We start from the raw sequence: 72,089 nt of genomic DNA on the forward strand, positions 1-72,089 counted from the left end.
GCTCACATACTTTAAGTGAAGCGTACAGTAGATTGATAAAGATGTTATGAAAATGACGGTTAAGATGGGCGGGACTGTGTATTGCTTTCGTTCGTAATACATTTTGCAATAAAAGTTATGTGTTACGATTTAGTAGTTAAGAAAAACAACGATACTTACAACTGAATGTTTGCTGGGCATCCAATCTTGTCTGTGAACAGCCCAGATCCATTTCAATCTTAGAGACTCATAGATGGAAAATAAAATACAGAAACTTTAGGCCCATTGCCGTAATTGCCTCTGCAATTTGGCAAGCAACACCTCCGTGGCATTCTGATAAACGCCGTGATTTATTTAGCACAATCTAAAATGCAAACAGTCACTCGATCCGAAGCACAACACACCATATGGTACTTGCAGAAGACTCGAAGAGTTCGGTTTTTTATGACCCCTGCGTGTGACGTCACATCTGCCTGAGGCGTGCGCTGTGAGGCTTCGTTTGAAGGTGGCGCTGCGTCAGGTCCCAGACTCTCAGAGCTCTGACGGCGCCGTAATTCGCACGCCGTAATTCGCACAGCGCGGAACCGCGGCGCACCCTGAACACTGCCGGAACTCCACGCAGCAGCGCGACTGGCGACACAGCTCTGCAGGCTGCGTGGCTGAGCGGTCGGCGACTCCGTCGCCCGGGTTTCCGACTCTCCATCACCTCCTGGAATGCAAATGAACACATTAGAGTGAGTGGCTAGGACAGAGTGTGTTTGACAGTTGGTTTCGGACTCACTTCCTCCTGTTTGCCTCAGAGATAATCCCTCTTCTCACATCTTAATGAAGACTACTGGGCTGTGTGAGGAAAACAACATAAATTTCATTTGCATTCCACCGAACGGTACTAGTCTTATGCAGTCTTTAGATGTGGCTTATTTTTCTTCTCTGAAGAATGACTGGAGAGACATTCTTTGTCAATAGAGGTAGACTGCAAATGGAAAAAAGAAACAATGTTTTCCGAACGGTGTATTTAGTGGCCCACTGTGGAAGATTTTTTAGATGAACAGATAGCTTCTACAAATTTAGTGAAAGGATTGAGAAATGTCAAATGCGCTGGAAGTGCGGTAATGCCAGAAATAAGTCTTGTGTTATGAGAAGTGTCTAAACTGAATTCCAGAAATATTTGGAGAAGGCGAGAAAGACAGTCAGAATTCAGGGTGAGGATGGTAGAACGTATTTGTTCCCCATAGAGCCAGGGATGATATTGACGTTCTTTCATGTTAGGGTATGCATTAAAAAAACAATCATCTTTCATAGCCATCTGGTTTTATGTAATTCAAAATACGTTTTAATTAGCTTGAACTTTGACAGAAGAGCTGTTTATTTGTCATCGGCCTGCCTCTTATTGGCCAACCAAAGTATTAGCAAAGAAGTAGACATTCTTGCATACAGGTGTTAGTACTACTACTACACGTTTTTTTTTTTTTGTGGTGGTGCTGAAGTCTGATCAACTTGGTTGATTTTTACTTCTGTAGGGAATGGAAGGGGTATTTTTTTTTTTACTTTATTGTTATTTTAAAGCCTGTACAGCAGGCAGGCTGTCAGCAGCATACTACGCTGCTCTTCAGCCATAGAAGGTACAATCAGCAAAAACAGGAGAAAAACATAAAAGTTACAAAATGGTGGGCAATAAAACAGGAGACACAGAGAAACAAACACGGAGCCGTTCACACTCGACGATAAGCCACACTGCAAACTGTTGAGACGACGCACAAACACTGAAGGAGACGATGGCACTGGTGAACGATGGAGTGTGACGGTAAACACTGAACACTAAACATGACGGCACACACGATACACTGATGGCGGTGATCTCCGGCGCGCGAATGTCCACTGAGCGTGTGCGAGTCCGGGGACCTGCCAAGAGGGCAACAGGGATGAGGAGGGGGAGAGGGGAGGAAAAGAGGATGCCATGGCTTAGGAGACGGGGACAGGAGGATAGGGACAGGGGAGGGGGGGGCCCGGGGGACGAGGGACGAGAAAAGGAGGAGGGAGGGAAAAGGGAGAGAAGGGAGGGAGGGTGCCCTGAGGAGCAAGCACAGGAGGAGGGCGGGAGGATCAAAGTTGGTAGGAGGGGTAGATGGAGGGGAGGAGGGCATCATCAGGGAGGGGGAGCTGGCGGAAGCCACCTCGGGAGAGGGTAAGGAGGGTGGAGAGATGGAGACCAGGTGGGACGTGGGAGTACAGGTGCGGCAGCGGGCGGGGGTGGGAGAGGATCGGGGAGACGAGCGGGTGAGGAGGATCGAGTTTACGGGAGGTGTATAGGATTCGTATCCTTTCGAGGAAGAGGAGGAGGTGGGGGAAGGGGATAAGGTCATACAGGATCCGCGTGGGGGAAGGGAGACGGATGCGATAGGCAAGGCGGAGAGCATGGCGTTCAAGGATTTGGAGGGATTTATAAAAGGAAGGGGGGGCGGAGATCCAGGCGGGATGGGCGTAACAGAGGATAGGGCGGATGAGGGACTTATAGGTGTGGAGGATGGTGGAGGGGTCCAGACCCCACGTTCGGCCGGAAAGGAGCTTGAGGAGACGGAGTCGGGAACGTGCCTTGGCTTGGATTGTCTGGAGATGGGGAGTCCAGGAGAGGCGACGGTCAAGGGTGACGCCAAGGTACTTAAGGGTGGGGGTGAGAGCGATGGGACGGCCATAAACGGTGAGATAGAAATCAAGGAGGCGGAAGGAGGGGGTGGTTTTGCCTACAATGATCGCCTGGGTTTTGGAAGGATTGACCTTGAGCAACCACTGGTTGCACCAAGCGGTGAACCGGTCAAGATGGGATTGGAGAAGGTGTTGGGAGCGTCGCAGGGTGGGGGCAAGGGCAAGGAAGGCGGTGTCATCGGCAAACTGGAGAAGGTGGACAGGGGGTGACGGCGGCGGCATGTCCGCCGTGTACAACAAGTACAGAAGGGGGGAGAGGACGGAGCCTTGGGGCACACCGGCGGAGGGGAAAAAGGTGTAGGAATCGGTGTTATGGATGGTGACATGGGAAGGACGGCGGGAGAGAAAGGAACCGATCAGACGAACGTAGTTAATGGGAAGGGCGAAGGTTTGGAGCTTGAAGAGGAGACCGGAATGCCATACGCGGTCATAAGCGCGTTCGAGGTCAAGAGAGAGGAAGATTGCGGAGCGACGGGAATTGAGCTGTTCGGAAAGGAGATGAGTGAGGTGAAGGAGAAGATCGTCGGAAGAGAAGGACGGCCGAAAGCCACACTGGGTAACGGGGAGGAGGCGGTGCTGGCGGAGATGCTGGTGGATGCGGCGGGTGAGGATAGATTCCAGGACCTTGCTGAAGACCGAGGTAAGGCTGATGGGACGGTAGGAGGAGACGGCGGACGGCGGTTTGCCAGGTTTGAGGAACATGAGGATACGGGAGGTTTTCCACAGGTCGGGGTAGTAACCGGTGGACAGGACTACATTGTAGAGCCTGGCCAGGGTGGAGAGAAAAGAGACAGGAGCTTCACGAAGGTGACGGTAGGTGACACGATCGTGACCAGGAGCGGTGTTGCGTTTGGTGCGGAGTGTATTGATGAGATCCTGTGTGGTGATGGGGGCATTAAGGTCCGTGTGTGGAATGTTGTCCAAGTACTGGAAACCAGGAGCGAGGGGAGGGACAGAGGTGTCAGTTCAATCGCGGATATCTGGGAAGAGGGAGTAATCGAACTGGGGATCATCAGGGATGGAAAACACATCGGACAGGTAGGAGGCAAAGTGATTGGCCTTACTAAGGGCGTCAGGGAAGGGGTGATCATCGTGGAGAAGAGGATAGTAGGGGGAGGGTTTAGTTCCGGTAAGGCGACGGAAGGCGGTCCAGAACTTGGACGAGTTTATAGGGAGAGTAGCATTTAAACGGGTGCATGTCTGTCGCCAGTCCTGGCGTTTCTTGGCCACGAGCAAATTTCGAATGTGTCGCTGTAGTTGCCGGTGGCGTCGTAGGGTGTCCGGGTCACGCGTGCGGAGGAAGGCACGGTAGAGACGACGGGATTCACGGAGGAGGAGGACGGCCTGTGGTGGTAAGGTAGGACGATGGGGGTGGATGGCAACAGTAGGGACGTGGGCCTCCACGGCCTCAGACAAGGTCTGCTGGAGAAAGGAGGCGGCATGGGTGACATCATCGGGACGGCGGTAGGCGAGAGGGTGGCTATCGACCTGAGTGGAGAGGGTATCCCGGTAGGCATTCCAGTTGGCACGGGAATAGTCATGGATGTACTTAGGGGGAGGGTCATGACGAGGGTCGGGGCGGGGGCGACGGCCGTCTGAAACGGTGAGGAGGACAGGGAGATGGTCGCTACCAATAGGCTCCAGGACATCCACCGTAATGCGACCAAGGAGGTTGGGGGAGGAGAGGATAACATCGGGAGTGGAGTTGGATTCGGGACGAGTGTGCTGGGGGATGGGGATGAGGTCGCCTTGAAGGGAGGAGAGGAACCGATGCCACCGCCATAACTGGGCAGCGGAGCGACTATGGATGTTGAGGTCGGCGGCGATCACATAGGAGGAGAAGGTACGGTCGATGTGGGAGAGGAAATCGAAAGGAAGAGGGGCGTTGGGGCGGACATAGATGGTGGCACAGGTAATGGTAAGGCCGGGGAAGAAGAGACTAAGGATCAGGTGTTCGGTGGGTTCGGGAAGGAGAGGCTGGAGCCGAACGGGGATCTGGTGGTGGTGGCCAATGGCAACTCCGCCACGCGCAACTGGGAGGGGATTATCGGAGCGGTGGAGGAGATAGGGGGAGGTGTGGATGGAGTGGTGGGGTTGGAGGAAGGTTTCATTGAGGAGGAAGGCATCCACACGGTGGGTAGCAAGGGTGTGCAGGAAGAGGTTCTTGTTGGCGGGAAGGGAGCGGATATTGTTGAAAAGGATACGATGCTGTCGCGCCATGATAAGGACTTATACGAGGGTGTCAAGGCGGGAGAAGGTGAAATGGGCCTGGTTATTGGAAAAGGTGGCGTACATTTTAAGGTGGAATATGGAACGGGCGGCGAGGGAGATCTGTTGTAAGGTGTGGGGGCGCTGAAAGGGATGGACGTTTTGGAGGACAATGGTGAGGAACCTGATGATGTCCTCAGCAGTGGGGGGGGGACGAAGGGAATTGCCAGGAGGGGTGGGGGCGTCCAGGGGACGGACAGGTACGGTGAGTTCAGGAGTGGTGGGAGGGGGTCGGGCTTTACACTTTTGGGAGTTGGTGGGGTGGGGGAGGCTGCAGGTATTACAGGAGGGAGGGGATTGGAGGTTGGGGCACTGCCGGAGGAAGTGCGCTTGCCGACAATGCGGGCAGGTGGGGGCCTCGCGGCACTCTGCTGTTGGATTGCATTGTAGCGCAGACATCTCTGGCAGCGCAGGGATTGAGGGGGGGAACGGGAGGGGTCGACCTTGTACCGCTGATTGAAGAGGAGGGCACCCTCCTTCAGGAGACGGTCAATGGAGGGGGCGTCCTCAGAGAAAACCCGCATAAGGCGGGTGGGGCCGGTCGCGTTGAAAATGCGGCGGACTGCCCGCACCTCCAGGGTGGGATGGGCCTTCAGCTCCGCCAGCACCTCCTCCTCCATGATCGACGGGCTAAGCCGAGTGATCACGGCAGTGAGGGTCGGCGGGCGACGCGGGGGTTGGGGTTGGCGGGTAGGAGATGGGGAGGGAGCAGGGGTGAGGGAGGCGTGAGGACCAAAACGGGTGATGGGGAGGTGGGAGAGGATGTCAGTATGGAGGGTGGGACTGGGGGAGGAGATAAGAACAGAATCCCGTCTGGGAGTAAGGAGAGAGATGGGGGCGCCAGGGAAATGTTGGCGGAGGAGGAGGGAGAGATTCCGGGCCTCGAGGAAGGAAGGATCGGGACGGGACAGGAGATATTTGTAGAGACCGGGTGGGGAGGAGGAGGAGGAGGAGGAGGAGGGAACGGGGCCTGGTGGGGAGACGTCCATGGCATTTTGGGGTGGGGATGGGGGGCGGGGTGGAACCTTTTTAGGTGCAGAGGAAGTGGAGGCGCCACTAGGGCGTTTGACAGCAGCAGATGGGCGGGTGGTGACAGGAGGGACGGGAACGATGGGGAGGTGGTGGGAAGGGACAGGTCCCGGCACGGACGCAGGAGTCGGCGCCGGAGATAGTGACTGTGACGGTGCAGGCGAATGTGGCAGTGATGGTGATGGTGACGATGATGACGGTGGTGGCGGTGGCGGCGGCGGTGATGGCGATGGCGACGGCGACGGGGAGAGCTGGGCGTGGGCAGTGGCCCGGCGGGCCACCACCCTAGCCGGAGCTGCAGTGACAGGCTGGGGGAGTGGGGGGAAAGGATCAGAACGAGAGGAAGATGCGGGAGAGGGGGCGACAAAGAGCGAGGGCGAAGGGATAGAGAGGAGGGGAGGGATGGAAGGAGGGGGGTGGGACTGGGCACACCAAGTGATAGTGGTGGAGGCGGCGGAAGGGGACGTATACACGATGGCGGTGGTGGTAGTAGTGACGGTGGTGGTGGGGGCGGACATGATGACAAGAAGAAGAAGAAGAAGAAGAAGAAGAAGAAGAAAAAAAAAAAAAAAAAGAAAAAAAAAAACAGCACTAAAAGGACAGGACACACACTGGGAGACGACGAACGGCGACGGCGACGGCGAGAGGCAGGGACGCTGCTGCCGGGGCGACGGCGACGGCGACGGCGAGAGGCAGGGACGCTGCTGCCGCGGACGGGGCCGGGGCGGCGGCGGCAGCGGCTGCTGCTGCTGCTGCTGCTGCTGGCTGGACTGCTGCTGGCTGGACTGCTGCTGCCACCGGAGGGCTGGCTGGCTGGCTGGCTGGCTGGCTGGCTGCGGGACCACTGCTGCAGGCCGGGACCGGGAACTGCTGCTGCTGCTGCTGCTGGCTGGCTGGCTGGCTGGCTGGCTGGCTGGCACCTGGAACCCCTAGCACTTCGATTAGCGCGAAAATGGCACTATCGAAGGGCGGTAACCTTGCGGTGTACCGCCGGAGATGTGGAAGGGGTAAAAATTTTCTCTTTATTTATTTATTCTTCTTTCAGCTTTAGTTTGGGCACACAGAAGGGTCCTTTAACTCGCTGCTTTTGATGTGTGTTTGAAAACATGTGTGTAGAAGTGCTAAAGGACGATATGTCCTTAAAGTATGGAGAATTACGTAGGGATATCATTTACGGAGGCTCAAATACTATCGCCTTCGGTACTTTATATTTGTGGTTGCGTAAGGGTTACTACTACACGTACTGCTGTGAGCAAAGGACCTGCTACCGCTCTGCCATCTCTTGGCGACGCCCCGCAACAGCTGTGCGGCCCGCCGTCCCCGACCAGTAGCAACAGACAGCTGGCAACCGCATTTATTTCCAATTTTGACGTCTTGTCGGATAGTATTTGAAGTAACGCTAATCTCAACGACTGTATATACTTTGTTCTGTAATGTCGTTGATGTAAATTAATGAAGATTTACAATACTTCTTCGAAGAATGTTTAATACTCGTTCTCACGGTTTGTGGCAAATGCTATATAGTGTTTAGTAAATTCGTTATGTGTGTGACCACTTTATTTGAGAATGTTATTTAATTTTTGACAGCCACAGACCACGTTTGAGTCTGTGCGCGCCAATGGAAGTGAACGATGATCGTCGTAACTCAGGTCACTTCTGGGTCTGAGCGCTCCAATGTAAGTGACCCATGATCGTTGTAATTCAGGTCATTTCTGGTTCTGAGCGCTCCAATGTAAGTGACCCATGATCCTCGTAATCTAGTGGTAGACATTTTCCTTAAAAACCGCGGTTTATACCTCGCGGCTTTCAGCTAATGTGATTCAGAGTAGCTGCTAGGTTCCGAACACGTGGGCTTGCAGATGACAACAGGGCACTCAACCCACACCCTCTGATATCCAGGCCTCACGGCGTGACAGGTCGGTGCTGCAAACCAGCGTTAGCGCAAGAGCGCTTTCTTCATTCCCGAAAGTGTAACGGTGTGTCATTTACGAAGAAATGTTGCTGCTCTTTATAATTTACAAGGAAACTGTGTCGTTGCCGTATGCCAAGGTGCAAAATGCATCTTAAGCTAGTGACAATACAGTGTGACTTCCATCTGTTCTGCTGGAGGTCGTATGCAAACTTTTACTACGTGCGAAGAAAAACGTGGCGACAGAAACAGACACCATTGCCTGTAAATTACACTAACAGAGTTACTGTGACAGTGATATCTACACTAAAATTTAGTAGATAAGATGTCATAATTATTCTGGTGATCGTAAGTTGATTTACTTCGACAAAAATTTGATTCACTGAGACATAAATGACTCATTCACACAGAGAAAGTAAAATTATGTTCTACTATTATTTAAAAAAAAAAGCTTCAAATATTTACCGAAAATTGCGAAAAAATGGATATAATAGACATACAAATAATAATAAATAAAATATAATAACATAAAATAAATAATAGAAATTCAATAGGAAAAAAGAATATAAAATAAAAATATCGGCACTCGATACAGGCGTTTCGATATAAATATGTCGATATATCGGAGTTGAATTTCACGTCGTAGAAAATCGATGCATTTTGGAAAGGATATCGATATTTTAGGGACAGCTCTAGATTTTATGGCCGCACTCCCTTACCGTTCGACAGCTAGAGCGATACTAGCGCCCCGAGGGGTGAGAAAGCAGTCACATGCGTATTAAGGATAGTGTTTTGTTTTTAGTTATTTTCTTCTTAATTCAGGAAACAGCTGTTACATTTTTGTGTTCCATGTATTAGGAAGTTATCGAGAGACGTGAAGTATCATCAAATACATGTGAAAACAGCCCAACCACACTGGTTCAATGATGTAAGCTATAACTAATTCTTTAAGGAATTCTTTCGAATACGTGTATTTGCAGCGTACTGCGCTGAAAGAAAGAGAATGTAAACGCATATGTCATGCACGAGTAGCACATGTTTCTGTTGTTATTGCCGTGGGCACTTTCCAAGCCACTTAAAGAAATTTGATGGTGTCTCGTGATTTGTCCCTTCTAACACATCTCTCGACTTCCTAATACACAAGCATTTTTGTAAATGTAATTACTTTTGCTTCCAAAGTGCACGTGTTGAAGATTCTTGCCGTTCGCGACCCAGGTTTAGCAAATAATTCTTGAAATGAATTTTTCCGTGTCGAGAAACAGTTTTATTACTTCTGACGTTTTCCCATAAGCTACAGTTGTGGGGGCTCATTTGTTACGTTAAATAATGTAGGTATTACATTAAATATACGTCTCCTATGTTCCACATTTACTGATGTGGTTGAAAACGTAGCGAATAAAACTCTGCTTTGTTGGGTAGATATAAGACGTATCTCTGCAGAAGGTCAGGTCTTCAGGAGTTTACTAGCACTTTCTTGTTACAGGAGAATCGTAAATAAACTGCCCTGTAATGTAGCGCTTCATACCGCCGAGGGTGCTTACAACAGAAATTCCCAATGGCAGCCCCATCAGATTTGGTGGCTCGGTGGATAGCCCGTTTAAAAATGAACACAGATCAAGCATGGAAACAGGAAGAGAGTGTTCTGAACTGTGGATGGACAAGTGCAATATTGACCTGATTAGCCACGGTGTTGTGGCTAAGTGGTCATGGTGTTGGACCATCAGGTAGACGGGTCATGTTCAAAACTCCCTCGTGCCATTTACTTTTGTTTCTTTTTTTCACAACATTATGAACTGTCCGTCCCGTCAATGTTTCTCCTCTTTCTGTTGGCTAAGCAGTTGTCATGCTATACGTTCGTTATAGAATATGAATCATGCGGCAAGAATACGTTACCGTCGCAAGTAAATGTGATGAATAGTGGGAGCAGTTGAGATACCACACACACGCCTGACAGAAATGAAAACAACAAATTAACTGGTGTGAACTATATCACGATAAAGGAGTGAAAACGTCCAACATGGAACGCCACTTAAAAAGACGTTAAAACGTATGTTTTGACAGAGCACAGAGAAACTGTGTGACTGTGAAACTGTTGCGTTCATTTGTTGCAGCTTATGTGACAAATTATGATCAGCAATTGATTGGAAGTGACGACATTCATACGAACACCTATACCGGGCAAGGAGGCATATCTCACTCACTCATCAGGTGTACAAATTAGATGCACCAATAAGAGGTTCTTACCACATGACACACGTACTGTCATTAATGCCGTGTATGACACACCAGACGTTTATTCTGATGGAGGATTCGGTTGACTTGTCGCCTTGTCCTCAAACGTTTGCGGTTCCCATTTGAAAGACAATTCCTTTCCCCTTCTAATGGAGTAGTTGTGCGGAATCAACTGTCAATATAGGTCCCGTTCTTACACCCTGTTGTTGCAAACGGATCTTACAACACGACACAGACACAAGTTTGAGTATAGCGAACAAAGAAAAAAGAAGTTGGCACGAGGTGGGTTTGAACACCACACTCCCACGTGGCGGCCCATCACCGTGATGCTACTGTTTGTTTTACGTTGTTGTTCACTGCATTTTTTCGGGGCGGATGTCCCACGACACCCGTTGTAGTTGTATCACAGAGGGCGCTTAACCCTTTCCCCAAACACGCTGAGCCACCGTGCCAGCCCTTGACCACAACGCCATTACTGCACTACAAGCACTAAAGAAGCTGGTATAGGCATGAGTATTCAAATACAGGGATATGTAAACAGGCAAAACACGGCAATACGGTTGGCAACGCATATGTAAGACAAGCGTCTGGAGTTGTTATTAGATCGGTTACTGCTGCTGCAATGGCAGTGGAAAGATTTAAGTGAGTTTGAACGTGGTGTTACAGTCGGCGCACGAGCGATGGGACACAGCATCTCCGAGGTAGCGATGAAGTGGAGATTTTCCCGTACGACCATTTCACAAGTGTACCGTGAATGTCAGGAATCCGGTAAAACATCAAATCTCCGACGTCGCTGCGGCCGGAAAAAGATCCTGCGAGAAAGGAACCTACGACGACTGAAGAGAATCGTTCAACATGTCAAAAGTGCAACCCTTCCGCAAATTGCTGCAGATTTCAGTGCTGGGCCATCAACAAGGTTCAGCGTGTGAACCATTCAACGAAACATCACCGATATGCGCTTTCGGAGACGAAGGCCCGCTTGCGTACCCTCGATGACGGCACAACACGAAGCTTTATTCCTCGCCTCGGCCCGTCAACGCCGACACTGGACTGTTGATGACTGGAAACACGTCGCTGGTCGTGATGAGACTCGTTTCAAATTGTATCGAGCGGATGGACGTGTGTGGGTATGGAGACAACCTCATGAATCCATGGACCCTGCATGTCAGCAGGGGACTGCTCAAGCTGGTGGAGGCTCTGGAATGGTATGGGGCGAGTGCAGTTGGAGTGATATGGGATCTAGATACGACTCTGGCAGGTGACCCGTACGTAAGCATCCTGTCTGATCGCCTGCATCCATTCATGTCCATTGTGCATTCCGACGGACTTGGGCAATTCCAGCAGGACAACGCTACACTCCATACAGACTGGGTTCAGGAACACTCTTTTGAGTTTAAACTCTTCCGCTGGCCACCAAACTCCCCAGACGTCAACATTATTTTGCATATCTGGGATGCCTTGCAACGTACTGTTCAGAAGAGTTCTCCAGCCCCTCGTGCTCTTAAGGTTTTATGGAGAGCCCTGCAGGATTCATGGTGTCAGTTCCCTCCAGCACTACTTCAGACATTAGTCGAGTCCATGCCACGTCGTGTTGCGGCACTTCTTCTACGTGCTCGCGGGGGCCCTACACGATATTAGGCAGATGTACCAAATTCTTTGGCTCTTCAGTGTAGTTACAGGTAGTTAGAGCTTTCATTGTCCATAGATTATTGGTTCAATTATTAAAGAAATCAATAAAAATGTATCTACTTTTATGCAAATGTCAAATGTACTCTAAATATAAATGTACTGTAAATAATCGGGATTTCCGTTTTGCAAGGAAAAAAAAATCGTAAGTTTTAACAAGTTGAAGATGATGAAAAGAGCGTACACGATATCCATTTCGCCAAAGATAGGGCTGTAGCTTGCAGTGAGCTTCGTAGTATTGATGTCACTGGTATCCTGTCACTGTCATTCGTCTGTCTCGATTGTCGTTGGGAAGGAATAGAAGTTCTAATGATATCAGCAAATGTTTTGCATGCCTGGTCTGCGTCTAAATCTGGGAGGAATCTTCTAGACGTGAACGCAATGCTCTCGCCATGTAAAGTCCACCTACTCTGCGTGTGGGTTCTTCTGCTTTGTCACAATGCGTGGCATGTTGCGAGTCTTAATGGAGGAAAGGAGGTGGTAAGTACATTGCGCTTTCTCAAAGTTCGATTGTCAATGTAACTGTTTCGTCTTACGTATCCAAACACCTGAAATGTACATGCGTAAACGTGAAATTCAGGTTTAAGATCGCGGAACTGTGCCGAATATATAGTCCAATACTGAGTCTGCCATTTGGAACGGAATTAATCAAGATCTACAAATTATGATAAGAAATCAAGTCGTTTCTCAATGGAGTAACTGATTATGTCGACATCCATCGAGACTTAGCGTAGTTTGGCGATTTGTATTAGAGAATAAGCTTTTTCTTTTATTCGTACCGTTTGTCGTGGAGTCATTACAATCACAGTCTTATACAATTGCGACATTCATTACTGTGGAAATTTTTACCGTCTTGACAGCTGGTGTGATACTAGCGCCCCAAGCGACGAGAAAGCGACCGCAAAAGTTAAGTTGGTTTTTAACTGTTTTTCTAGTCGATTAGCGAAATAATTGTTACATTTTTGCGTTCGAAGCATTAGTAAGTTGGCAAGAGACATGAATGACCGTGAAACACATGTAGGAACAACCGAATTTTCCTGGTTCAATGCCTCCCGGAGTGGCCGAGCGGTTCTAGGCGCTACAGTATGGAACCACGTGACCGCTACGGTCGTAGGTTCGAATCCTGCCTCGGGCATGGATGTGTGTGATGTCCTAAGGTTAGTTAGGTTTAAGTAGTTCTAAGTTCTAGGGGACTGATGACCTCAGAAGTTAAGTCCCATAGTGCTCAGAGCCATTTGAACCTGGTTCAATGACATGAGCTACAACCGAATGATGAAGTAATACTTTCGAATATGCGTATAATTGTAGCTTACACTGCTGAAAACAAGAGAATATAAACGTATATTTCATGCATGAGAAGCATATATTTGTTTTGTTGTCTGTTCTAATTACAACAGACGCTTTCCTTGACACGTAACAACTTCGTAAGCAGCCTAATGTTTCGCATATCTTACACGTCACTTGGCTTTCTAATACATAAATATTTTTGTAAATCTAATTACTTTTGCTTCAAAATCGAATGTGTTGTAGATTCTAACTGTTTTTGAATCAGACGCAGCAACAATTACGGAGTTGGTTTCATCTGTATTTGGAAACAGTTTTATTGCTTTTATTCTTTCATTGTGACTCCAGTCGGGTTTTTCCTTGAACTACAGTTGTGGTAGTTTATCTGCTACTTTAAATAACGTAGGTATTGCATTGCTTACACGTTTCCTATATTCCGCGTGTACTGATTTGACTGGAAGTGCAGTGAAGAAAACTTTACGTTTTTTGAATGGATATATATCTACACAGTGGCGGATACAGAAGAACCTCAAGGATGGGGTGCTATAGATATCTTGAGCTACCTTTACTTTTACTGTAATAAAAATCCGTTTTTAGGCATTTTCTCGAAAATCATTATTACTGTAGATTACAAGTTAGGCAAGGGAAACTACTGTTACATTATTGGTAAAAATGTTGTTACGAGTCTCATAACAATATTTTTACTGAGAAATTACTACGAATTACTATTATTAATACTTCACAATCAATTGATCACTCTCACTCTTGACTGGCCTTCACACTTGCACTTGCTACAACTGGGACTTTTTACTTATTCATTCTTCAGTGTTCATATTTCTGCTTCTGAATGTAAACTAGCTTCCTATTCGGCGAATAGTCCGTATTTGTAACGCTACGTATCGAAGGTTCTCTGTACAAGGAAACAGTAGAATATTCGCGACTTTCTTGAACAAATGCCAGACAGGATAACGAATCGAGGTTTTCTAGGAATCCTGAACGAAATACCATATGGGACGATGAAGCTCAGTCCTACACTGGTCCTGAAGAATCAGGCACCTCCCAACAGAAGCAGGGAGCTGGTAGATTGGCCACCAGAAAGGCGACAACAACACAGGGTAGTGGTAGAGTTTTTTTTTTTTTGGTCATCAGTCTACTGACTGGTTTGATACGGCCCGCCACGAATTCCTTTCCTGTGCTAACCTCTTCATCTCAGAGTAGCACTTGCAACCTACGTCCTCAATTATTTGCTTGATGTATTCCAATCTCTGTCTTCCGCTACAGTTTTTGCCCTCTACAGCTCCCTATAGTACCATGGAAGTCATTCCCTCATGTCTTAGCAGATGTCCTATCATCCTGTCCCTTCTCCTTGTCAGTGTTTTCCACATATTCCCTTCGTCTCCGATTCTGCGTAGAACCTCCTCATTCCTCACCTTATCAGTCCACCTAATTTTCAACATTCGTCTATAGCACCACGTCTCAAATGCTTCGATTCTCTTCTGTTCCGGTATTCCCACAGTCCATGTTTCACTACCATACAATGCTGTACTCCAGACGTACATCCTCAGAAATTTCTTCCTCAAATTAAGGCCGGTATTTGATATTAGTAGACTTCTCTTGGCCAGAAATGCCTTTTTTGCCATAGCGAGTCTGCTTTTGATGTCCTCCTTGCTCCGTCCGTCGTTGGTTATTTTACTGTCTTGGTAGCAGAATTCCTTAACTTCATTGATTTCGTGACCATCAATTTTGATGTTAAGTTCCTTGCTGTTCTCATTTCTACTACTTCTCATGACCTTCGTCTTTCTCCGATTTACTCTCAAACCATACTGTGTACTCATTAGACTGTTCATTCCATTCAGCAGATCATTTAATTCTTCTTCACTTTCACTCAGGATAGCAATGTCATCAGCGAATCGTATCATTGATATCCTTTCACCATGTATTTTAATTCCACTCCTGAACCTTTCTTTTATTTCCATCATTGCTTCCTCGATGTACAGATTGAAGAGTAGGGGCGAAAGGCTACAGCCTTGTCTTACACCCTTCTTAATACGAACACTTCGTTCTTGATTGTCCACTCTTATTATTCCCTCTTGGTTGTTGTACATATTGTATATGACCCATCTCTCCCTATAGCTTACCCCTACTTTTTTCAGAATCTCGAACAGCTTGCACCATTTTATATTGTCGAACGCTTTTTCCAGGTCGACAAATCCTATGAAAGTGTCTTGATTTTTCTTTAGCCTTGCTTCCATTATTAGCCGAAACATCAGAATTGCCTCTCTCGTCCCTTTACTTTTCCTAAAGCCAAACTGATCGTCACCTAGCGCATTCTCAATTTTCTTTTCCATTCTTCTGTATATTATTCTTATAAGCAACTTCGATGCATGAGCTGTTAAGCTGATTGTGCGATAATTCTCGCACTTGTCAGCTCTGCCGTCTTCGGAATTGTGTGGATGATGCTTTTCCGAAAGTCGGATGGTATATCGCCAGACTCATATATTCTACAGACCAACGTGAATAGTCGTTTTGTTGCCACTTCCCCCAATGATCTTAGAAATTCTGATGGAATGTTATCAATCCCTTCTGCCTTAGTTGACCGTAAGTCCTCCAAAGCTCTTTTAAATTCCGATTCTAATACTGGATCCCTTATCTCTTCTAAATCGACTCCTGTTTCTTCTTCTATCACATCAGACAAATCTTCACTCTCATAGAGGCTTTCAATGTATTCTTTCCACCTATCTGCTCTCTCCTCTTCATTTAACAGTGGAATTCCCGTTGCACTCTTAATGTTACCACCGTTGCTTTTAATGCCACCAAAGGTTGTTTTGACTTTCCTGTATGCTGAGTCTGTCCTTCCGACAATCATATCTTTTTCGATGTCTTCACATTTTTCCTGCAGTAATTTCGTCTTAGCTTCCCTGCACTTCCTATTTATTTCATTTCTCAGCGACTTGTATTTCTGTATTCCTGGTTTTCCCGGAACGTGTTTGTACTTCCTCCTTTCATCAATCAACTGAAGTATTTCTTCTGTTACCCATGGTTTCTTCGCAGGTACCTTCTTTGTACCTATGTTTTCCTTCCCAACTTCTCTGATGGCCCTTTTTAGAGATGTTCATTCCTCTTCAACTATACTGCCTACTGCGCTATTCCTTATTGCTGTATCTATAGCGTTAGAGAACTTCAAACGTATCTCGTCATTCCTTTGTACTTCTGTATCCCACTTCTTTGCGTATTGATTCTTCCTGACTAATGTCTTGAACTTCAGCCTACTCCTCATTACTATTATATTGTGATCTGAGTCTATATCTGCTCCTGGGTACGCCTTACAATCCAGTATCTGATTTCGGAATCTCTGTCTGACCACATTGTAATCTAATTGAAATCCTCCCGTATCTCCTGGCCTTTTCCAAGTATACCTCCTCCTCTTGCGATTCTTGAACAGGGTATTCGCTATTACTAGCTGAAACTTGTTACAGAACTCAATTAGTCTTTCTCCTCTTTAATTCCTCGTCCCAAGCCCATATTCTCCTGTAACCTTTTCTTCTACTCCTTCCCCTACAACTGCATTTCAGTCGCCCATGACTACCAGATTTTCGTCCCCCTTTACATACTGCATTACCCTTTCAATATCCTCATACACTTTCTCTATCTGTTCATCTTCAGCTTGCGACGTCGGCATGTATACCTGAACTATCGTTGTCGGTGTTGATCTGCTGTCGATTCTGATTAGAACAACCCAGTCACTGAACTGTTCACAATAACACACCCTCTGCCCTACCTTCCTATTTTCTAGTTTCCCTACCACGTTCAAGCTTCTGACATTCCACGCCTCGACTCGTAGAACGTTATCCTTTCGTTGATTATTCAATCTTTTTCTCATGGTAACCTCCCCCTTGGCAGTCCCCTCCTGGAGATCCGAATGGGGGACTATTCTGGAATCTTTTGCCAATGGAGAGATCATCATGACATTTCTTCAATTACAGGCCACATGTCCTGTGGATACACGTTACGTGTCTTTAATGCGGTGGTTTCCATTGCCTTCTGCATCCTCATGTCATTGATCATTGCTGATTCTTCCGCCTTTAGGGGCAATTTCCCACCCCTAGGACAAGGGAGTGCCCTGAACCTCTATCCGCTCCTCCGCCCTCTTTGACAAGGCCGTTAGCAGAATGAGGCTGACTTCTTATGCCGGAAGACTTCGGCCGCCATAGCTGATTATTTATCAAAATTTAGGTAGTGGCGGGGATCGATCCCGGGACCGAAGACGTTTTGATTATGAATCAAAGACGCTACCCCTAGACCACGAGTACTCGGGTAGAGTTAGCAATTGCAAATATCAGGAAGGAGGCGTTAAGTTGAAAAAAGCGACAAAAGGGACGCATTAGACAATTACTACTGGAAATTGGCGATAAAGTTCCGGCATATTAGCAGTAAGTTTTTCAACGTGTATTCAGGACCCTTTAGGGGGAGACGCATCGCACATCAGAACGCCATTGAAATCGAAACTGTCAGGTCCCGTAAGCCAAGAGGCTTGCACCACATATGCAACATCAAAAAATGGATAGAGTAAGAACAGGGGACAGGAGGGTCATCCTTTACAGGCAACCATTTAGTTTAGTATAATCGTAGTACTCCACAACATCTTAGACAATGGATTTGGTGCTCTTCTTGCTGTTCTTGCCTGGTCATAAGCTAGAAGCTAAGCGGATAAAACGAGTGTCGAAGGAAGATATTCGTACGCTATGGTGGTGATTTGCTCTGGAGAAGCGAGGATCACTCGTAAGGGAAACTAGAAGTAGTTATCCTGGGAAAGGTAACCCTTTGCAAAGTATATTGATGGGGAAACGCGCCATAGATGCGCTTATGTGGTAGTAATAGCTCGCGCCGAGGTAGCGACAGGACCAGTTGTCGGTTGCAAAAGGCACCGAATTTTTTGTGTGGTTGTGGTATTTGTGTTTTAGTGTTGTGCAGAGTCTCAGCGCTATGAAGTCTTACAGACTTATGCAGTGATGACTTTGAGAGATCCCGAGAGCGAGCTGAACTTCGTAAGGAGTATGTGACACACCATAGCAAGGTTAATTAGATGGAGGTACGTTAAGGTTCCTGAAGGTAAACCATCCAGAGGAATGAAGGCAGTACTGATTGGAGAGGAGGCCCCAGAGAGGTAACAGGAGGGAGTACCGGTTGCAGTCGTGAATGACATCTCCTTGACGTAAGATGATGACACCTTAGATATAAAATGTAAAGCGTGCCCTTAGATTTATAACTATTAGTAGTGGTATGCGGTTTCTGTGCTTGAATGTTTGTTCCCAGGGAATAAATAGCACTAAAAGGGACGAGATGCTGACAAGAATGGCGTCAGATGAAAGTGCGAGTAAAGAGGACTGATGTGATGACCCAAAGTTGTTGGTGTAATGTTCTGTGAGTCTTTCCCAAGTAAAAAAACAGCCATAACTTGTTCTTGGTGGACTGAACTTGACAAAACGGAGAGGAAACATCTGAGTTGGGTAAAGTATGAAACTATAACGAGAGGTAATAACTACAGGTGGTATCATTCCAATGAACTTTTATTCTGTGTTTTTCTTGTGATGTGTAACTAGCTACTCAGTGTTTGATGGTGTGCTAAACTGGTCATAACTAATGGATGAGCAGTTACATCGCCTCTGTTGGCTTTTCCTGTGTGTTAAAGGAACAAAAAAAACGTTGGGATAATGCTTCTAGGTATCTGTCAGTACTGCTAACGATCTCTCATAATAGTAGATTAGAAAATTTTGATGGTGAAAGGAATATCTAAAACGTTGTGGTGACATATGAATGCCTGGAGTAATACTCGAGTAGATTGGAAATGCGAGCATGCAAGAAGGAAGGAAGATAGAGAGGTAGATCATGGTGATGGTGTAGTGGTTTACACAGCAATCCCCAAAACACAAGATACCTGCCCTACTACACAATCGAGACAGAAGGGTTGCTCCTTTGTGGGCACTCAAATATGATTAGTATCGAAGGAAGTAACCCAAAGAATTTATCAGTTGTCAGAGAGATGTAAATCACCTGTAACCAAAAAATAGGCTAACAATTTTTTATAAAACGTCTCCCACACAATAACGCCTTTTGGAGACGCATTTTTCCTTTGTTGTAATTATTATTCAGGAATCAAGAAACTTGTATTTGAACTCAGTTACTGTAAATTGCCAAACAGATTAGCGTAAGATTTCAGAGAGGCCTGTGTATAAACAAAATGTAATATGTAGAGGTTAAGAATTATTTTGTATTAGTAACTATTTGCCATCCATTGTAAAGCCCTGGTGAAACCTGTAAATAATTAAGTTTTGTGTACTGTAGGTTAATTGAGAAATGTACTTGGTGTAATCAAGTGAGGAGATGATGACCACTAAAATTTAAGAGAATGACGATTGTTCTGTCTGAATGTTGCAAGGCGATGGCGAGAAAAGGGCGGCTTACTGAGTCCAGGTGGCAAGGACAAGGGAGAACCTGTCCCGGTGCTACAGCTGAGCGCGGAAGGGCGCGCACGCACGGGCCAGGCGGTGTGACTGGAGCCTAGCACCCCTCTCCCACCCCACGCGGCAGAGCCGGGGCGTGGCTCGTCGTCCATGGCGGCCCTGTGCTGACGCACCACTCTCAGCTGCTGACACACGCCAACGGTCTCGGGCGGCTACCTGCCGGTATTCACGGCCAGGTGGAGCGGCTAAGCCTTTAACTACTGAGGAGGCCCTGATGTTATCGCTCCGGCGAATCTTGCCAGGCGGCGACTCGCTTGCCGTTACGACGGGACGCAAGAGGCGGCGGTCGTAATGACTTTAGCAGAAGCCATTAGCGTCACCGAACTTGTCAGGTGGAGAAGTAGGTTGCTGTTCGGTTTGTTTCCAGAGCTAAGAGATGATGGGGTACAGACTGAAGGCTCCTAGTCTCATCGGTAACCCCTGTAGTGACTATGGACATGGAAATGAGGGAGAACCTGTGAAAGACTGGCAATATAAAGACAGCGGATTGGGGACTTAGAGGTAGGGCATAAACTCGCCGATATTTAATTAGATCATGTTGAACTGCACTAGCAGTTTTAGTGATCCATGATAGGTTTTGACGGAAATAGGACATGGACCCACCGATATTTAATTAAGAAAAGTGTGTTGTGATGAACTTCACTTGCATTTTCAGTGATCCATGACGTTGAGGTGTAGACACCACCAGCAGTGCCTGGTGAGAGAGCTGCAAACCGTTCGCCACCGAAAGTTAAGACAATAAACGCTAGTAAACCTGCCACGCAATAACTTAGCGGTTGAATGAGGACAGTTGGAAAACTTCAAGCCATAAAGGGACACAAACGTTCAGAACGAGTGTATGGCAGGTGATTTAAGTTGGCTTATGGGAACTGCTGTACCTTTAGTCCACCCCATTCCACTAGTCAGGGTGCTTGCAGGACAACAAAGGTAACCGCTTTAACAGTGTGTTCACTGCCAACGGACGACTAGCTTGCCGCCAGAATCTCGCAGAAGACAATTGTGCTGGGCGCAATAAAACTTAAGGAGACAGCGTGTGAGGAAGGAGAGTCGGCAGAGTGTAATAGGCTACCCCCCCCCCCCCCAAGTTACTTAGATTGTGTTACGTAGATTGTGTGTGTGTGACTTAGCAGTGGCGTGTGACTGCTTAACTGTAGCAAGTGCCAGTGATAACGGACCTAACCAGAGAGCTAGCCCCTTCTTTCAAGTGTTTCTGTATCATGCCACTCTAAACTCAAGAGAGAATGTTGTATATTATTCGTGTGAATATGTTGAGTAAGATGTATAAAATGTTACTTGTCCTAGGTTAGTCATGTCATGTCATGTCATTCTCTGATGACTTCGTAGCGAACACTGAGCAGAGATGAAAAGGAGAGGACCATTGGCTTTAACATGAAGTATTATCTCTGAAGTTAGAAGTATAGTAAGGTGCATGTCGTTAGTCTGTCATCTACCAGCCTGAAACTGGGGATGTAAGATGGGGTAAATTTTCTGACCCAAAGCAAAATGTACGTCTAATGAGTTAATCAGAACCTAGGTCGACAATGTTTCTCTCAATCCTGTCTGGCCAGAATTAAGTGTGTGTCATGACAAGGCAGGCATAAGCCTCGGTGTAGCACAGATGAAATACTTGATTTTAACTGGACCTAAGACATGTGTAAAGGGATATTGTTTTGTGAGCTATTTGTGCCTATATAATTGTTCATAACATTGCTTTCATGTCCCACGTAGATTTATTGCAATCAATAATGAGGATACTTTATTAAGAGTTTAGTTATAGGCTAGCAGACTCAATAGCTAATGAAACTGAAATTAGGCTTTTTATTAGAGTTTCTGATAAGACAAATAATAGAAAATGTTTTGTAGCCCCTGAAGGAGATATATTTTTATTAAGTGATTGTTTATTCATTTTTGATGTGTTGTTAAACAGTAACTGCCACCCTTGCTATAAATGTTTCATCTCACAGTGTCTTGACATAACTAAGAGTGTTTCCATTATGTATATTTATTTGTTTTTGTAATTACGTGAATATTTACTCATTGTAATATTTTGAACGGAACTTCTGTGATGCCTATTAAGAACCGCTAACAGCCCCCCTTGTTATGAGTCTTCCAATTCACAGTGTGTTAAAACAATTAAGTGTGTTTCCATAATGTGTAACCATCTTTATTCTACAATTGTGATTAATTACTTAAGGTGATATTGTTTCTAGAACTTTCAAGGATGATCTGAATATTTGTTGCCATAATTCATTGTGTTTCCATAATGTATACCCATCTGTACTTTATAATTGAGATTAATTACCTGAGGAGACGTCACTTATAGAAAATTCACAATGCTGAGAATCTTTGTTGCAATTGTCACTGTGTCAATGATATTATTTTGTGCGGTCTTGGCAGACTAACTGTCAAATGTTGTACTTTGAACAGTGCCTAGAATAGCATGTTAAAAAAATATATATAAAGCTGATTGGTGCAGCGTGGAGATTAGGGTCTCCTCCCCATGGCATCAATTGAAAAATGTTCTGGACTGTCGTTCCATCGGATGTCGAAGACACCCGAGTGTGATGAAACGGAACTTGTTGTACCGTTCCAATGTTTTATTAAATTCCTAGCACGCACAAATTATTAGCTAGAGTTTCTTCTCTTGCAGGTAATATCTCAGCTGGTGTCCAAAAGGAGAGAATGGACTAAACAGGCTTATTTATTGAATTTTTTCTGTTGTGTACCACGTTTCCCATTTTCCTTTCCTTTGTGCGGCCTGGACGGTATAAATGAGTGAGTGTGTGAACCAGCAGAAAGCTTTAGGCACAGATTGTAACACTGCATGAATGGTCGTTCTGGGGTAGGGTAGTACCAAACCCCCCAAGCGTGAACAAGTTTAGCAGAGACCAAGTTTGCAGGTCAGGGCAACAATGACACGTAGGCGCGCGTATTGGGTCTGTCAGGTTGGCGCGCCACCCCCACCACGTTTGTACGCGGAACGGTTAGGCGAATTCGGTTGGAAGAGCTCTTGTTCCAGGGTCGTGGTGCTGGACAGACATGGAGACGCAGCTCTCGTTTTGGTAATGTTAACATCGGTATTAGATGGTCTGGAATCTGCTCTATATTGAAGTCCAGATGTTGAAATCAGGTGAGAAATTACCACTGAACCCCATAAGGGAATCGATTTTCTCAATTTACTCGAATTTCAATAGACCTTGCATTAGTGCCTTGTTCAGCCAACGCATTATGTGCCTTAAGTTCACTGTCACGATATTGCTCTGTGCTTAACGGAAATTCACCCATTCTATGTATTTTAATCTGCTCTTCCATTTACAGTAATATTTTGAGGATTTTTATTTGTTTTCCATTTGTTTTCTTTATGAACTTGCTTTCGCGCCACGTGGTCGGTTGGAGCAACCGCCGCATTGATAAATTGTAGTTTCGGTCTGAAAATATATTGTCCACGATGAATAATCATACGATAGTGAGCGAGTGTAAAATAGGGAAAGAATAATCGTGTGTGTCCATATTTTTTCCGGGTTTCTGTTGGCTACTGAAACTTGGCCATGTGGGTTGAACAGCATTGAAGTGATATTTCTTGTGCACCCACATAACGATTTGATTTGTTGGCGATGTTGTGCGTTAAGTAAAATACTCGTGCCACAAGGAAAAGTATCGGGTTTTAATGCCCACTGATTTGATAAACATTTGCGAAATACTCTTCCACCCTGACCTAGTTTTGCTTGTATTGTCTCTGCGGAACTTGTTCTGAGTAACCTAGAGCAACTGAATGTAATAACCGAGGGTTTAGGTATAATTGTGCCGTTGTATAGAATGACATTGAAGCCAGGTCTGCGCTCCTCTGTCCCATTCCATAATTACGTGGCGAAACTGATGTTAACTAGAGACCGGTTTTGATGATGACCATTATAAGAGAAACACGACTAGTTGTTGAAATACCATCGGTACTGAATAAATATCAATTAATCTCTACCCTCGACTGATTATTTACTCCTTTCATCATATCGAATAGGTGGCAGTCAGTACCACAGTCGAATTCTGGGTCATGAAAGCAAATTAAAGCTATATACTGCCTATTAAGCCCTGTATAGGTGCCTTCTGTAGTCGTTAAAAAAAGTGCATTATCCGTAGCGTTCAAATTTTTACCGTTTCGTTAAAACATTCCGCTAGAAATTATTAATACCCAGCAGTAACTCGCAGGGGCCAGTAATTTCGTGGACCACACGAATGTAAGAAACCAATTACTACAGACGGTAGCTTGCAGGAGCGGTAGGACATGTCAAAGCGACGGTAATCTGCCTACTTAGGTAGACTTTTACCACCACCAGTACTGGAACGCTAAGTTGCAACGTTTTTACCTTGAACTTCAAAACAGTCACCAAAAACTACTTTGAGCAACACCACATTTTACCAGTTTGTAGGTGCAGGACCCCAACTCTCCTTTTGTTAAGCGATATTCCAATTCCCCCCCCCCCCCACCCCCCCGACAGACTTCTAGAATCGTCGCCCCTGATGCAGATATATATCTACTCAAAAACGTGAAGTTTCGTTTACACTTCCAGTCTAATCAGTAAATGTGGAATGTAGGAAACATGTAACGAATGCAATACCTACATTATTTTAAGGAGCAGATATAAAGTACCACAACTGTAGTTGAAGTAAAAACCAGACTCAAGTGACAATAAAAAAATAAACGCAATAAAACTGTTATTCTGGAATAAAACTGTTTCCCAACACAGAGGAAACCAACTTCACAATTGTTGCTGCTTCTGATTCTGAAACAGCATGAATCTTCAACAGATTTGCTTTTGAAGAAAATAAGATTTACAAAAATATTTATGTATTAGAAAGCCGAGTGACGTGTAAGACTATGCGAAGGTCGTTACACGTCAAGGAAAGCGCCTGTTGTAATTAGAACACACAAGATGCATGAAATACATATTTCTGTTCTGTTGTTTTCTGCAGAGTAAGCTACAATTATACACATATTCGACAGTATTACTTCATCATTAAGATGTAGGTTACGTCATTGAACCAGCATAATTCGGTTGTTTCTGTATATGTTTCACTGTCATTCATGTCTCTTGATAGCTTACTAATGCATTGAACGCAAAAATGTAGCAATTATTTCGCTAATTTACTATAAAGGCAATTAAAAACCTACTTTATTTTTACGACTCCTTTCTCGTCGCTTGGGGCGCTAGTGTCGCAACAACTGTCAAGACAGTGAAAATTTTCACACTAATGAATGTCGCGATTCTATTAGACTGTGGTTGTAGTGACATCACGGCAAACGATACGAATAAAAGAACAAACTTATTCTCTAATACAAATTGCTAAACTACGCTAAATTGCGATAGATGTCCACATGATCAGTTACTCGATCGAGAAACGACTTGATTTCTTAATATTATAATTTGTAGACCTTGAGAAATTCCGTGCGAAATGGCAGACTCACTATTGCACTACATATTCGTCACATTTCCACGATCATAAACGTGAATTTCACGTTTATACATGTACGTTTCATGTGTTTGGATACGCAAGACCAAACTGTTACGTTGACAATCGAACTTCAAGAACGCGCAATGTAGTTACCACCTCCTCTCCTCCCTTAAGACTCGCAACATGCCACGCACTGTGACGAAGCAGAAGAACCCACACCTAAGAGCAGGTGGACTTCACATGGCGAGAGCATTACGTTCACGTCTAGAAGAGTAGTCCCAGATTTAGACTCAGACCAGGCATGCAAAACATTTGCTGATATTATTAGAACTTCTATTCCTTCCCAGCGACAATCGAGACAGATGAACGACAGTGACAGGCTACCAGTTAACTCAATACTACGAAGCTCACTGCAAGCTACAGGGCTATCCTTGGCGAAATGGATTTCATGTGTATTCTTTTCATCGTCTTCAACTTGTCAAAACTTGTTTTTTTTTTCCTTTCAAAACTGAAATCCCGATAATTTACAGTATAATTACATCCAAAATAGATCTGACATCTGTATAAAAGTCGGTACATTTTTATTGATCTCTTTAATAATTGAGCCAGTAATGCATGCTCAAACTTCTTGTAACTACAGTTAAGAGCCGAAGAAACTGGTACACCTGCCTAATATCGTGTAGGACCCCCGCGTGCACGCAGAAGTGCCGCAACACGACGTAACATGGACTCGACTAATGTCTGAAGTAGTGCTGTAGAGAACTGACACCATGAATCCGGCAGGGCTGTCCACAAATCCGTAAGAGCACGAGGGGCTGGAGAACTCTTCTGAACAGCACGTTGCAAGGCATCCCTGATATGCTCAATAATGTTCACGTCTGGGGAGTTTGCTGGCCAGGGCAAGTGTTTAAACTCAGAAGAGTGTTCCTGGACCCACTCTGCAGCAATTCTGGACGCGTGGGACGTCGCATTGTGCTGCTGGAATTGCCGAAATCCGTCGGAATGCAGAATGGAAATGGATGGATGCAGGTGATCAGACAGAATGCCTAGGTATGTGTCACCTGTCAGAGTCGTATCTAGAAGTATCAGGGATCCCATCTGCTGGACACGTCCCACACCATTACAGAGCCCCCACCAGCTTGAAGGCTCCACTGCTGACATGGAGAGTCCATGGTTTGATGAGGTTGTCTCCATACACGTCCATCCGCTAGATACAAATTGAAATGAGACTCGTCCGACCAGGCAACATGTGTCCAGTCATCAACAGTCCAATGTCCGTATTGATGGGCCCAGGCGAGGCATAAAGCTTTATGTAGTGCAGTCATCGAGGGTACACAAGTTGGCCATCGTCTCTGAAAGAACATATCGATGATGTTTCGTCGAATGGTTCACACGCTGACCCTTGTTGATGGCCCAGCATTGAAATCTGCAGCAATTTGCGAAAGGGTTGCACTGCAATCAGGTTGAACGATTCTCTTCAGTCGTCGTTGGTCCCCTTCATGCAGGATCTTTTTCCTACTGCAGCGATGTCGGAGATTTGATGTTTTACCGGATTCCTCATATTCACGGTACACTCGTGAAATGGTGGTATGGGAAAATCCCCACTTCTTCGCTACCTCAGAGAAGCTGTGTCCCAAACTCACATAAATCTTGATAACCTGCCTTTGTAGCAGCAGTAACCGATCTGACAACTGCAACAGATGCTTGTCTTACATAGGCGCTGCCAACAGCAGCGCCGTATTCTGCGTTTTTACATATCTCTGTATTTGAATACGAATGCCTATACCAGTTTCTTTGGCGCTTGCAGTGTAGTAACGGAGTTGATGAACTAGAATGGGTGTCATGGGACATCCACTCCGAAAAAATGCAATGAACAACAACGGAAAAAAGTAGTAGGGTCACGCTAGGCACAAGTTGATGAGACACGTATAGCTCGTGTGTCAGGGCGCAGCGCACCGCGCGTGTTGTTTGTAACCTCACAGGTTCAAATGGGGCCGCGCAGATTGGGACGCGACGCGACACAACCCTGCGCCAGCAGTTTCTCGCCTCGCGAGTCCTGCAGGAGGGGTGATGCGTTGAGCGGGGGAGGGGGGGGGCAGTGTGTGCTCACTTAGGCACGGCGCATATGGGTAGTGGAAAAATACGGCCTTACTGTGTACTGAAGTTTATTTTCACTGAGTAGTGTTTCTATTTTCGACGTTTAAGTGCTCCATCTCTTTTCGTTAGTACGTAATAGTTTTCACTTACAGATTTCTGTGCAGTTCTTTTCTTTTGTTTACTCTTTTCGCAAGACCAATGCACAGTTCACTAAGTGGTGAGCCATTAGCCACTGGGATTATATCTTCTGCCTCCACAATGTTTTCAGATGGTAAGAAGGGACAGACGATTTACTGTAAGGGTAGTTCATTAGGAAGTAAGGAGCATTATAAAATCATGTGATCTGGAAGCAAGGCAGGAAAGTGAAACAAGGTTATGTACTTGTCGCCTGTGCTGACGTACCTCCACGACCTGTTACAAAAAGTCGAAGAGGCGTAATTGCCACAGATATGATCCCTTTGTGCTCTTGGCGAAAATCGTCCGAGATTGACGTAAGTTCCACTATCATTATCTGGATACGGCTGTAATAAGAGACATTATACTACTTGCATGTGGACGTAACGTTTCCACTGCAAGCTACAAACAGTTGACAAGTCCTCACGAATAACGACGTTTTAATCGGCTCGTCGTGACGAGAAAAAGCATTTCAGTGGTTGTATACACACTATCAGCATAAGTAAGTTATACAACAGGCTACACAAATGAAGTAGTGATCCGTATTATTCCGAAAGTACGAGTATCCTGAAAGTGTGTGGTGATTTGATACATTTAATTCGTCGAAATGTATCGCTGACAAAGACAGATCTACATACACGAACGACGTGAACCCTTCCTCTCACAAAGCACACTTGGCTAACTTCCGCATTCTGTCGCGCGCGCTATTCTCGGCTGCTGAACGATACAAGGACCATTGTGTTGTGCCACGTAGCAAAATGGCTCTGAGCACTATGGGACTTAACTTCTCATGTCATCAGTCTCCTGCCACGTAGCAATTGTTTACCTTTCTACTACTGTATTCGCGAATCACACATTGTCAGTTTAGCAGGGCATAGGTGAGTAACCAGCATCTGGCATGTGCCTATCATTCCGCCTGAAAGATACGCTCGTCATTATTTTAATACTGCTCAGATGAAGAAAAGGAATAAAATCCTTTCGTAAGTTTCCGCTCTAGTCGTTCAGGGTTAAAAATACGATTGGTTACGGGGATTCAACCAAAATTGCAGCCGAATTGGCAGTTTATTTTTGTGTTAATTGTTAACCTTTTCTCATTCGAAGAAGCATCAGCATTTATGAGTTATGGTCACATATCTCTTATTGACAGGTTTATCTGTACTGCCTTTGCCAAAACACAGTGTAATTTGCACAAACGCATCTCACAGCAGCTATTGCGACTGAATTCTGAAACAGAGCCAATCATTAAACAAGTAACCAGCAATCAGAGAGCTCAACAGCTTACGAAGAACTTCATAGCGTCGGTTTGCAGTAAGATAAGAGGTTTCATGTTTATTTTCATACACGGAAACTCATGTTTCAGTATCTGTCGATAACTCTTAAAAAATTTCACTGGAGTGAAAAAAATAAGAAAGGGTGTGTAACTACTGATATATCGCCACATATAAGAATGTTCCGTGTGTTTACTAACTGGCGAGACACTCTCCCGTTCGTGTGCCGTCATTCGCAAAACTCTCGTTTCGATGTCTCGAGCGTTTAGGAGATATCAGGGATGTTTTGAATATTTAACTCTCGCGGGCGTGAGTGCGCTACACAGGATGCATTTTCTCGAGATTGGAGGCAGATAGGGACCTCCTCCCAAGTCTAAAGAAAAATTCAGCATGTTAGCTAAATTTCATACGCAGCAACATATGGGGTAATACGCACAGAACGCAAAATCATAGCGACCTCTAATTTTCATTGGAAGCTTTTAGAATTTTGCGTAGCCTCTTACTCAAATTTGTATACCACAATAAATGTGAACATTAGCGAGATGATGTGCACTTCGCCACGAAGCTGACAAATAACACTACGAATAGTTTCTGTAAAATCGTTCGTGGAACAATACAGTGTGCGCGCGCTTCGTTTCGGTCAGCGCAGAGCGTCGCCAACCGGCGCGTGCAAAGTATGTGTACGCGTCTGTCTCTGTATGCGTAGGACCCGCGTGACACATGCGGAACGTGCGCGTCGCGCTGTAGTGTCGTGTGACGTCACACGTGCTGTACGAGTCTCAATCTGCGCTCACCGTCACGGCGGGCGAGTCGTGTTCAAACCTACCTCGGGATAATTATTATTTTTTTCTCGCTGTTCGCTACATTCAAATTTGTGTTCGTGTTGTGGTGTAACGTCCGTTTGTAACAACAGCGTTTAAGAAAGGGGCAGTTGATTCCGCACAAGTACACTATTAGAAGCGTAAAGGAATTGGCTTTCGAATGGGAACCGCAAACGTTTGAGGACAAGGCGACAAGACAACCAAATCTTCCATCGGAAAACACGTCTGGTGTGTCACACACGGCATTAGTGACTGTGGTGTCACCGCCAGACACCACACTTGTTAGGTGGTAACTTAAATCGGCCGCGGTCCATGTAGTACATGTCGGACCCGCGTGTCGCCACTGTGATCGCAGACCTAGCGCCACCACCTAGGCAGGTCTCGTGATACGAGAGTGGACTCGACCCCAGTTGTACGAGAACCAAGCTACCGCCCAGTTGTACGCGAACCTAGCTATCGCCCAGTTGTACGAAGCCTTTCTCTCTCATTAGCCGAGAGACAGAATAGCCATCAGAAGTTAATGGCTACGAATTAGCAAGGAGCCATTTGTATCAGTGCCTATAGCTTACGAGTATTCAAGAGAGATGTATTCCAAGGAATTATTAAAAGTTAAGTAAAAAGTATCTACATACTTTTCTTCTTATTCATTCATAAGTTTTTATGTTCCAGACTTCACGCCCGTATGCTTATTGCTGGGCGTGCACTATCGGCCCCAGCGTTAGTCACTAGCTTTCTTTTGCAGCAGTCAACTCCACAGTGTCGGTCCAGCTACCGACACTACAATTATGGCGACGAGATAAAGAGTTTGTATTACTTTGTTTGTACCATTGATGACGTTTCAAGTGTTCTGATTGTTTCTATTTAATTGTGTCATGGCTTCGCCACATTCTCCAGATGTACTGTCCGAATTTTATCGCTTGCAGACTCAGCAGACGCAGGCGTTACTGGATGCCCTTGGACAGCTCGTCCAGGGTCAACGTACCATTCAAACCGATGCGGCCGCCGCCGCTTCTTCGCTACCGCTGCCACTGAACGCTGTTGCACCTCCCTTTCGACCATACGTGGCAGCCGATGAGACCTGGCAAGAGTGGTCTCGCCAGTTCCACTTTCATCTAGAAGCCTACAGAATTCAAGGTAAAGAGCGGCAGCCGTTTTTGCTTTCTTGTGTCGGTGTGTCCACATACCGTGTGATAGTGAAATTGTTTCCCCGACGCGACGTAGCAACTCTGTCCTACGAGGAAATTTTGTCTGCATTAGATGCCTATTTCAAAGAAACAGTTAATGTGGTTGCAAAACGGTATACGTTTTTTCGTACAAAACGTACGGCCGGTCAAACTAATAGGGAGTGGGTAGCAACATTGCAAGGACTTACTAGGGACTGTGCCTTTGAATGTGACTGTGGTCTTTCTTATTCAGATACAATGGTGCGTGATGCAATTGCCCAGAACGTTTCTGATGTTCGCATACGGGAGCAAATTTTGAAACTGGTTAATCCCTCCCTTCAACAAGTGATAGACATATTGGATAGACAGGACACACTGGACTGTGCTCAGGAATCTTTTGAAACTTCGCCAGCCGTGTGTAACATTAACCGGCCCGCTGGACGCGCTCCGCGGCCCGGTAACCGGGCCGTGCGCACGGCGACACAGCGACCGCCGCGTGCTAAGCCAGGTGTGCCGCGCCAGCCCACAAATGCAGTGAAATCATGCCCGCGGTGTGCTACTGGATATTCGCGTGAACATTGCCCGTCACGCCAAGCTATTTGCTTTTTCTGCAATAAGAAAGGACATGTTCAAAGTGTTTGCCAGAAAAAGTTCAGATCAGACAATCACAATCATTCCAGGCCCTTTGCTTCGCGCCGGAATCGAACCAAGGACACTCAGGCTCGTGGACCTTCGCCTATGGACATTCATGTCGTTAATTCCACTTCGTCCAGTGACACTTTCTCTCACAGTAACTGTGATCGTCCCACAAAAACTGTGCGTCGACGTCGCCGGAAGTCACGTCAATTAGCAAGTGATTCTGTACCAGTGTCTGTTCCAATTGCACAAAACAGTCGCTATTGTCGTCAGCAGGACAATAAACTTTTTGTGGACTTAGACTTTGAAGGCCAAGTGATACCATTCCAGCTCGATACCGGAGCTGCAGTTTCATTGCTCAATCACGACACGTACAAACAACTGGGCGCACCTCCGTTGCGTGCCGCAAATGTTAAGCTAACTACATATTCAGGACAGAAAATTCCTGTGTTAGGACAGTGCAGCCTTCTTGCAACATACAAGGGACAAACAAAACTTGTGTCATTTTACGTTCTTCGTTCTTCTTCTGCAGTGAACTTATTTGGTCTAGATTTATTTAAGTTGTTTAACATGTCTATTGTAAATCAGGTCCTCTCAGTGAATCAGACTGTGCCTACAGACAGTGTTTCTCGGCTGTGTGACGAATTTGCAGACATTTTTGCACCAGGCTTAGGTTGCGCTAAAAACTATGAAGCACATTTAGAACTGAAGGTCAACGCGCAACCGAAATTTTTCAGGGCGCGCAATGTTCCCCACGCATTGCGTGATGAGGTCGCAAGAACGTTACACGATCTCGAATCACAGGGTGTAATTGAACGTGTGCAAGCTTCTCTCTGGGCCTCACCCTTAGTCATTTTGCCAAAACCTTCCGGAAAATTGAGACTTTGCGTGGACTTCAAGGCCACAGTGAATCCACAGCTAGTGACTGCTACTTTTCCTTTGCCCCGCCCGGAAGATCTTTTTGCTAAACTGTGCCCGGGAAAATATTTTTCAAAGTTGGACCTAGCCGATGCGTACTTGCAAATACCGGTGGACGACGAATCCCAGCGCATATTGGTGGTTAACACGCATCTTGGATTGTACCGCTTCAAAAGACTGCCTTTCGGGTGTGCATCCGCCCCTGCCTTGTTTCAGCAATATTTACAAACTATTTGTGCGTCGGTCCCTACTGCAGCAAACTATCTGGACGATATAGTGATCTCCGGACAGACAGAAGAAGAACATCTTGCGAATTTACGAACATTATTTCAGGTCTTGCGGCAAAATGGTCTTCGCTTGAGGAAGGACAAATGTGTGTTTTTTGCTCGTGACTTACCATACCTGGGACATGTCATTAATGCCCAAGGCATACATCCGAGTCCAGAGCACCTCCGTGCCATACAAGACTTGCCGTCCCCTCAAAATCTCAAACAGCTACAGAGTGTGTTGGGTAAAATTAATTATTACCATAAATATGTGCGCAATGCCTCTTCCATTTCAGCTCCGCTTCATCGCTTACGCCGTAAAGGTGTTCCGTTCGTCTGGACGACGGAATGTGAACGCGCCTTTCGCCAGTTGAAATCGGCGTTGCTTTCTAATACTTGCCTTACGCCGTTCGATCCCCAGAAACCCCTTTTGTTGATGGTAGATGCATCGGATTTCGGGATCGGTGCTGTGCTTGCGCACAAAGTTGGCTCCCATGATCGCCCTATTGCCTTTGCGTCCAAATTGCTCTCGTCTGCGCAAAGAAATTATTCACAGATAGAGAAAGAAGCTTTGGCTCTCGTGTTTGGTGTTACTAAGTTCCATGATTTCTTGTATGGTCGTCACTTTACCATCATCACAGACCACAAACCTTTGACATCGCTTTTTCATCCGACCAAGCCTGTACCTCCACGTACAGCGCAGAAATTCATTCGCTGGTCTATTTTCCTCTCGCAGTACCGCTACGATATCTTGTATCGGTCCACTGCTAAGCACGGAAACGCCGATGCGTTGTCCCGTTTGCCTGTTGCTGAGGATAAAGCATTCGATTCTTCCGAACTTGCTTGCATGTTCATTGATTCGGAAACCGATGAAGTGGTCGAATCGTTTCCGATTGATTTTCGTCGTGTAGCTACAGCCACAGCTGCTGACCCTGTTCTTGCTACTGTTTTACGTTTTGTTGCTACGCAATGGCCTTTGTCAAAGTCTCGGATCGAGGATCCGTTGGTTCGCCGATTTTTTGCTCACAAAGAGAGACTTTTTGTTCGACGTGGTGTTTTGTTGTTGCGTTCTGATAATGATCAGTCCAGAGTCGTGGTCCCACGTTCGTTACAGTCCTCTGTTTTACGGCTTCTTCACCAAGGACATTGGGGTATAGTGCGAACGAAACAACTTGCTCGTCAGCACTGTACTTGGTTCGGAATCGATGCTGCGATTACGAATATGTGTTCTTCGTGCCCGGCGTGTGCCGAACAACAGTCCGCACCGCCGCGGAAAGTCTTTGCATGGCCCAAAGCCACTTCCCCTTGGCAACGCTTGCACATTGATTTTGCTGGTCCATTCTGGAATGCTCGATGGTTGGTTCTGGTCGACGCCTTCAGTAATTTTCCTTTTGTTGTCCGGATGTCTTCCACGACGTCCTCCGCCACCATCCAAGCGTTGTCTGCTATCTTTTGCATTGAAGGTCTTCCGCAGACTATTGTTTCCGACAATGGCCCACAATTCATGTCCGCAGAATTTCAGTCATTCTGCCAGGCCAATGGTATTCAACATCTGACATCCGCGCCGTTTTCGCCTCAGTCCAACGGTGCCGCTGAACGATTGGTCCGGACTTTCAAGTCGCAGATGTTGAAACTGAAAGAGTCGCATTCTCGGGAGGACGCATTGTTGCTCTTTTTGTCTTCGTATCGCTCTCAGCCCCGAGATGGGCGCTCGCCGGCTGAGTTGCTCCACGGTCGTCCTCATCGCACCTTGATGTCTTTGCTGCATCCGCCGCATCAGGTTCCTGTGCAGCGGCAGACTCCTGCTTTTGCTCAAGGCGACGTTGTATTTTATCGCAACTATCGAGGTTCACGGCGTTGGCTCGCAGGGCGCATTCTTCGCTGCCTCGGCCGCGCGATGTATTTGGTTTTGGGGGCCTCTGGTGAGGTGCGTCGGCATCTCAATCAGCTGCGCCTCTGTCGTCGCTCGGGTTCTGCCGCTCCCCGTCTGCTTTCAGCGACGGTGCCGTCCGGTCAGCGCCCTGGGGACCCATCTACTGGCTCGCCTCATCCCCAGGTGTTACCGACGATGCCATCCATTTTGCCCGATGGCGACGCGCCGCCGCCGCCGCCGCAGCAGCAGCCGCCGCCGCCGCCGCCGCTGCTTGTTCTCCCGCCGCCGGCGCCCGCGTTCGACGCTTCGCTGCAGCCGCCAAGCGCCTCCCAGGGTCACGCGCCGCCGATCGCTTCCCGTGACCAGCTGTCCGCCGCCATGGAACTCCCGACCGCCCCGGACCACATGACGTCATCGCGCGTCGGCTACCCCGACGCAATGGAAGTCGACACTTTGGCCCCTCATGTTTCTTTACGGGCGCATACGCCGCAGGTTGACGTGCACCCTGGACTAGTTTTGCAGGCGTTTCCTAGCTCCCCTCGGACCGGATGGCCGGGTGCGGGTGGCACAGCCTCGCCTGTTGTTAGGCTCCCCACCTCATCGCATACGTCAACATGTGGTCCTCCCCACGGCGGGCGGAAGCCTTATCTCACGACCGTTCGCCGATTTGCGGGGGAGGAATGTGGTGTCACCGCCAGACACCACACTTGTTAGGTGGTAACTTAAATCGGCCGCGGTCCATGTAGTACATGTCGGACCCGCGTGTCGCCACTGTGATCGCAGACCTAGCGCCACCACCTAGGCAGGTCTCGTGATACGAGAGTGGACTCGACCCCAGTTGTACGAGAACCAAGCTACCGCCCAGTTGTACGCGAACCTAGCTATCGCCCAGTTGTACGAAGCCTTTCTCTCTCATTAGCCGAGAGACAGAATAGCCATCAGAAGTTAATGGCTACGAATTAGCAAGGAGCCATTTGTATCAGTGCCTATAGCTTACGAGTATTCAAGAGAGATGTATTCCAAGGAATTATTAAAAGTTAAGTAAAAAGTATCTACATACTTTTCTTCTTATTCATTCATAAGTTTTTATGTTCCAGACTTCACGCCCGTATGCTTATTGCTGGGCGTGCACTATCGGCCCCAGCGTTAGTCACTAGCTTTCTTTTGCAGCAGTCAACTCCACAGTGTCGGTCCAGCTACCGACACTACAGTGACAACACGTGTGTCATGTGGCAAGAACCTCTTACCGACGCACCTAATTTGTATGATTGATGAGTGACTGAGATATGTCCGTGCCCAGTAGAGGTGTCCGTATGAATCTGATCACTTCCAAGGAAATGCTGGAAATATAATAATTTGTCACACAAGCTGCAACAAATGAATGCAACAGCTTCACAGTTTCTCTGTGATCCGTCAAAACACACGTTTTGAACGGTTTTTTAGGTTGCGTTCCAAGTTGGAAGTTTTGACTCTTGAATTCCCTTGTTGGAATATACACTCCTGGAAATGGAAAAAAGAGCACATTGACACCGGTGTGTCAGACCCACCATACTTGCTCCGGACACTGCGAGAGGGCTGTACAAGCAATGATCACACGCACGGCACAGCGGACACACCAGGAACCGCGGTGTTGGCCGTCGAATGGCGCTAGCTGCGCAGCATTTGTGCACCGCCGCCGTCAGTGTCAGCCAGTTTTCCGTGGCATACGGAGCTCCATCGCAGTCTTTAACACTGGTAGCACATGCCGCGACAGCGTGGACGTGAACCGTATGTGCAGTTGACGGACTTTGAGCGAGGGCGTATAGTGGGCATGCGGGAGGCCGGGTGGACGTACCGCCGAATTGCTCAACACGTGGGGCGTGAGGTCTCCACAGTACATCGATGTTGTCGCCAGTGGTCGGCGGAAGGTGCACGTGCCCGTCGACCTGGGACCGGACCACAGCGACGCACGGATGCACGCCAAGACCGTAGGATCCTACGCAGTGCCGTAGGGGACCGCACCGCCACTTCCCAGCAAATTAGGGACACTGTTGCTCCTGGGGTATCGGCGAGGACCATTCGCAACCGTCTCCATGAAGCTGGGCTACGGTCCCGCACACCGTTAGGCCGTCTTCCGCTCACGCCCCAACATCGTGCAGCCCGCCTCCAGTGGTGTCGCGACAGGCGTGAATGGAGGGACGAATGGAGACGTGTCGTCTTCAGCGATGAGAGTCGCTTCTGCCTTGGTGCCAATGATGGTCGTATGCGTGTTTGGCGCCGTGCAGGTGAGCGCCACAATCAGGACTGCATACGACCGAGGCACACAGGGCCAACACCTGGAATCATGGCGTGGGGACCGATCTCCTACACTGGCCGTACACCACTGGTGATCGTCGAGAGGACACTGAATAGTGCACGGTACATCCAAGCCGTCATCGAACCCATCGTTCTACCATTCCTAGACCGGCAAGGGAACTTGCTGTTCCAACAGGACAATGCACGTCCGCATGTATCCCGTGCCACCCAACGTGCTCTAGAAGGTGTAAGTCAACTACCCTGGCCAGCAAGATCTCCGGATCTGTCCCCCATTGAGCATGTTTGGGACTGGATGAAGCGTCGTCGCACGCGGTCTGCACGTCCAGCACGAACGCTGGTCCAACTGAGGCGCCAGGTGGAAATGGCATGGCAAGCCGTTCCACAGGACTACATCCAGCATCTCTACGATCGTCTCCATGGGAGAATAGCAGCCTGCATTGCTGCGAAAGGTGGATATACACTGTACTAGTGCCGACATTGTGCATGCTCTGTTGCCTGTGTCTATGTGCCTGTGGTTCTGTCAGTGTGATCATGTGATGTATCTGACCCCAGGAATGTGTCAATAAAGTTTCCCCTTCCTGGGACAATGAATTCACGGTGTTCTTATTTCAATTTCCAGGAGTGTAGTTCACACCCGTTTATTAGTTGTTTTCATTTCTGTGAGACGTGTGTGTGGTATCTCAACTGCTCTCACTATTCATCACGTTTACTTGCGACGGTAACGTATTCTTACCACATGACTCATATTCTATAATCAACGTATAGCATGACAACTGCTTAGCCAACAGAAAGAGAAGAAACATTGACGGAACAGACAGTTCATAATGTTGTGAAAAAAGAAAACAAAAGTAAATGGCACGAGGGAGTTTTGAACATGACCCGTCTACCCGATGGTCCAACACTGTGACCACTTAACCACGACACCGTGGCTATTCAGATCAATATTGCACTTGTCCGTTCACTATTTGTATTTTTTCTTTTTTTACAGTTCAGAACACTTTCTTCCTGTTTCCATGCTTGATCTATGTTCATTTTTAGATGGGACATCCACTGAGCTACCAAATCTGCTGGGGCTGCCATTGGGAGTTTCTGTTGTAAGCACCCTCGGCGGTATGAAGCACTACATTACAGGGCAGTTTATTTACGATTCTCCTGTAACAAGAAAGTAAACTCCGGAAGAGCTGACCTTCCGCAGAGATACGTCTTATATCTACCCAAAAAACCAGAGTTTTATCCGCTAAGTTTTTAGCCACATCAGTAAATACGGAACGTAGGAGACCTATATGGAACGTAATAACTACATTATTTAACGTAGCACAAGGGAGTGTAGCTTAAGGGAAGGCCACGCAGGCGTAATAGTAAATCGTCAAAAGTAACAAAACTGTTTCTCGACACAGAAAAATTCAAGAATTATTTGCTAAACCTGGGCCACGAACGGCAAGAATCTTCAACACGTGCACTTTTTAAGCAAAAGTAATTACATTTACAAAAGTACTTGTGTATTAGGAAGTCGAGTCACGTGTTAGAAAGAGCGAATCACTAGACTCCATAAAATTTTAAGTGTCTTGGAAAGTGACTACGGCAATGACAACAGAAATATATGCTACTCATGCATGACATATGTGTTTACATTCTCTTTCTTTCAGCGGAGTACGCTGCAAATACACGTATTCGAAAGAATTTCTTAATGAATTAGTTATAGCTTGCATCATTGAATCAGTGTGGTTCGGCTGTTTTCACATGTATTTAATGATACTTCGCGTCTCTTGGTAACTTCCTAATGCATGAAACTCAAAAATGTAACAACTGTTTCCTGAATTAAGTAGAGAATAAGTAAAAACAAACATTATCCTTAAGACGCATGTGATTGCTTTCTTACCCCTCGGGGCGCTAGTATCGCTCTAGCTGCCAAATGACAAGGCAGTGCGGCCATAAAATCTAGAGTTGTTCCTAAAATATCGTTATCTTTTCCTAAATATGTCGATTTTCAATGACATGAAATTGAACGCCGATATATCGATATATTTATATCAAAACGGCAATATCGAGTGCTGATATTTTGATTTTATATTCTTTTTTCTATTATATTTCCATTATTTATTTTTATTGTTTTCTTTTAATTTATTTTATTTATTATTATTTGTATGTCTATTAAAATCTCTTTTTGCAATTTTCGGTAAATATTTGAAGCTGTTTTTTTTTTTTAGAACATAATTTAACTTTCTCTGTGTGAATGAGTCATTTATGTCCCAGTGAATCACATTTTTGTCGAAGTAATTAAACTTACGACATCTTATCCACTAAATTTTAGTGTAGATATCACGGTCACAGTAACTCTGTTAGTGTAATTTACATACTAAGGTGTCTGTTTCTGTCGCAACGTTTTTCTTAGCAAGTAGTAAAAGTTTGCATATGACCTTCAGCAGAATAGAAGGAAATCACAGTGTACTGTAGCTAGCTTAACAAGCATTTTGCACCTTAGCACAGCTTCTTTTTAAATGACAAAGAGCGGCACCATTTCTTCGTAAAAGGCACTCCGGTTGATAGTCGAGAACAAAGTCGTTACACTTTCGGGAAAGAAGTAAACGCTCTTGCGTTGATTCTGGTTTGCAGCAGCGACCTAGCGGCAATGACCTCACAGTTGCGCCGTGAGTCCATTGTATCAGAGGGTGTGGCTTGAGACCCCTGCTGTCTTCTGCAGGCCTGGCTGTCCAGAGTTGAAGGCGACTTCGGGCTGCCTGGTTGCGTAGTTCCAGCCTCGCCCTCAAATGAACATTATGTTAATGGGCCGAAGTTCTCCATTCATCAAATTATGTTCCATTACCGAACATGCTCTGCTCCAGATATATTCAAGCAACACAATTATTTTAATATACATTTTGTAAAGTCACAAATGGCTAGGGAAATGATTACTTGTCGATTACTGAACTAAGACCATCGTTTACATACATTGCGAGGCACAGACTTTCACTTTATCTGTGCCTGACAAAAATTGATTTTAAAGTGATCATATCCACTGAGTACAAACATGTATTACAGTTACTGTAAACTGTATAGCATTTACCACAAACCATGAGAACGAGTTTTAAACATTCTTGGAAGAAGTATTGTTAATCTTCGTTCATTTACATCAACGTCATTACAGAACAAAGTATATACAGTTTTTGAGATCAGCGTTACTTCAGATACCATCCGACAAGTCAAAATTCGAAATAAATGCGACTGCCAGCTGTCTGTTGCTACTGGTCGGCGGACGGCGCCCCACATAGCTGTTGCGGGGCGTCGCCAAGAGATGGCAGAGCAGTAGCCGGTCCTTTGCTCACAGCAGCACGTGTTGGTTACCTAAGTAGTACTAACACCTTCTAACAATACCATCACTTGCAAAGTAGGTTAGAAATCAGATTAATAATGTTGCTCACGCAGCGTATGTTTGCTTTATCAGGCAACAACAAAGTTATTTGACTGTGGATGGTATCGTCATAATGGAAATAATGAAGTCACTGTAAAAAAGTCATTAATATGGCACTTATCTTGAATGGATTCCCACGTAGATTTCGTCGAAGTTGTTATGGCTCATCTTGTTGATTCTAGGGTGATTCCACTTTGACTGCTAGAAGGTCCAGATCTGTATTTTAGCAATATTTGAAGACCTAACAAATGAGTTTTTCAGGAAATTCCTAATGATCAAATAATCCCAGATCAGAATAATGGTATGGTAGAAATAATTTTTGAGTTGGTGTTTACGATCCACATTTCTAATAGACTTCTTGCAAATTCACATATACTTCTTCTTAATTGTCACATCATCAAGAAAACAGTTTTGTATCAATCTTCATATTTTTAATTTCCACTTTAACCAAACACAAGACTTGACTGCTCTTTTGCAAAGCGAAATAACACCTCAACTTCTGCGAAGTGAAATAAAGACTGCTCTGTGTACAAGTAAGTCAAAGATTATGACAGTCTCACAGAAATGAATACACGCAAGAACCATATCACTGTAGTATACCGATACATCGGAGTACCTATACATGAATAAAACCAAATGTGAATATTGTCACAAAAATATGTTTGCTACTTCGCGGAAAAGTAGTACGATACTACTGGTATCGAGAACTGGGGTTGGAATGCTGTAATGGTCGCGTAAATAATGAACCATTACAACCTGTATGCAAGAATGTAGACCTCTTTGCTCATACCTTGGTTGCCCAGTAAGGGGCAGGCCGATGGCACATAAACCTCTCTTCTGTCAAAGTTCAAGCTAGTTAAAACATATTTTAAATTACATAAAAACAGATGGCTATGAAAGATGATTGTTCTTTTAATGCATACCCTACCCTGAAACGACGTCCATATCATCCCTGGCTGTATGTGGAACATATACGTTCTGACGATGTTCACATTGAAGTTTGACAGTCTTTCTCACCTTCTCCAAATGTTTCTGGAATTCAGTTTCCACACTTCTCATAACACAAGACTTATTTCTAGCATTATCACACTTCCAGCGCATTTGACATTTCTCAATCCTTTCACTAAATTTGTAGAAGCTCTCTGTTCATCCAAAAAATCTTCGACTGTGTGCCACTAAATACACCTTTCGGAAAACGATGTTTCTTCTTTCCATCTGCAATCTGCATAGATTGACAAAGAATCTCTCTACAGTTATTCTTCAGAGAAGAAAAATAAGCCACATCTAAAGACTGCATAAGACTAGTACCGTTCGGGGGAATGCAAATAAAATTTATGTTGTTTCCCTCACACAGCCCCATTGTTTTTATTAAGATGTGAGAAGAAGGATTATCTCTAATAATTACTCTCTGTCCTCCTTTCTCTGAGGCAAACAGGAGGAAGTGAGTCTGAAACCAACTGTCAAACACACTCTGTTCTAGCCAATCACTCAAATGTGTTCATTTGCATTCCAGGAGGTGAACTGTAAATCCAGACTGTCGATTTTAGCTTATCTTTATCAATAAGATATGGGAGAAGGAATTCTCGTGCTGCCTTCCCAAACAATATGAGAGTGTGGCACGGTTTTGAGGTGTCCTCAGTTTTCTCAGTGCGTCGACATGTCCGACGAAACAAGGGCCTTCTTTCGCCAGTATGTGATGAAACCCAGTTTCATCAAAACTGAAAACATTTCAAAAGGAACGCCTTCAACCTCGGCTTTGTATTTTTCTAAAAAGACATTGATTACATTCTCATTTACATCAGTAGCCTACCTTGAAATATTGACTGTAAATTTGTGAGACAGTTCAGAATTATGTCCCTAGAAACTACCTTTCCCCAGTCTCCTCCAAGTATATTATCAGCAAGGCAGTATACTTTTCTCCTACAGGTATCAAGATATGATTTAACTATGCAACTCAAGTCAAAGACTGGTATTGGAAGACCCACGTCACTGACACTGATACAGTGATCAACAAACGATCTTTCTGCAATTTCGGTAAGAATGGTGGGCCTTCCAGCCTTGCAGTTGCTCTTCCTTCTGAATTTGTTCGCAAATAGTCTGTCTTGGAATGTCATGTCTCGCTGCTTCCCTGTGTCCAATTTGTTCAGTCGTAATTTTCTTTACTATCTTTTTCAGAATTTTCATTCGAGTAACGGGTTTCCTGTCATATCGCCAAGTACCCGGGTTTGAACTTTTTTGCCATCCCATGGCCTTTAGAAGAAAAACATAGTAAGCCTACAGTACTATTTAAATTCGTAGCTAACTAGAGTCTTAGAATTAATATTTCGGTTTATTTACTATTGAACCTACAGCAATTTTTGAATAATTTGCAAGAGTGTAGAACGATCCTGCTTCGTTCTGCATAAGTCTCTAGCGTTTTTCTCGGTAACTGCGCTGCCTCCAGAACTGGCTGAAAGATGTTAGTTCTACTAATAGTCTACAGCGACATTGTGGTCGACATTGGACGTAGATTTAAAACCCTTTAATTACACTCTCACTGAAAATTATTCACCGATATGGTCAGATTTTTCTCCAAAAGCAAAGCAGAGTGCTACCTACTGCATTGGCTCATAGACTGCTAAAGTGTCCTGGTGTTATTAATAACACAGCACGGTCCAGTGGTTGAAACAGTTCAAAAATGGATCAAATGACTCTAAGCACTATGGGACTTAACATCTGAGGTCGTCAGTCACCTGGATGTAGAACTACTTACTGTCACGAATTGAGCCCATGAGTGTAGACAACGCACTGCACACAATGTATGTTAATATTTCAAAATGTTAGTAATCGGATTACAGCACAGAGCTCACGACAAGAGACACAAGTGTTGCTCCATTTACCCTCAGCCGCAGACTGCCTGACCTCAGCTGTGCTAGGTCCATATATAGCTTCGACTGTGAGCAATATGTTCTACACTACTCATTATTGATGGCAGCCATCTTGCTTAAAATGTTTTATAATCCTCAAAATACTGAGCTCTCTTATTAGCTAGTTGATTAACAAATACTGCACGTCAAGTAGAACATAAAAAATTGTTAACAAAATTATAATGGGCAAGTTCAGGATCTAACTGTAATCTGACAAGAAGTTTCATATAAGCGCACACTCCGCTGCAGAGTGAAAAATCTCATTCTGGAAACATCCCCCAGGCTGTGGCTAAGCCATGTCTCCCCAGTATCCTTTCTTTCAGGAGTGCTAGTTCTGCAAGGTTCGCAGGAGAGCTTCTGTAAAGTTTGGAAGGTAGGAGACGAGATACTGGCAGAAGTAAAGCTGTGAGTACCAGCCGTGAGTCGTGTTTCGGTAGCTCAGTTGGGAGAGCACTTGCCCGCGAAAGGCAAAGGTCCCGAGTTCGAGTCTCGGTCGGGCACACAGTTTTATCTTGCCAAGAACTTTACATTTCGACATAATTTGTAATTGTAGTTAGCAGTGGTCTAAAACTGTAACGATAATTAATTCTGAAGATAATTAGTTTCGAACAGGTTTAGATACCTTTCGGAAACGTTGGAGGTACGGACTTTTAAACGATAGTCGTTAACATTTTGAAATACACTGGTGTCCCAAATTAAAGCAACAAACAGCCGGCAGTTTGTAGAGATCGAAACTGTATCCAGAAGGCCAGAGCATGGCCGACCGTGTGTGACATCAGAGAGAGAGAGAGAGAGAGAGAGAGAGAGGACCGTAACTTGACTGTGAAGGCACAACGGTTCCGCCATAGTTTTGCAAGGCAACTGGGATCTGACCTCGCACCATTGAAAGGTCTCTGTGTACTGCATCGCTATACAAGTACTTAAATTACCTAATTGTTCACATGCAAGCCCTCAATTAGATTTACACTGAATATATTTTATGCTCCTAGATTTCCAACCTTCTCATTACTACCCGTGTGAAGGTGCATGTGTACGTATTTTTCGTGTTTCCATTGGTAGCCAGTAGTATGGAACTTGCTGTATGCTGTGGTCAGTCTGACCAACTATGGGTGTTCAGTCAAAGGAAAGAGGCTTGTGCCTTCTGAGTCGCCTTTATCGACAGTGGGCAGGTTGGTACCGGAAGCAACCCCTCTGGTCTGTTCTGGCTATCTGCGGAGATTCGTTGTTCTCGGGGGTGCTTAAGCACTTGACGCTGGGCAGTCGGTGAGTGTGGTCGGTAGCTTAAGACTGAGCTTAGAGTGAGATGTGTAAGTCTTCAGGCTAGCTGAAGTAGTATTACAGCGATAGGTGCGTTATATGATCCACAGTTTACGCAGGATAGGCCACGGTGCAATTTACCAGTTTTAATAAGTGTCTTCTGGCACTTTCTTTCTGCTACCAGAACTTTTATTGTGCAAAGGCTTCCCATCTAGTAATGCTGACATTACTTTGCAAAAGATTTTCCTAAGTGTGTAGGTGTGCATGGTTACATTCTCGTGTGAATGTTTTCATTTATTACTGCAGTTTGAATGCTTTCGGTTTCACCTGTGATTTGATAAATTTACCCTTATGCTTCGCACCACAAGGCGCGAACTCGCATCCCGTGTTTGTCAGTGGTAATCAGTCATGTTGCCTTGAGTGAATTTAGGTTTTGTTGTATTCTCTGTGTAATTAATGGATTTTAGAGAAACAAATTTCTTGCAGTTCATTTTATCTCCTTGTGCGGTGCGCATGTAATTTAACCGTTTTGCGAAAATATTGAGGCACCTGGTAAATGTGACCCTTTTTTAAATCTAGTTTTAAGCAAATGCATTTTTTTCGATAGATTACTACTTCGGAAGGAACGAATCTCTTTCCCTGACTCTTTGGTGAGGGCGTGTTCTGTAGTATGGATCTTGCGTAAGTACGTGCATTTACTCTTTCCTCTTCCCAGAATTTTCACATACCTTCCCCTTCATGTGGTCCGTCTCCATTTAACCATTTGAAACAGTATTAAATTGAACTCATGCAATGGCAACCGTTATTGCAATCTGTTTATTGTATAGTGTTTAACTTGTGTTCTTGCTTAAAATACACTGTGTTTGTACTTAATGTGTTTCCATCAACGCAGCCACCCCTTCCGAAATCGAACTTTGTACACCCAACCTGTCGTTATCAAAGCGCAGTAGTCTAGCAGGCCCAATCTCTGAATTTTAATTATATTCTAAAGAATTATGTTCCAGTTTAACTAACTGCTTTCATTCAGTGTGATCACGCTTTTGAGTAAATTAATATCAGTGTTCATTTGATGAGAGTACTGACATCTTAATGATTTCTACGCAACAAGTTAAAAATTTCTTTAATTAATTGTAATTAATTTATTCCCAACTTCGTTGTGTGGCAACCCTAAATAATTTACTATAAAAGAAAATAACAGAGTGCTTATTTGCATTAGCATTCAGTGGTCCAGTAAGTTTAAAAAGCCATGCAACGCGTTTCAGTATAACCCATTTCTGTGGCCGACTGCTGCCACAGGGTGAGACTACCAGAGGCAGTAATGAGAAGCAGTCAGTAGTTAGGATGTACTAACCGCACACTTCTTGTTCTCTAGCGCTCGAACAACTTCCACATTGTTCGGAGACGAAATTTCTGATCAATTCACAGCGTTGTTTGGCGAATCTGTGTTGCTTTGTTTTATATTTTGTGCCTTATTTTTGTGAATTTTTGGGGGTTCTTTTCATGTTATTGCTGTACGGTGATCTATTGTGTGTGACTGTATGTGCTAGGTTGCGTGTGAAATTTTGAGTAAGACATTGTCTTATACTTTGGAGATGCAGGGTTTGTTAGTGTTATAGCAATCCTTTTGCAGAAGTAGGATTGTTTATGGAGATGCGTAGCAGGTCTAAGAGCGTTAGTGGTCGTAATAATTTGAATAACATGCTTCTGTAGTGCCGGACTCCAGTAATGCCGCCGCACTCTTCAAACTTCGACAGTGAGCGGACAACATCCCCAGTTTTGCCGGACAGTCTTCGGAAAAATTCACGAGAAAGTATTGAAAGCGCGGTTGTTACCAGGTTCAGCCCCACGGTTAGCACCCCTTTCGATATGGCATTACTAATGAGAACTGCAGCAGATATGCACAGATACAAAGAAAATATCCAAGGAAAATCAGAATGTTATAAGAATCCTAAAATATATGTTATCTGAGGAAAATCAAAACCTAGCAAAAAAGTCATCTGATCAAAAACTCAAAAGCATTAAAAAACTGGCGGAATAGAATGAGAATCATGCAAAAAAGTTACCCAAGCATATGGAACAACAGTTTAATAGTTTCGCAGTGAAAATTAGAGAGGATGTAGTTACCGAATTTAAAGATCATATTCAAATAGTCGATAGGCGACTTAGTGCACTGGAAGCGGGGCAGGTTCGAGTCGACGAGCAACGTAGCCTGCAGGAAGAACAGCATCTTAGTGATTTCCAAGCAGTAAGTGAGTGGTGCAGCCAGCAGCACAAGGAACTGCAAACAAGAGTCGAAAGGGTAGAGGCGCAGGTATTGGAGGTCATTAAGGTCCAGGTAGACGAGAACGCACAGGCGATCCATGTGCCAGAGGCCGAAGTGGCAAAGATAGTAGTGAAGATAGGAAACTTGTCTATCACTGACACGAGTGACAAGACTGGACCGTTTGGGGAGGGCAAGACGTCAGAAGTGCGATCTCTAACGAAACTGCAGCGAGGTCAGTATGAGATAAATGGGCAGCGTAAGGAAGTTGCAAACAACCTTTGTGAACGCCTAAAGCATTTAGAGGAACGGCTCAAGTGTGACACTGAAGCATGGGAGCGTGTACCCAACTGATTCCAACCCTCCCCGTCCCTGTCGCGAATGGCGAATGTTAAAAATGATTGTCGGTAGCGTTAACTCTAATTTCTCCAATTTTTTTGTTGTTGTCATTTCGCGAAATGTTTGAGGGAGGAAGTAACGAGCCGTCCGACTCATCCCTTCTCGAAATTTCAGCAGCAAAACTCTCCGTGGAACACAGCGCCTCTCTTGTAGCGTGTGCCGCTGGAGTTTGTTGGGCACCCCTGCGACGCTCTCGCGCCGACCAAACGATGACGAGACGAAACGCGCCGCTATTCGTTGGATCTCCTCTGTCTCTCCTATCAGCCCTACCCGGTAAGCGTCCCAGACTGTTGAACAGTACCCAAGGATCGATCGTACAAGCATCTTGTAAGCCACGTGTTTTGTGTATGTGTTACATTTCTTAATTCTTCTCCTTATGAGACTACTCATTGGTTTACATGGTCATTCCACATAGGGTCACTCTAGATAGTTACTCCTGGATATTTTAAGGTAGATACTGCTTCCATCAATTTGTAATCAGTAGTGTAGTTGTGCAGTAGTGGATTTCTTTTCCTATCTCTGCGCAATATGTTACATTCATTGACGTTCAGGGTTAACTCACAGAGGCTGCAGCATTCATCAGTCCTCTGCAGGTCATTAAGCAAATCGATACTGTCTTCTGGCGTCGCCACTCTCTTATAGACCGCCGTATCGTCCGCAAACAGTGTCGTAAAGCTTCCAACAATAACACTACCACAAGAGGGCTACAAAAGCTGTTGTTCAGTATATCGTTTCCCACTTTAGTCACACATCCACACACAGGGATGCAAAGCGTAACTCTATCACAGCAGACAGCGGAATGAATGTTTGAAATATCGTCTGCCACAATACGTAGACGGGGGTGCACAGTGCCCCTATGTGTAATTCACGTATCGAAGTCCAGTGCGTCCTCCCCACACTTCTCGTAACTGATTTGTAGTCGACTTTCTTACCTCTGGTCTCGTAAGAGTTGCCCCAGTAGTTTTCTCCTCCACCGGTCGCGAGCTCAAACGTTTGAGCCGTAAACAGTGCATAATACTTTGACGGTTGGGTAGTCTGAATCTTAAAATGATAGGATTCCAACTAAATTTCCAACTTTATTTGACCTACCGCAATATTAGTAAGACGTTGTCTAACGCTACTCTATCGTTAGTATCCGTGACAAGATTCCCGGTCATTAATCGTTAGTTCCCGAGCACCACTAACGCCTCAAAAATGCTTCAACGATCCAAGAATCAACATGAGAACCCACGGACAAATCTAACAATTGAATCTGTCTTCATGTGGAGCTGCACACACAAGTTCACACGTTGCTGCTTTGGAAGTATCTACATCGCGACGTATTTACGAGCACCGAATATTCACCGTCACGTCTACATCTACATTCCCGTACGTACACTGCAAGCCACTGTGAAGTGCATGGCATTGGGTACTTGGCAGGGTAACAAATCTTGAATTTTTTGTCCCGTTCCGTTCGCGAACGCATTGCGTTAAGGGCGAGTGCTGAGACGTCTCCGTGCTGTGGCCGGCCTGATTCTGCCTTCAGCCTCCTTACGGCAGCGACGAGTAGTGGCTGGAGAGCGCCTCTGGACTCCTCGCTTAGCAGTCGCCTGCGACATTTCGTAAGCGGCCTGTCGTGGGACAGCTTGCGTCTCTCATCATTGAGTTGTTTCAGCAACTGCGCGACACTCTCCTGTGGGTCAAACAGACATTTCACGATTTCTGCTGCCCTTCCTTGTAGACGTTCATTAGCCGCTGTCGGTTCTGTGTGGTATGGGTCCCACACAGTTGAGTATCGTGGTATGACGGGACCCACAGATGTTTCGTAACCGATATCGGAGGTCCGAAGTGATCGTCACTATATTTCAGACCAGCTCACTAGTTTTCAGTCCGTAAGGATCTGGTAAAGCAACAACTAAGATGACATGTAACAAGAAAAAGTGCCCCCAGAACAGCTCTAGGTCGAAAAGTTTGTTACAATCGGAGACGGAGTTTCGGACGTTCACCGTATTTCTGTCGCGTCAAATTTCAACAAAAATGCAAGATTACGATGATAACCACCGTCGGCTTTTGCCACAACAACTGACTGGAATCCTGCTAGGACTCTGTTTCTGCACAACGAGACGTAAATAATTCTGCAAATTCCTGTCTAGTCTCTTAACCCTAAGACAATATCCGCCGTGACAGTTGAAGTTATTGTTCAGTTTCATACCCTGACGGCCTCCATTGACGGAAATGTAAAATATGAGCGCCGACAGTTGGATTTGAAGTAATGTGAATAATTGCGGCTAAAACTTAACAGCGCATGTTTACCATCATTACTAACTATTCTTTCTCATAACTTGAGCTACACATATCGGGGTAACGCGATGTTTCCACTACTTTCACACGTGCTTGTGAGTGTCAGCGAGCAATTGCACCATAAGCAGCGACGAAAACTCATCGCCATCTGAAAGGCATATAATGACGTCAAACACATCTGTGACGCTGTAATTGGTGTATTCTTCAGTAAATGTCTAGGCTAAACGTAGCGTAGCGATATAAAGAAAAATCGTGATAAAACAAAAAATAACGTTATACCAAAAAAAATGTTAGACAGTGCCTATAGAAATTAGCAACAAAAACCACTAATTTAACTTAAATCAGAGAACCTCATTTATGGTAAATACATTGTAGATATCGTGTGCAAATTGCGACCGTCGATTATCTACTGTATAATAAAATATTTTAACAGAAAATGAAAAAGCGGCGTCGTATATCACTAACAGAGTATATTTAAGTTACAATTCTATTTTTGCAAGGAGTATTTATTACTTTCATCAAAAACTTGACAAGGAAGGTGGAAATATTGCAGGTGGTGCATTCAACAGTGACAACTTTTTGTGTGCAACCAGTGTTTATGTTTTTAGGATACAAAGATTACATTCACCTTACAAGGATGTGGTATAAATTCTCCCATTTAAAACAATTGAGGCTTATGTAGTTTTCTCATACATAAAAGAAGTAATTTTTAAATTAGAAGCAGCTTGATGTGAGGTAGTTGGGTTAGTGGGAGACAATAATTCAATTTATAGAAAAGCAATATCTAACTTTAGAACTCTGCCAGAAGTAAAGGTAAAGTGCTGTCAACCTGCAAGGTCTTCTGCAGATCGCCCACTGTACTATTTTGGGGATACCGTTCATCTTTTAAAGTGCATTTGTAACAACTGGTTCAATGAAAAGGAGCAGATTCTGTGTTTTCCTGATTTCAGTAGGAGCATGGAGGGAGGTTGAAAAGGATGATTTATTACAATAGAGAAACTCTCTAGCTTTAAAATCCCTGTTTCCAAATTCAATTGAAAGGCAAGATGCTAAACAAGTGCTTTTTAATGATATGACAGTTGTTGCTTTGCAGAGACTAGGCTCGAAGAAAGGAATTCAAAATTTTTAAAGTGCTGTAACATTTGTAAGAATAATAAAACTTCAGTGGTTTACTGTGAATGCGAAAAGATTACTTAAGGGTCAGAGGCTAAGAAATGTTTTTCAGAAAACTGCAACTTCTTATTCCTATCACATATTTGATTTTTAAAGAGCTTTGTGTCTTGGTTAGGTTTATGGCATGGCTTGAATGATAACAGGAAACTTTCTAAAGAAACACGCTTTGCTTTAAGACATACAACAGCTGCTTTGACTGATTTCAGTAGTTACTGGCTGTCTATTGGCTCCTTGGAAGAGTATAGACTGACTGTTTGGAATTAAGTGGGGGAAAATACCATATTTCTCTTAGACAGGCTTTTGAAACTGAGCAAAAACCTAGTGCTGAGAGCACAGTCTATGGTAGTTGGAGATGTGGTTATTTACGTGTCATATAGTTTTTAAACAACTTTTGAAATCCAGGGGTTAAATGATATCCCAGTACCAGATTTATTAAGTTTGGTGGTAGATGAGAATGATGTTGAAGGGATAGTGGAGGACAAATGGCTGTTATTTCACTACATATCAGGATACTGCTCACACCAAGTGCTGAAAAAAAACCTCACTGTGAGTATTTCTTATTTCAGATGATGTAAAGCAAGATGATCCTATGATAACGGCAAAGGATCGAGGAGGCTTGGCACATCCCAAAGAAGATGTATCATGTCTAACATATGTTTATTTAACTTTTCAAAAAATGTAAAAGAACATCAAGTTTTGTTTCTCCAATAGGGAAATCAAAGGTGTGTGCTTCTGAAGGTAGCATCCTGTAATATTCCCAGTGATTTGTTTGGTGGATTTCAATGTAAAAAACGAACATAGTCTTGAATCTATCAGGTGTTCCATACTGCTCTGTTGTGTAAATATCATATTAAATAATCATATTAAGAGAAGAAATTATGCAGCTATGAAGAAAAATTTAAAAGTTTTTTAAAAGAAGTAAAAACATCATTAGAGCATACTTGAATTTTTTTATTGATCTGTAGGAGAGTGTATTGGAAATCACATTATGAGGTGAAATAAAAAGCCAGTTTTATATTTTTAAATAATTATTCCATTTCTTCCCACCCCTCGCTTTCTGTGTGTGTGCTTTTTTTTCTGCCTGATGTGTGTAACAGAATATCTCTATTATTTTTAAGGGTCATGAATGTGTGTTTTCTTACTCATTGATGACATTACATGAATCAATAGATTCCAAAATATTTGCATTGATTTGTGTGCCGCTCTTTAGATGTTTATTTCTATGAAAGAAAATTTTGGTGGCTAGGTTTCAGCTAATTCGGTAATTTTCCATTAATAGAAAATGAACATGGTATGCTGCGTCTATATTTTGCAATTAGTGAATCACATCTGCACCCGTTTCCCATTAAGAGATGTTAACGTTTTATTCTGATGAAACATATACGTTTTAACATAAAAATGCGAATACGTGGACCGCTAATTGTAGCACAAAATGGTGCAAATTACGATTTATGTTTTGTGAATCTACGAGCCTATGTTAAAATTACAAAGCTGCACTTAAAAAAGTCGAAATATTGCAAACATGAGATTTGCAGTGATAATAAGCATCAGTGAAGGAAATTATGACCATGTTTTTTTACGTTGTTTTAAATGATAATTTACGTTTATGCAAGATGCAGGAAGTAATGATACATTCACTTAAATGGACAATCCATGTTGCAGGGCATCCCAAAGTGCAGATATTGTTTGACTCCTGTTGTGACGTCACAACGCATGCTGTGAGGCTTTGTTTCCAGGTGGCAAGCTATACGCTAAAAACTGCACGTCGAGTAACGATCGTTCAGGACAAACATGAGGCTACTTACCGTGCTGCCATCTTGTTGCGCCGACTTGCAACAGGGTGTAGTTACGTGGCGTACCGCTCGATGGCAGGACCAGCCGTGGCTGATTTCATTCCGTTTTCTTGCGTTTTGCAGGAACATGTCTTAACCAATTGAAGTTTTCATAGTTGCATGCATTTCTTACTTTGTTTTATTTACACTCTCGATATATGCGACAGTTAAGTGCAGTGATTCGAAATGGTGTAGAAATGTTGTGTACCTCGTTGCAGACGAAATTATGGAAATGAGCCACGAGTAGCGGTGTTTTTTTCTCCTAAAATGGCAGAACTCCAGCAGAACTGTATAGCTGACTGCAATACATCATGAAAATTTCCATGTTACCCAGAATTCAAAGGAAAGCTCAGTGTCTTTACAAGTCACTTAGATTGTGTCATGGTATGAGTGCTTTAATACAGAGAGCAAGAACAACTTGTCGTGTGTTTGTGTTAGCATGATGTCCAGTTGTTCAGGAACAACGTGATTTCACTTGACCTGATGCCAATCTATAGCAGAGCTATTTCACTGTATATAGTACCGAATCACTAGCGGACTGTGATTTACTTATGCAGCTTTATGACTCAAAATACTGAGTCAGTATTGAACTATTTGTTCTGAAAGTAACCGACACTAATAGCATCTGTGCGTCAGTGGCAACCTTGCTCTTGGGCATTATCACTTGTAGCTAATGAAATGTTTTTGTCAAATTTCAAGGTCTGCAAGCTCCATTTCGCTGATGACCTCATTCACAGACGTGGTGAATATTTCTACACATCCACAGGAAAGAAATATTCTGTGCCTCTTCTGAAACCGCGACTTATACCAGCAACTGTACCATGGATTCTAGCTAACTCTCTGGAGTACCTTTCGTCACCTCCTTTTTCATTGTAAGAGCCTGGAAGACAGACACTAAGTACTAGCTATTGTAGCCAATGTAACAACTTATGCCCAGTATGAACAGGAAAGACATTTCGTAGACTTGAATGTTTTTCTTCAGTGCTTGGAGGGGATCAGGCTGCTCAAAGAGTGGCATACTATAAAGTCAGATAGTGTCATTAGTTTTGCTCTAATAGAAACAACAGTTACTCTTACACTTTAATGTTCTGTTGTGGTGAATACTGGCCCAAGTATGCAGTTACATCTTGGTAATGTGTAACCACAAAACCTGGTACAAGGAAGTTCCCATTAACAATAAACCATTTGAACCTGGTATGCATACCCTGAGTCCAACAGACCTGCAGACAGTAGAAACTTTTAATTACAATATCAAAGACTTAAAATTGTGGCCCAACTCATCGGGTATGCTCTCTTGCAGTATTCAGTAACACATTAAATGTACCATTAGAAATCCGTGTCATCAGTTTTAAGTGTTACGTACATTGTCATCTTTATACCACATACTTATATAACCTGTTATATACGTACAGCTATGGTTTATGTTGCAGCGTTATCAAATTAGACTGGGTTGTAATCGATTACGTTTTGTTGAAATACAGAGAATACATTATTAGTACACCTACACATTGTTTTCATTGCAGGAAATATATTGTTACAGCTCGCAACAGATGGTGTACTCCTGTGTGGTGTAATAGAGCGAAATCCTGTAGTGGATTATTACGAGTATAATGTTGTGGGAGTCTGCTGCACAGCAGTGGTGTGTTTGATATTCGATAGGAACTCGGAAGAAAGGTAAGTGTCATTTGTAAAACTAAACAATAGAATGAGTTACAGTCATACAGTCTACAGAAGAAGAGAGGTTATTTCTTCACATTTTTTCAGATATAATGTCAGAATCCACATCTATAAATAGGAGTAGGAAAGGAGATAGCATACGCTTATCAAACCCAAATTTTGAATCAGCTGTTAGTCAGTGGGGAGCTGAAGATGATGATTTCCTTTCAGAATAAAACCGTGAAATTGTTCCTTAGGCAACGGCATGCAGCTCTCTGAGTGAAGGACAACGTAGTGTTGGTGGTGATGATGATGTTAGTGACGATGATGATCGTAATGATGATGACGATGGCGTAGGTAATAATGCCTCAGGACAAATAAGCAGTGAAAATGCTACCATATATATTGCCCCAAATGGTATGGAGTGGGTTTAGTGCCCCCAGTGCCAAATAAAATGCCTGCACATAATTTGGTGAATAAATATTCCAAGACCAGCAAGGGGCGTAATCGCTTACACTCCCAAAGATGCTTAGGATTTATTTACTCCTCTAACTATTGCGGATGAAATCGTGAGATGCACAAACCTAGAAGCAAGAAGACTTTGTATACCAAAAAAAATAAACTGGAATGATGAAGCTACAGACGAAATGTTCGCCTTCTGGGTAATTTTACTTCATAATGGCGCAGATAAGGTTTGGGATGTTCCAATTAGGGAATTTTTTCATGCACATTTTCCAATCCGTTATACAGTGCTACAATGTCTGTGAATCGGTTTGAGGCAATAAGAAGATTCATTAGATTTGATGACAAAAGAAGAAAGAGGCTAGGTTACAAACCGATAAGCTTGCTGCTATATACTATGTATGGAAAATATTTATCAGACACTGCAAGAAAATAATGGTACCTAAAAGTAATGTCGCTGTGGATGAACACCTAGTTGCATTTAGGAGCCATTGTGAATTTGTGCAGTATATGCCAAACAAGCCTGGAAAGTATGGAATGAAAATATTCTGGATGTGTGAAGCTAAGCTGGTTATGCCATTGACAAGACTGTGTACACAAGAAGAGAACCAGGTTAGTCACCCCAGAAGAATGTGGGCCTTACCACAGTGAAGATGCTTACAGGCAATATTGCTGGTACAGTCAGAAATGTTACTGTAGACAATTATTTTACAAGTATAAAATTGGCAGAAAATCTGTTGTGGCAAAACCTTATTGTTGTGGGAACAATGAGGATGAATAAAACAGAAATTCCAAAAGAGATTAAGCCTACTTGGAGCAGAGCAGAAAATTCAAGTCTATTTGCATTCACAAAAGAAATGACGAAGGTTCGATTATCACGAAAGAAAAACAAGTGTGTAGTCCTATGTACCATGCATCATGATAAATCTATAGATGAACAGTATCCAAACCTGACCCCTGACATTGTGAAATTTTATAGCCGAACAAGGGATGGTGTGGATATTATGGATCAACTAGTGCGTGATTATACATGCAAAAGAGGAACTAAACGGTGGCCAATGGCTCTCTGGTGCAACACAAGGAATTTACACACTCGAAATGCCTTTATTATTACAAAATACAACATTCCATGTATCACAAAGCGACTTTACGCAGACTTTTCATCAAGGACTTTTCAGTGGAGTTGATCCAACTGTTTATGAACAGAAGATCGTCTAACCCCCTTCAACAGAAATCCATATACCTGGATATGGAGAAGTTTATTACTATTCCTAAAACACAAAACAGCAGTAGTAACAATAGCAGCACTGTCAGTCATCAGAAGAGTCGCTGTTTATTGTGTCCTGCACCAAAGGACAGTGTTCTGTAAATGCACAAAACGTGTGGCAAGACCATAGGAAGTGTGGTGCGAAACAACTGTAAAAATTATTATCCTTGTTTCCTTATTGATTTGTTCTTCCTGAATACTATAGCCACTGATCCGAGAACAGTCTGAGATAATACTGGTGGCTTGTTTTTCAGTATAAGTGTTAAAAACAATCAAAGCTGTCTTCTATTATACTGATAAGCTTTAAAACAAAATATTTCTGCATGTTAATGTCCACAGAATACGTTTCTATTTAAATTCTCGATTTATACATTATGGGTCCATTGGACCCAGGGTATGTAAATGTGCAGAAAATATAGGTCATGCAAAGTAGGATTAAATGACTTAATTGACGTTATAGATAACTTGGAAAACCGTCAGAGAGAACAAAGATACTTCAGAAACGGACTACTTACTATTCATAACCAATTATTTGAAAAAAAAGTTAATTTTTTTTGATAAAAGTGAAAGTAGGAATATTAAATTATTTGTTAGCAAGTGAAATGAATGGGTGTCCAAAAGAAGGGTTACAGATACTCGCCAGATTGCATTATGTCTTGTAGAATTTTATTTTCAATATCACCACACACTTACGAGTTGATAAGGAGCGCAAATTGTCTTGCGCTACCCGATCCTAATATACAGCATAGCATTTGTCTGCATTTTCAAACACATTCAGCAGTTGAGCAGCTAGGGAACAATGAACTGTTGTATTCAAAACACAAGCTTGTATTTATTTGTGAATCAGTCTTTGTTGTTCACTGATTAGTCTGTGATGTTAGTGACAAAAGTTCAGTTAACACATGGGTCACGTCATTCTTTGCTTCCCCTTCTCAACTGTCAATTGTTGACAATCTTCTTTGTAATGACATACAACCCCTTTTTTAGTTTAACATTTCGTTCACATATTAAAATGTGTCACATACCATTGGATCGATAAAGAAGATCCAGATCAGATAATAAAGTGCCCACAGTTTAAAACTGTTTCACAAAGCAAAGATCTCCTTATGGCGAAATTCTCTGCATGACGTGGAGTACAAACAGCTAACAAATTTTTACCAAAAAAATTAAAGTATCTACATAAAAACAACCTGGAGTGAGAAAATTTCAAAGTTTTGCTTGATATTTTCAATGAGAGGACTGTTCAAGGTTTGGTAGCCTTGGGGGAACATCATCTTACTGAAAGTTTCGAGAGCGCTGCTAAATTCATCAAAATTAATTTGTGCATGGTGGAACATTTTTAATATTGAAACTTCCTTGCAGATTTGAACTCTGTGACGGGCCGAGATTCGAACTCGGGACCTTTACCTTTCGCTGGCAAGTGCTCTACCAACTGAGTAACCCAAGCACGACTCACGGCCCCACCACCAAACTTTGACAGTATAATCGATTTCAGAGAGGATCAAATTCAGTCTATTCAGAAATATTTGCCTTTTCTTACACATACTTGTCAGGGCACTGTGCAAATGGTGTTCTTAAGAATCTGAGACACGACACATGTAAAACATATTTAGAGAGAGATTATATATTATCAGCACTAGAAAACAATGCAGGGTAATGAGGTTATTAATGTTGTTATTTCTGCTTATTCTGTTGGTGATAGCTTGGTCTCCTGAGAACTTCAACACAGCTTCATTAGATACCCTTCCCAGGGAAATTTACTTTTTAATTCTAGATGCTGATGAAATTAAAAAAAAAAAGACTTTTTCCGAAGGGAGTTTTCTTAGGTAGATCACATAGACGACAGAATTCTTCAGTGGGTGGTAAACGTACCGTGTAATATGTTTCTCAATAATTAGCGATAACGGTAATAACAGCAAAAAGGGAAATTGTCAACTGTAAAGTAGCTTGAAATAAATTTTGTATCAGGTTAACAAACATTTACATTTGTCATTTTCCTCTCATTCCTAATTTTCTCTTCTCAATACGTGTAATTGCGTTGTTAACACTGAAAGTGCATAATACTAAGTCTATATTTTACTTATAAACATTTCATTTCATTAACGGCAGTATGCTGGTACATATTTGACAGTTCTGATCACACAGACAGAGGGACGTGTCAGATTTATGAAATCTTTCTTTTTGCTTTTTTGGTTAAATCTTGGTTACATGAGGGTCTACAATTAAACTGATCCTGACGACAACATCGATACTATCTTTGGTGAGTCATTTATGTCTCAGTGAATTATATTTTTGTCGAAGTAATTAAGCTTATGGTCACCAGAATAATTACTCCATCCTATCTGATGAGTTTTACTAAAACTATCTCCATCACGTAGAATAATTTACAGGCTGTGGCGGTTTCACTCCCAACGTTTTTGTTAACAAACGGTAAAATTCTGCAAATGATCTCAAACACAATAGAAGGAAATCACAGAGCATTGCAACCAGCGTAACATGCATTTTGCACAACAGCATACAGGAAAGCCATAGTGTCTTTTTAACCGATAAAAGAGCGACACAGTTTCATTGTAAGTGGCACACAGATTGATAGTCGAGAACTAAGTCTCGTGATTTTTTTACACTTTCACGAAAGAACTGCAGGCTTTTGCGGCAATCAGCGACGGTCTATCGGCAACGACGTCACAGTTGACCGTGAGGCCTGTGTATCAGAAGCTGTGGGCTCAACCCTCTGAAATCTTTTGCACGCCTGGCTATCGAGAGCTGAATGTGACGTCGGACTGCCTGGTTATGTCGCTCGTCTCGCCTTCAATCGAACATTTTTAATGGGCTTAAGTTCTCCATTCATCGAATTCTATTCCAGTATCGAAAGTGCTCTGATGCAACAGAAAGAAGTTGAAGCACGTTTTATTGTGTTACACGTTACAAGGGAAATGATCACCATTGTAGAACATTTTATAGCGCCTTTCTTTTTTTCTTGCAGAGTAATTCTGTCTTGCTCGTTCGAAACGCGTCAGTTATAGTGCTTCTGGATTGTGAATGGATTAACATATTGACATTACAATGAAACTCTGTATGTTGAACACCATTACCTAATATTAAATAATGTTCACAACACTGCATTCAAATCCTCGAGTGTCCTCATTCACCCGACATAATATGAACCTACTCCTAACCTAGACCGACTACTACGTAGCTCAATGTTAACAATATAACACATACACTTCAAATGCTTGGCCCACGTTACGAGGTACAAAACATGTTGGGATGTACCTCTCCAAAAATTTATTAACACAGATTTATAGATATAAAGTAATATCATTAATGCTACTCCTGTTTTTTTTTTTTTTTTTTTTTCATTTATTGAATTTCAATTCCCCCCGAAGGGGGGCGGGCTGGCAGCAGCTTAGTACGCCGCTCTTCAGCCGACAGATTTTGTGACAAAGAGCAAGAGAACAAATAGGAAAAACAGCAGGTGATAAAATCGGAGACTTAGAGAGTAACAAGGCGCAAAGAAATCGTGGAACTTAAAACAACAACACAGGGATGATGACGCTAATAAAAATACAGACGAAGTAGACAGGGAAAACAATAGACAATTAAAAAACACGGCGACAGTCTGGATTCTGTTCGCAAAGGAAATAAAATTCACACCGAGCGACAGCATGGTGTCTGTTCGCAACACGAGAAAGACAAACAACACTGAATAGTCACTGGAACACTGCACTAAACAGTTGGCAAATGTGACACCACAGTCGAGAGCAGGTGGGGGGAAACTGGACAGAAGATGGGAAAACGAAAAAGGGGGGGGAAAGGAGAGTAAAAGCGAAGGGGGGAGCCGGGAAAGGAGCTGAAGGAGGATGAGGACCCATAAGAGGGGTGGGGGGCAGACGCGACAGGGAGTGGGGTAGGCAGAGGAGGGGAATACAAAAGGACTAGGGGGGGGAAGGGAGGTAGGGAGAGGTTTAGTGGGGGGAAGAACAGGACAGAAGTGGGGGGGGGAGAGGGAGCCCAGGGAAAGGACAGAGGAAAGGAGGGGGATGGAGGATCAGAGTTGATAGGAAGGATAAATGGAGGGAGAGAGGGCATCATCCGGGAGGGGGAGTTGATGGAAGCCACCTCAGGAAAGGAGATGGAGGGTGTAGAGATGAAGGGTAGGGGGGACACAACGGCGAAGACGTGGCAGGGGGCGGGGATGGGAGAGGAGAGGAGCAACCAGGGGGTGAGGGGGTTCAAGACGGCGGGAGGTGTAGAGGATGCGGATATGTTCGAGGAATAGGAGCAGATGGGGGAAAGGAATGAGATCATAGAGGATCCGCGTGGGGGACGGGAGGCGGATACGGAAGGCGAGGCGGAGTGCATGACGCTCAAGGATCTGGAGGGACTGATAGAATTTGGGGGGGGCAGATATCCAGGCAGGACTGGCATAACAGAGGATGGGACGGATTAAGGATTTGTAGGTGTGGAGGATGGTAGAGGGGTGCAACCCCCATGTCCGGCCAGAGAGGAGTTTGAGGAGGCGGAGGCGGTTGTGGGCTTTGGATTGGATGGATCGGAGATGAGGGATCCAGGTGAGGTGACGGTCAATGGTGAGGCCAAGGTAGGTGAGGGTGGGGGTGAGACGGACAGGACGTGTGCAGACAGTAAGGGAGAAATCCAGGAGCCGGAAGGAGCGAGTGGTACGACCTACGATGATGGCCTGGGTCTTGGAAGGATTTAGTTTCAGGAGCCATTGGTTACACCATGCAGCAAAAAGGTCAAGGTGATTCTGGAGAAGGCGTTGGGACCGTTGAAGGGTAGGAGCGAGGGTGAGGAAGGCGGTGTCATCAGCATATTGCAAAAGGTGCACTGGAGGGGGTGGTTGGGGCATATCTGCCGTGTACAGGAGGTAGAGGAGAGGGGAGAGGACAGAGCCCTGGGGCACACCGGCAGAGGGGTAGAAGGTGCGGGAATTGGCATGATGGATGGTAACGTAGGAGGGGCGGCGGGAGAGGAAGGAGGCCACCAGACGGATGTAGTTGATAGGAAGGGCGTAGGTTTGGAGTTTAAACAGGAGACCGGGATGCCAGACACGGTCGCAGGCCTTTTCAAGGTCAAGTGAGACAAAAATGGCGGAGCGACGGGTGTTAAGCTGGAGGGAGAGGAGATGAGTGAGGCGGAGGAGTTGGTCATCAGCAGAGAAGGAAGGTCGAAAGCCACATTGGGTGTTTGGGAGGAGGTGGTTTTGGTGGAGGTGGAGATGGATGCGCCGGGAAAGGATGGATTCCAAGAGCTTGCTGAACACCGACGTGAGACAGATAGGACGATAGGAAGAGGCATCAGATGGAGGCTTATTGGGTTTGGAGAACATCAGGATACGGGAGGTTTTCCACAGGTCGGGATAGAAGCCAGTGGCAAGGATGACATTGTAGAGGGCGGCAAGGAGGGAAAGGAAGGAGGGAGGGCAGTGTTTGAGGTGGCGGTAGGTAACGCAGTCGTGGCCGGGAGCAGTGTTGCGTTTAGTGCGGAGTGTGAGGCTGATGTCCTGTGTAGTGATGGGAGTGTTAAGTGCAGATGGTGGGGTGTGGCCCAAGTACAGGAAGCTAGGAGCAAGGGGAGGAACAGAGGTATTCGTACGGTCCATGACATCAGGGAAGAGGGAATAATCAAAGTGGGGATCATCTGGGATGGAAAAAACATCAGAGAGGTGGGAGGCAAAGTGGTTGGCCTTACTGAGGTTGTCAGGAAAGGGACGGTCATTAAGGAGGAGAGGGTACTGGGGGGTGGGGCGGTTCCCAGTAAGGCGGTGGAAAGCAGACCAATACTTGGAAGAGTTGATGGGGAGCGTGGTGTTGAGGTGGGTACATGTCTGGCGCCAGGCTCGGCGTTTCTTCGCAACAAGCAGGTTGCGGATGTGTCGCTGTAATTGCCGGTGGCGGGTAAGTGTATCCCGGTCACGAGTGCGGAGAAAAGAGCGGTAGAGGCGGCGGGACTCCCGAAGGAGAAGGACGGCCTGTGGAGGCAGGGCGGGGCGGTGAGGATGGACGGCTTTGGTGGGGATATGGGTGGCGACGGCGTCAGACAAGGTCTGGTGCAGGAAGGCAGCAGTGCGAGAGATGTCATCAGGAGACTGGAGGGTAAGGTCGTGGCTGTCAACCTGGGTGTGAATGGAATCCCGGTAGGCATCCCAGTTGGCACGGGAGTAATCATGGACAAGTTTAGGAGGGACGTCAGGGCGAGGAGCGTGGCGGGGATGGCGACCGTTAGAGATAGTGAGGAGGACAGGAGCATGGTCACTGCCTATGAGGTCAAGGACATCCGCGGTGATGCGCCCAAGGAGGTTGGGAGAGGCAAGGACTACATCAGGAGTGGTGTTGGATTCGGGCCGGGTGTGCTGGGGCAAGGGAACCAGGTCTCCCTGGAGAGTGGTGAGAAACTGACGCCACCGCCGGAGGTCGGCAGGATCGCGGCTGTGGATATTGAGGTCGGCGGCAATCACGTAGGTGGAGAAGGTGCGGTCAATGTGGGCCAGGAAATCATACGGGATGGGGGTGCGAGGGCGGACATAAATGGTGGCACAGGTGATGGTAAGGGCGGGGAAGAAGAGGCTGAGGGTGAGATGCTCGGCAGGATTGTTAAGGAGAGGTTGGGGCCGGACAGGGAGGCGCTTGAGGTGGCCTATAGCAACTCCGCCACGTGCCAGAGGGTACGGGTTATCGGTACGATGTAGGGTGTAAGGGGCAGTGGAGACGGAGATACGGGGCTGAAGGAAGGTTTCATTGAGGACGAAGGCATCCACGCGGTGCTGACGTAGGGTGTGGAGGAAGAGGAGTTTGTGGGTGGGCAGGGAGCGAATGTTGTGGTACAGGATACGGTACGGTTGTTGCACCATGGGAGTGGAGAGTTAGACGAGGGTGGTGAGGGGGGTGAAGGTGAAGTGGGCCTGGTTGTGGGAGTAAGTGGCATAGGTGGTAAGATGGAAGATGGAACGGGCAGCGAGGGCGATTTGGGAAAGAGTGTGGGAGCGCTGGAAGGGGTGGATGTTTTGGAGCACAATGGTGGTGAAACGGATGATGTCCTCAGCAGTAGGGGGAGGGCGGAGCGAGTTGTTGGGGTGGATGGGGTCATCAACAGGACGGACAGGGACGGTGAGCTCAGGGGTTACTGGTGGAGGTTTCGCTTTACACTTCGAGGAGTAGGTAGGATGTGGTTCATTACAAGTGTTGCAGGAGGGGGGAGAGGTGAGGTTGGGGCAATGCTTGAGGAAGTGGGAGGCTTTGCAGTGGGGACAAGTAGGGGGGTTCTTGCAGGCAGAGGTAACGTGGTCATTGTAGGTGAGACAGCGTTGGCAGCGGTAGGATTGGACAGGGGAACGGGAGGGGTCCACCTTATGGCGCTGATTGTAGATGAGGGCTCCCTCGGTGAGGAGGCGGTCAATGGAGGAGGAGGATTCAGTGAATATCCGCATGAGAAAAGTCGGCCCGGCATCATTGAAGATGCGACGGGCCGAGTGGATTGCGATGTCGGGCCGGGAGTTGAGTTCCGCCAACACCTCAGCCTCCGTGATCACGGGGCTAAGCTTCGTGATCACAGCGGTGAAGGTCGGCGGACGTCGGGAAGGTTGAGGCTGACGGGGAGAGGACGGGGTGTGGTAGGGGGTGAGGGTTGCACGTTGGCCAAATTGGATACGAGGGATGCGGGAGAGGAGGTCGGTGTGGAAGGAAGCATTGGGGGATTTTATGAGGACCGAGTCCTTGCGAGGAATCAGTTGGGAGATGGGAGCATTGGGGCAGTATTTCCGGATGGCGAGAGTGAGGGAGCGGGCATCAAGGAATTGAGGGTCAGGATTGGAGAGGACAAAGGTGTGGGTGGAGGGCGTGGCGGGGGTGGGGGTCGGGGCCGCGTCCATGGGAGTGGGTGGGTCACGGGGATTGGGGGTTTTTTTGGAGGAGACTTCGGGGGAAGGGTCAGCATTCGGGCGCTTGGAAGGTTTCGTGGACATCACTGGGTGGGGAGGGGGCAGGGGGACGGGTTGCAGGGGGAGATGGCGGGGGGCAGGACCACCCTGAGCAGCGGAAGAAGCAGACGGTGGGGGCGTGGGCGTCACTGAGACTGTGGAACGTCGAGCAGAGATCCGTGCTGGCTTGGAGCCTGTCGGAGGCGGTGCGGGGAGCGGCGGAAAGTCAGTAGCTGTCGATGGGGCGACAGTGATAGGGGAAGAGGAGTTGGGGGTGGGTACAGCCGAAAGTGGCGCAGGGGTGGGGTGGACAGGGAGAGAAGGAAGGACGGGAAGTGGGGTGGAGGATGAGCTCCATGTGATGGTGGTTGGAGCAGCGGAGGGAGAGGTGAAAATGATAGTGGTAGTGGTGGTGGGTTGGGACATGGTGGCGGCGCGCGAGAAGGGCGGCGGCGGCGACCAGACGGCGGCGGCGGTGACCAGGCGGCGGCGGCGGCAGGCGGCGAGCACCGTCAGGCGGCGACCAGGCGGCGGCGGCGACCAGGCGGCGGCGGCGGTGGCGGTGAGGACCGGCAGGCGGCAACCAAACGACGGCGGCGGCGACCAGGCGGCGGCGGCGGCAGCGGCGAGCAGTACTGACGACGAGCAGACGGCAAGGCAAGGGTGGGGATCTTCCCCGTCGAGGGTGCACCCTGAGAGTAGCCCAGGCAGTGAAACTCTTCGACGAAGAAGTGAGGGAATCCAACCCTCGAATCGCTACTCCTGCAATAGCTGCGAACTATATAGCATTTGCCACGAACTACCATAACGAGTATTAAATATTTTTGTGATAAGTACTGCAAATATTCGAGCCCTTACATCAAAGCCTTTAAAGAACAAGAGATATATCATTGTTGAGATGAACTCTACTTCAAATACTATCTGACAAGACGTCAAAATGCGAAATAAATGTGACTTCCAGCTGTCGGCTGCTACTGGTCGGCGAAGGGCGGGCCACACAACTGTTGCCTGGCGTTGCCAACAGATGGCAGGGCGGTAGTTAGTCTTTTGCTCACGGCACTACGTGTTGGTGAACTATGTAGTATTAACACCTGTATGCAAGAACATCGACTTCTTTACTGATACATTAGTTCCCCACAAAGGGTCAGACTGATGAAATATAAATCACTCTTCAAAGTTTAGGCGAATTAAACAGCATTTCAAATTAAATAAGAACATGGCTATGAAATATGTTTCTTTCTTTTTCATGCACATCCTCTCCCGAAACAATGTCCATATCATCCCTGGTTCTATGGGGAACGTATACGTTTTGGCGATCCTGATATTAGAGTCTGACTGTCTTTCTCGCCGTCTCCGAACGTTTCTGGAATTCAGTTCCCACATGTATCATAACACAAAACTTCTTTCTAGCGCAACAGGGAGATACTCTAAGTCTCCCATCGCATTTAATATCCACATTTGTCAATCCTTTCACTAAATTTGTAGTAGTTGTCTGTTCACCTAAACGCAAAATATTCGCCAATGCGCCGCTAAATGTACCCTTCAGAAAACGCTGTAACAAAGAATCTCTTCAGAGGAGAAAAATAAACAAGATCTGAGGATCGCAGAAGACTAGTAGCGTTCGGTGGAATGCAAATGAACTATATGTTCTTTTTCTCACAAAGCTCTGAAGATTTCATTGAGATTTGAGAAGAGAGAATATTTCAAATATTAACCTCCTTCACTCCTTATTTGAGGCAAACATGAGGAAGTGAGTTTGAATTCAATTGTCAATCAACTCTGTTCTAACCACCCACTCTGCTGTGTTTATTTGCGTTCCAGGAGGTGGCTGTATATCCAGTCAGTCCATTTTCGTTTACGTTTATCAATAAGATAAGGCGGAAGGAATTCTCCTGCTGCATTCCCCAACAACATAAGAGTGAAGCACGGTCTTGAGGTGTCCTCTGTTTTCTCAGGACGTCGACATGTCCAACGAAATAAGAGCTTTCTTTTGCTGGTATGTCATGAAACACATTTTCAGCAAAACTGTAAACTTTTCAGCAGGACCGCTTTCAACCTCAGCTTTGTAATTCTCTAAAAAAGATATTGATTACATTCTCAGTTACAGCAGCACACTTCGTTTAAATATTGACTGTAAATTTGTGAGACAGTTCAGAACTATGTCTCTCTAAAAATGCCTTTCCCCAGGCCAATTCAAGCATATTATCAGCAAGGCAGTCCACTGTTCTTTTTCAGGTGACATGATTTAACCATGCACCTGAAGTCAATACTGATATTGGAATAACCGTATCACTGACAATGATACAGTCTTTTACAAAACATCTCTCTTCAGTCTGGGTAAGAACAGTGGGCCTTGCAGCTTTTCCGTCATTCTTGTTTCTCAAATTGTTCGCAATGGTTTGTCTTGGAATGTAATACTTCCTTGCGGCTTCCCTGTGTCCAGTTAGCCGAGAAGTAATTTCTTCTAATATCTTCTTGATTTTCATTCGAATGACCGGTTTCGTGCCATATTCCTGTGAACCTGGTTTTGGACGTTTCTGTCATTCTGCAGTCTGTAAAAGAAAAACATAGTAAGCCTACATTACTGTTTTAATTCGCGGCTTATTGGAGGCTTAGAATGAATATTTAAGCTTATTTATAGTTGCACCTACGGTACTCTTCGAATAATTTGGAAGAGTGTAGAACAATTCTACTTCCTTCTGCATAAGCCTCTATTGTTCTTCTCGATAGCTGCACTGGCTCGAAAATTTCCTGAAAGATGTTACTTCTACTAATAGTCGATAGCGATATTGTGGTCGACACTAGACGTAGACTTCAAACACTTTAATCTTTAATTACACTCTCAGAGTAAAGTGTTCACCGATATGGCCAGATTTGTGTCTCACATATAGTTTGAATCAAGGGAATGCAGAGTGCTACCTACTACACAGGTTCATAGATTGTTAAATTGTCCTAGTGTTAGTAACCACACGACACAGTCCAGTAGCTGAAAAAAATTCACCTGTGACAAACATTTAACCTATTAGTTCACCATATCACTGCCCTCATACACATTTAGAGAACTCGAAACAATTATGATAGTGCACAAAAATAATCAAGTCCGTCAACACTACTCTGCTAAGCGGTCATTGTTCATGAGAGTCAATAATCACGGATGTTCCTCTAATAAGTTTTCACTCGGAGTTAATTATTGATTACTGTCACAAAAGTCACAAATGAAGGCCATAGTTGAATAAAACGAACCGTACACAAATAGCGCGAATATTTCAGAATGTTTGTTATCGTACTACGGCACACAGCTCACGACAAGAGACACAAGTGTTGCTCCACTTACCCTCAGCCGCAGACTGCCTGACCTCAGCTGTGCTAGATCCATACGTACATTCGCCTAGGAACACTATTATTGATAGCAGTCATTTTGCATGAAATATTTTATTATCCTCAAAACACTAGCTTCCGAATTAGCTACTTAATTAACAAATGCTGTAAATCAAGGAGAACATAAAAAAATCATTAAAATAATTATAAAGCCCAAATTCAGAATAATCGTTGTACTATAACAGTGGTAATTTTTTACTGGTGGAATGTTACTCTACATGACATGAACTTGCAAGTAGCTGTGTCACAGTGTTTACTTCGACACAGTAACTAATCGCTTGAAATAACATTTCACCACTGTAAACAGAAAGAATTATCTGACTGCTTCAAAATGAAACATTATGAAGGAGGTCATGGTATTGAAATCTCTGCCTATATTGCTTTCTTCACAACAAATGCGGTAACAGTTGTTTCACATTACTTCTTGCAAACGTGACGTCATTTTGGCGTCGTACGCAAAAATCGACCACCGCGTGATCGACTATCGAATTTCGTTTGCGTTCAATATGGGCCTCTCACAGGACTTTATCTTCGCGTACGGGATGTTTACAGAAAACGTCGTTTTTGGAATGATTTATTATAATCATTGCTATAATAAAAGTCACATAATGATTTATCGACGGTTAATGTCTTCGTATAAGAGTGTTCTTAGGAATGAGTTGTTATCGTCAATAATTGACAATTTAAACATGAAACAGCTTATTTTATAATCCGTAGTATGCCGTTTCGTGGTTACGAGGCGCTGATAACTTATCGCAGAGACGTTACCATTTATAAAGTCAGTTAATAACGTATCAACCGTTGACCCTCCAAGAGAGAATACGATAACGAAGACACAAGAAACAAATCACAACTGTGACGTCACCGCCACTAGGCTGTCGATGCAAACCAGCATCATAGCAAGAACGTGTACTTCTTCCGTGAGAGCGTAACAGACTTATTCTCGACTGTCAGCCTGTGTGCCATTTACAAAGAAACTGTGCCATTCCTGTAGGCTATAGTGCAAATGCATGACACGCTGGCTGCAACTCTCTGTGATTTCCTTCTATTGGGTATGAGATCAAATACAAAGTTTTACTGCTTCTTAAGAAAAACATTGCTAGTGAAACCGACATACACCATAGCCTTTAAAGTATGCTATAGCAGTTAGTGTGATATAGTTTTAGTAAAAGTTAGCAGACAGGATGCAGTAATTATTCTGGTGATCACGAGTTTAATTACTTTGACAAAATTGTAATTCACGGAGACATAAATGACTCACTAGAGATTGTATCGATATTGTCGCTCGGATAGTTTAGTCCCTCATGTAACCAAGTTTTAATCAACAAAGCCAAAAGAGAGATTTCATAAATCTGATACGCCCTTGTGTCCGTGTCATATGTACCAGAATACTGCTGCTAATGAAACGAAATCTTTGTAAGTAAAATATAGGCTTAGTATTATTATGCACATTCAGTGTTAAAAATGCAATTTAGCATATTGGTAAGAGAAAATTTGGATAGAGCGGAAAATGACAAATGTAAATGTTGGTTTACGTGTCACAAACTTTATTCCATACTACTTTACAGTTGACAATGTTCTCTCTTAGCTGTTTCTACAGTTATGGCAACGTTAATTTTCTTAACATAATTATTGAGAAACATATTACACCCATTTTTACTACACACTGAAGAAAGCTGTGATCTGTGTGATATACCTTACTACAAGAAAACTCCCTTAGGAAGAAGTCCTCTCTTTTAATTACATCAACAGTAAATTTCTCTGGAAAGAGCATCTCACGAAGCTCTGTTTATGTTCTCTAGACACCATGTTTTTAGCAACCAAATAAATGAAAATAACACCATTAATAAACTCATTATTAGTTCATTATGACATACTTCTGTCCATCTTTCTTAAGATTTTCGTCATTTTCTATTACTAAAAGTCTTTTATTTAGCTCTTAATATGTTTTAGATGTCTCACATCTCAACTTCTTAAGAAAAGCTCTGGCATAATACCCTGACAAGTATGTGAAAACAGGCAAGTATTCCTGAACAGACTGAACTCGTTCCTCACTGAAATCCATTATACTGTAAATGTTTGTTGGTGGTGATGGAGGTAAGTTCACATCATCTACTCAGTCAGTTTTAAAAATGGTTCAAATGGCTCTGAGCACTATGGGACTTAACATCTGTGGTCATCAGTCCCCTAGAACTTAGAACTAGTTAAACCTAACTAACCTAGGGACATCACACACATCCAGGCCCGAGGCAGGATTGGAACCTGCGACCGTAGCAGTCGCGCGGTTCCGGACTGACCGCCTAGAACCGCTAGACCACCGCAGCCGGCAGTTTTAAAAGAATGTGAATCTATTCCAACTTCTCGAAGAGCAGATGATGGAATTTTCCAGGGCAGCAATGTCTGAATCCTTAGCTTTAATTGAATGCCACATACCTTTCTCAAAATACCAAAGATACCAATTATTGGAATCCTTCCATTGTTCGCTGTTTTCCAAATCTCGCTTCTAGAGCATCTGTCTGAACATTTCGTGGCAGAACATATTTAAAATTGTTGCCCTCGCTGCAATACTTGTCATTTCTAGAATGTGAGTGGTATCTGATATGGCTGAATGTGTGTTATTGGATAATCCATATGTGTAATCAGGGAAACATTTTCATATATCGAACCATGACAAAAAATCTTTCGCAATATCTAATAATTTCGTCACTTGAGCTGGAAAGCGGTTTTTACAGAGCATTCTTGAAATGGCTATCTCTACCAGGTAAGGTAACATTTAAAATGTTACACCATGTGTAAATTAATTTTGATTAATGTAGCAGTGCTCTCAAAACTTAGTAAGATAATGTTTCCTCAAGGCTAAGAAATCTTGAACAACCATCCCAGTGGAACTATTAAGCACAGGTTTGACATTTTGTCACTCAATGTCACTTTCAGAAACAGACTTTGAATTAGGTTTCTTGGCAGATTTTATTGTCTGTGTACACTCAACGTCATGTAGCTTTTTAACTGCAGAGAAATTGGCCACAAGCAGTTCTATAATTTCTGAAACTGATTCAAACTGTGGTTACTTTATTTTCTCATCAGTATCTTTATTATTGTTTCAGTTGTTTGTGACTTATTTTAATATGTGAGGAGAATATAAAACATAAAGAGAGATTGTGTGTCATCAAAAGGGTGTTTGTAAACAGTTGATAGTTGAGGAGGGGAAGCAAATCATGATGTGGCCCATCTGATAATTGAATTATTGGCATATAGTCTAAAAACTATTTTCTTAATTAGAGTGAACGGTTCTTCACCATACATGTTGCTAACTGGAGGTATAAAAACCTGAGCTCTAGTTGCAACATTTTTAGAACTGGCTGCAGATTCCAAAATATTATCTAATGTGAAGTCCAAATAAAGCGTCAATTGAATTTTGTCAACTGTTAGTGAAACAACTTGATCTGATTCCCAAAGGAACTGGATTTTCTGTGTTGTATACGACAGAAAACTGCCACCTAGCTGCTCACCTGCTCAGTGTGTTTCAAAATGTGGAGAAATCTTATGTAGTGTATTAGGATGGGATAGCCCAGGACAGTGCGTGCTCCTTATAAACTCGTAAGTATGTGGTGATATTGAAAATCAAATACTACAAACATAATATAATTTAGCGAGTATCTGTAATGATTCCTTTGCACATCCATTAAATTCACATGCTCACATAAACAATTAACGTTGCTGCTTTCAGTTTCTCCAAAAAAATTTACCATATTTTTCAAATCATTGGTTATGAATAGCAAGTAGTCTGCTGTGAACTATTATTGTTTTTTCTGGGGAAATGTTCCTAATTATCAATAACGTCAAATAAGTCGTTTAAATGGGTTATAGTTAATGGGAAACTCTTTGTACCAAGTTTGGTGTTTTCACTTTTACCAAATATGTACTCTGGGCAGTATTTATCACAACGAAACGCAAAAAGTGTAGAAATATCCGTCGCTTCTGTTAGAACAAAACTAAAGGCACCATCTGACTTTATAATATGCCAATTTTTGTTCAGTTTGATACCCTCTGAGAACTTGAGAAAGGTATTCATATCCACTGTTGAGTTTTAGGCACAGTTATTTACATTACTTTAACTTGATCCAGCGGCCAGCACTCATGTTTTACATTTCCATCAACGGAGAGGCCGTCATCGTATGATGATCAGCAATAATTTTATCTGTCAGCGCGGGTACTGTCTCAGCGTTAAGAGACTACACAGGAATTCGAAACATTTAAGTCTAGCTGTGCGGAAAGATAGTCGCAGACATCGACAGTAGGACTGCAGTTAGATGGAGGGGCTGAAGCCGATGGCGGTTTCCGTCCTGATCTTGCATGTTTACACAAATTTGACGTAGCAGACATACGGGGAGCGTGAGTGTCCGAAGTTCTGTTCCCAGTTGTTACAAGAATTTCACACAGAGCTGTTTATGGGGGCACTCTTTTATGTTTCATGTCATCTTAGTTGGTGCGTTATCTCATCCTGACGAACTGAAAACTAGTGAGCTGGGTGGACATTTAGTGACGATGACTTGAGACCTCTGGCAGGATACTCGGACAGTGGAGACATGTGCAGTCGATATTGGTTAGGAAACACTTGTGTGTCCTGTCATAGCACAATAGTGTGTGGGTCTCATACCAGATAGCACTGATAGTGGCTACTGAACGTATACAGATAAGGGCGGCACAAATTGTGACAGGTGTGGCTGACCCACGGGAGAGTGTCACGCAAGTGTTGAAACAACTCATTCGGCAGACGCTTTAAGAGAGCCACAAGTTACCCCACCAGAGGCCACTTACGACATTTCGCAAGCGAGGAGTCCAGAGGCGCTCTCCAGCCACTACCCGTCGCTGCCGTAAGGAGGCTGAAGGCAGAGTCAGGCCGGCCACAGCACGGAGACGTCTCAGCACTCGCCCTTAACGCACTCCGTACGCGAAAGGAACGGGAAAAAGTATCGAAACTTGTTACCGTTCCAAGTACTCTCTGCCATGCACTTCAGAGTGGTTTGGAGTGTAGTCCGGGGATGTAAATGTGACGGTCAACTTGGTGCTAGTAAATACGTCGCGTAAGTGGACGATTTAATAGCAAAATTGTGTACAATCTCGCGAGAAATGCAGCCATCAACAGAAATATACGGCACTTTTCAAAAGTACACTTTTACTTCTCCATATGCGTTTTAGAATCTGGTACGACGGTGATGTATTCTCGCCACCGTGAGTGATGTAATCGCTTGCTGATTCATGGACAAAATGTGAATATTAAGTAACTGAACATACAAATATTTT

This window comes from Schistocerca americana, chromosome 11, assembly GCF_021461395.2.
Source record: "Schistocerca americana isolate TAMUIC-IGC-003095 chromosome 11, iqSchAmer2.1, whole genome shotgun sequence".
NCBI lineage: Eukaryota > Metazoa > Arthropoda > Insecta > Orthoptera > Acrididae > Schistocerca > Schistocerca americana.